This window comes from Ictalurus furcatus, chromosome 8, assembly GCF_023375685.1.
Source record: "Ictalurus furcatus strain D&B chromosome 8, Billie_1.0, whole genome shotgun sequence".
Taxonomy (NCBI): Eukaryota; Metazoa; Chordata; class Actinopteri; order Siluriformes; family Ictaluridae; genus Ictalurus; species Ictalurus furcatus.
The window spans coordinates 23115868-23187956 of NC_071262.1; the positions used below are offsets into that span (position 1 = coordinate 23115868).

The 72089-nt window shown below is 38.6% G+C and overlaps 3 protein-coding genes across 4 annotated transcripts in view; all 3 read left to right on the forward strand.

The window, feature by feature from the left end:
- Window positions 1-1689: 1689 nt before the first annotated feature.
- On the forward strand, window positions 1690-13685 carry uba2 (ubiquitin-like modifier activating enzyme 2). The gene is made up of 17 exons (XM_053631557.1): window positions 1690-2018; window positions 3462-3545; window positions 3664-3734; window positions 4432-4496; window positions 4586-4686; window positions 4778-4899; window positions 6020-6087; window positions 6297-6418; window positions 6729-6828; window positions 8581-8732; window positions 8908-9001; window positions 9214-9326; window positions 11058-11213; window positions 11704-11800; window positions 12525-12630; window positions 12714-12853; window positions 12985-13685. Exons 1-17 carry the CDS (start codon window positions 1875-1877, stop codon window positions 13182-13184), a joined length of 1935 nt encoding a protein of 644 aa, XP_053487532.1. The 5' UTR covers window positions 1690-1874; the 3' UTR covers window positions 13185-13685.
- A 1669-nt stretch (window positions 13686-15354) lies between these two features.
- Window positions 15355-31107, forward strand: ca5a (carbonic anhydrase Va). Of its 2 annotated transcripts, none has more exons than XM_053631558.1 (7): window positions 15355-15679; window positions 20189-20386; window positions 20867-20985; window positions 25847-25942; window positions 26734-26796; window positions 27337-27495; window positions 29256-31107. In XM_053631558.1, exons 1-7 carry the CDS (start codon window positions 15547-15549, stop codon window positions 29409-29411), a joined length of 924 nt encoding a protein of 307 aa, XP_053487533.1. In that variant the 5' UTR covers window positions 15355-15546; the 3' UTR covers window positions 29412-31107. The 2 variants fall into 2 exon arrangements, with proteins under 2 accessions (XP_053487533.1, XP_053487534.1); XM_053631559.1 differs by lacking the exon at window positions 15355-15679 and adding an exon at window positions 17316-20056 and having other exon boundaries at window positions 29256-31106.
- A 20961-nt stretch (window positions 31108-52068) lies between these two features.
- slc7a5 (solute carrier family 7 member 5) overlaps window positions 52069-72089 on the forward strand; it is a 27039-nt gene continuing 7018 nt past the window's right edge. Inside the window, exons 1-9 of the mRNA XM_053631560.1 lie at window positions 52069-52736; window positions 56182-56307; window positions 67648-67753; window positions 68537-68581; window positions 68676-68799; window positions 69281-69384; window positions 70060-70156; window positions 70462-70611; window positions 71718-71895. Of these exons, the coding sequence (XP_053487535.1) occupies window positions 52199-52736; window positions 56182-56307; window positions 67648-67753; window positions 68537-68581; window positions 68676-68799; window positions 69281-69384; window positions 70060-70156; window positions 70462-70611; window positions 71718-71895 (1468 nt within the window). The 5' untranslated portion in view covers window positions 52069-52198. The remainder of the gene's footprint in view (window positions 52737-56181; window positions 56308-67647; window positions 67754-68536; window positions 68582-68675; window positions 68800-69280; window positions 69385-70059; window positions 70157-70461; window positions 70612-71717; window positions 71896-72089) is intronic.

Consider the following 72089-nt stretch of genomic DNA (forward strand, 5'->3'; position numbering starts at 1 on the left):
AGATTAAAAACACAACCTCATCAAAACCTCATGTGTGTGTACTACTGTCAGAAATAAAGTTACAAAACTACACTTTTCCTTTGTTCATCTTTTACCTGAAAACATAAATATGGTTTCAATATAGTGTATCTTAAGGACCACAGCACATATACCTTCTTGAGTAAAAGATACACAATAAGGCCGAAACGAGATCTCCGTGATGGTATCACATCATAAACCAGAAAGAGTACAGTTTGGTACTTTATTTCTGTGAGTTTAGTCATATTAATCTTAGAAAACCTTTACTCCTACTGTCATCTGCCTCTGTGGTATTTTTTCATCATCTAATCACATTTCATCTGCTTTAATGTATTTTTTTAAAAATCACACAAATTAAATGCATGAATATGCATGCATACGTGAGTTGCATATTTTGTCAAATGTTTTAATCCCCCTGTACAGTATTTTAAAGCTCAACATCAAAACCATTATTGCAAAATGTGTTGAAATAATTAAGCAATTCATTGATGGTTCCTTTTTTATTAGTATCATTTATTTTTTTGCAGTGATGTCACTGTTATATATTATGTTCTGTGCTGCCTTCTGCATCAGCGCTTGCTTGTAGAAGAGATTTTATCTCAGTGCGACTCTAGCCTAGTTACAGTAAATAAACTTTTAATTTTTTTTTTTTTTTTACAAAATTATGAAGATAAATTAAATAAATTTGGTTAATTATAATGATTTAAAATAAATACATTATTTGAATAAATTGACTTTTACAGAATTTGGAAGATGGATTTATCCAGTGACTTACAGAAGTGCTTTGAAGTCACAATACACAATATTAATATAATGTTAGTACATATAAAGGAATTGATAATGAAATATCTGATTGAGAAATTAAATAACATTAATTACATTATTTAATTTTTACTTAAACGAATTAATTAATTTAACACTTCATTGTTACCAGCAGATGGCGATAGAGAAAGCATTTAGTTAAAACTATATGTAGTTTTTGGTTTATATGTTTGTTTGTTTGTTTGTTTGTTTGAGCGCCCTCTGGTGGTAAGCAGAGGCAGCAGCAACCGTCTGTCTAGGTTGTCAGGGTGTATCCGATATCACAGCAAATTTACTACATAGTGCACGATTTCAGGGGTCCCCCGATTTGTAATCTCGCCCAAAATGTTAGTGTGGAATGTCTATTTTACTCAATAAATCACACGTCGTTATAATGTACTTTAGGGAGTACATTCTACAGCTAAGTGCACTTGAAGAAGACATGCGACCTTTATAGTGAATAGGGCGTGTTTCTGGTTCGGGATATAGCCATAGTAGACTGGTAATGGTGAGACATGAAACGTGATGGACTTTATATAAGGGAATTTTAGTGTAGCTAACTAAAAGTCACTCGGTCAATGAGTGATTAAAAAATAAAACAAAACCGACATTGAACAAAAGCGATTATTTGTGTTTACAACGAATTAATGTTCTGTATTAGTGTGCTACATACACGGTATAGCTAGTTCGCTAATCTAGTGACTGGCAAGTGTGGCGCCATTTTGAAACACGAATTGTAGCTAGGATACAGGAGAGAGACCTGGGGGGGGGGGTAAACACTGCAATTTGATTGGCTTATGCAAATGAAATATTTTTACGCATATAGAGATAGCGAGTAGTCGAATTTTCAAGCATGAGATCTTAATATATATAAAAAAACAAAAAAACAGTCCAATTAGAGGTATACTCGTCACTGTGACCTACAAGCCAATCATCACATAAGGGGCGGGATTAACGGAATACGGGTAGGACATAGCAGTTCCGTCGACTTCTAACCGGCCGCCGAATCAGAACGCCTGAGTTCACGCGCCAAAACTAAGTAAGCTAAATAAACCATGGAGGTAAAACTAGATGGACCGCTCCGTAAAGAGCTCGCCGACTCGGTCTCCTCCTGCCGGTTGCTGGTTGTTGGAGCGGGCGGCATCGGCTGCGAGCTGCTGAAAAACCTCGTCCTCACCGGCTTTAAAAATATCGAAGTGGTAAGGAAGGAAAAGCGCGTCGGCGGCTTTCTTTGTGAGGCCTAAAACGTGGGCGGGATCTCAAATCACCCCGTAGTCAATAATGTAGGGCACTACGTCACTCGCATGAGCTGTTCTTTCCGTGCCCTAGATAGTGTACATAAGTAGGAAGGGAGGAGTTCATTTGGGATTCAACCTAACTTAGTTCGAGTTAGCTTCAATTTTTTTCCTCCTAGCATCACCAAGGAGCTCAATATTAACATAAGTCATAGTTATTTTCAATTAGCTTTTTATTAACTATTGGGTTTACATTAAATCCTAATCATTCTAAAAATATATACATATTCATGTTCAGTAAATTGAATGGGCTTCACTAACGTTAAGCTAGCAAGCTAGCACCTCTAGTTAAACTCTTAGATCTAATTGCATCCAGTTATTATAAACTATTTTTAACAATAAAAGTATAATTACCTTATTTTTTACACTGAGCAGTAACCTAATTTACTCCTGAAGCTAAATGTGGGACGTGTGTGTGCTGGTCATACGGAGCAGCTAAGCTAAAACTCAATAAGCTAAGGTTAACCGGCTAGTTGCATTATGTTGAATATAATATATAAAGAAGTGCTGTTTTATTTTAATTAGCATATTTCAATAAATTCAACCTCTAATAGTAAAAAGCTTTAAAAATACAGTAGGTACTCTGCAAAAGAGTATAATGGTATTTCTGTTTATCTATCTATATAGAGCTACATTTATATTACACAAAATTAATCAACACTGTTGATTGTGAATGCTAACTCTTACTGTCTGCACTTGTCCAATTGGACAGATAGAATTTTACAAAATTGTAAAGCCATGAAAGTTAAGTCACAAATAAGACTTCAAACTTCAGGATTCTGAAGCTTGTAACCAGAAAAGTGCACAAAACATATCAGATGTCAACCTCAGATGCTCTTCTCACGTTATGTAAGGGATAATACATAACAGACTGAGCGTTATGTTGGCAACGATTACACAGTTAAATTTATAAATGAACCAAAAGTCTTATGGTTTATAATTAGAGTTAATGCCGTGGAATGTCCGAGAGACTTGTTAGATCCTTTGCTTTGTTAGAAGGACACTGGAGACTATTTCCATGAATGTTAAATAATAAGCATCACCATATCAACAATTATGTTTTTCTTTGTTAAACAACGTGATTTTTTTTTTTTTTAAAAAGTGTCTATTAGTCTTTGTTAATGTGGAGTGTTCACTGTACCAGTCCCTCTATGTGAGCTGTTAATATAGAAACGATATCGTATTCGAATGAATGCTTTAATATAAACCCGTTATTCGTGTTACAGCCAGAACTGCTGTCCGAGCCGTAAACAAAAATAACGCATGGATTCTGACCAATCAGATGCCAGAACTGTTGAAATGATCTTAAAGTCAGATTAAAGTGTTTAATCTGTTGTTTCGATGCAGATCGACCTGGACACGATTGACGTGAGCAATCTGAACAGACAGTTCCTCTTCCAGAAGAAGCATGTCGGGAAGTCCAAAGCACAGGTATCTCTCTCTCTCTCTCTCTCTCTCTCTCTCTCTTTCTCTGTGTTTGTTTGTCTGTCTGTTTTTATCTCCACCTTTGTTTCATGTGCGCTTATGCTTTTATTAATTTCTCTTCCAGGTTGCTAAAGAAAGTGTGCTGCGCTTCTGTCCTTCCGCTAACATCACGGCGTATCACGACAGCATTATGAAGTGAGTCGGTGAAGTGATTGCAGCTTCTCGTTCAATCTCTCCTGCATCGTCAGTGTCGATCGTTAAGTTTTGCAGTTTACATTATCAGGTCACGTTGTTTTTTTTGTTGTTGTTGTTTTTTTCGCTCCATGAAAGGTCATGAGCATGAAATGAATGATCAAGGTGGATAACATAAGAGTGAAAGTCATTTTGATTCACTTCTATGCCACAGTAAAAATATTTAATAACACACAATATTAATAATGATTAGCAAGAGCTAAATCAAAATACTTGTTGTAAATGTAAACGCTCTTGCAAATGATTTACAAATAAACCAGCTTGATAAATGAGGCTGAATGTTTGTTCAAAACTTGAGTGCACAGCATTTCTGCAGCTCTACATAGTCAACCAAAAAACAAAACCCGGCATGTTTGATTCACTTCCTACAGTAGAGTCTAAAACAAAATTTTTTTTTTGGAAAAAATACGGTTTAATCAAAACATGGATTAAATGTGCGTCCATCTGTTGAAGCATTGTTTACGAAATCTGCTGAAGTCGTGTTCGGGATGCACAGAAATATCAAGTGTGAAAATTGTCAATAACCGGTGCGAACAAAAAAAGTTAAGGTGTTTTATAAAGGTTTTGTAAATTTTTATAAAGGTTGTTTTGAGAGACATGAGAGTCTTGTGTGTGACATGAGTTTCTCTGTTCATCCTAGTCCAGACTACAACGCCGAATTCTTCAGGAAGTTTCAGCTGGTCATGAACGCTCTGGATAACCGAGGTATGCAAATTTTCTCGTTTTCAACGCGGTGTGTGTGAATGCTTCTTGTTTTGTCGTTAGCCAAAACTCGATTTGTTTGTCTTCTCCAGCGGCCCGGAATCACGTGAACAGGATGTGTCTGGCAGCGGATATTCCCTTGATCGAAAGTGGGACGGCGGGATATCTCGGTCAGGTCACCGTCATCAAGAAGGTGAGATGATGGTTGGACAAGGTTTTCACATCTGCATGAACAGCTAGGCATGGTATATTTTTCACTCTGCTTTCTTTTTTCTCGCCTGCAGGGGGTGACAGAGTGCTACGAGTGTCAGCCCAAACCCACGCAGAAGACTTTCCCTGGCTGCACCATCCGTAACACTCCCTCCGAACCCATCCACTGCATCGTTTGGGCCAAGTACCTCTTCAAGTATGCCTTCTGCTCACAACACTTCATATAGATTGTTTCAGCATTGCAGCATAGTATGTCTTCAGTTTAGAGAAATAATGCTCAAACCTTTTATTGGCAGGGACGCCTTGTGTTTATTTGTGAACATATTAGGCCTGAGTTGACTTTGGTGCCTGGACCCCTAAGTATAATAACTTGGTCACTCTGGGTATCAAAATAATAACAAAATAAAAGAAAATCATGGAATAAGTATGACTAGTGCTAGGCAAAACAACTATAAATGATGTCACATTACAGTTCTGAATATCATGGGTGTCACAATAGCTTTTACATATCTTTACATATTTTTTAAAGCTAATCCGATTTTATGGCCGCTATAAACAGCTGATTTGTTAGTTTTGAGTCTTTAGAATTGTAAACATCTTTGCACTCGCTTTTTTTTTAAACGCCTCAGTTTTGCTGGCAGTTTATTAGCAAACCAAAAAATCACGACGTGTATTGCAGAAACACCATCAGATACTGTAATGTGATTTATTTTATTATTTTTTTTATATTGGCCCCCGTAGGAAGTATCTCATTCACCCAACATGTCAATAGAAGCAGGTTTGTAATACAGATGGATATTTCTGTGATGCATGATATGGATAGAAATGTTAGGTGTAGCATCACACGTATAAAATAGACATTGTTTTTTATTTTACATGTCCAGTAATAAACAATAAACTAAAGACGCCTCCTTTTTTACCGTACGGCTCTCGTATTCAGACCTTACAGGATTTCGCAGCGTTTTTTTGTGATTGTTGCGGCCAGAAATGCTTGAATTTGCTGCAGCTTTTAAAAAAGTTGCGGTGTACCTTGCAGAGTATTTAAAATTTTTTTTTTTTTTTTTTTTTTTGTGCGCCGATTGTTTTGCACGGTCTTTGGCAGTGTTTTTAATTATTTTTGGTAAATGAGACCTTTTAGCTGTACTCATGTTTGAAGTTCGTGAATTGAAGAGGGCTTTGGCTGAATGGACGTTGTGATGACATCACATGACGCGTCTCGGCCCAAATCCTGGAGGGACTGCATATTGTGATGTCGTGCAGCTCTAGTTTGATTGTAGTTATGGCAAGAGTGATGAGTTGTGCTGATGTTTTATCAGTCAGCTGTTCGGGGAGGAGGACGCGGATCAGGAAGTGTCCCCCGACACGGCCGACCCCGAGGCTGCATGTAAGTGACTCCTCCATGTCTTTCTCGATTACAAACCATCTGCTTATTTTTCTTTTCTCTTTAACGTAAACACACGCTCTGCTTTATTCGCTTTCATTGTTTATACGATATAGAAATAGAAGATTTAGTAACCCTAGCAAAATAACGTTTCATATTAAACGGTGGCCAGATTAACTTATTTTGTCTGAGGTGTGTGTGTTGTGCATTAGGGAATCCTGAAGAAACGGCAGCACGAGCCCAAGCTTCAGATCAGGACGGAGATATCAAACGCGTTTCTACTAAAGACTGGGCTCGCTCTACAGGCTACGACCCCGTCAAGCTCTTCAACAAGGTCCGAAGAACTGTAGAAAGTGCTGGAAAAGGGGTTGAATCAGAGTCATTTATTTTTAAAGGGAAGCTGTACAAATCCTGAGCATTAACATTTTCACCAGGACTAATTCCTTAAGTGGGTGTGACTTTGAATTGCATGCTAGAAATGTTTCCTGTTTCATTATTTTCACATACTTTGTCAACAAGTATTTATTCACATCGCCCAGTTTAAATGGTTTTGTTTGTATCGGAATTGCATATCTCTGACAGCTGTTCGGAGAGTAGGATTTGATTCACAACAGGTCAGCTGACTCTTTTGGACTTTTCCTCAGCTCTTCAAAGATGATATCATGTACCTGCTGACCATGGATAAGCTGTGGAAGAAGAGGAAAGCGCCCGTGCCGCTGGATTGGTCCGAAGTGCAGCAGCTAGGTGAGGAGTCTTGTATTAGACAATTACACTATATAATTAAAGCCCTGTATGATTGAATTAATCTTCCCTAGTCCACTAATCATAGTTGTAGTTAAAATTCACTTATGAAGCTCCACTCTTCTGGGAAGGCTTTCCAATAGATTTTGGAGTGCGAGTGAGGATTTGTGTTCATTCACACATTCTACAAGAGCATTAGTGAGGTTGAGGTCAGGTGCTGGTGTTGTGTGAGGAGGCTCCAATTCATCCTGATGGTGTTCAGTGGGGTTGAGGTCAGGGCTCTGTGCAGGACACTCGAGTTCTTCCACCTTCTTCCAACCTTAACGCACCATGTCTTAATGAAGATCGCTTTGTGCACAGGGGCATCGTCATGCTGAAACAGGTTTGATATCCAGTGAAGAGAAATTATAATGCTACAGCAAACAAAGATATTCTGTACAATTGTGTGCTTCCAACTTTTGTGGAACTTTTTTTTTTTGTTTATTTGTTTTTTTTTGTGGAAGAGCCACATATGGGTGTGATGTGCCGCTTTTTACCCGCAGGAACTTTCCCCAGGAACTAGGGACATTTGGAGGTACTCTGTGTGTTTCCACCATAGGAACCAGGGTCTACATTAACTTCCGCGTAAAATATTTATCCCTCGCAAAGTCCCTTCTCGTGAGGTGGTACTTTTTCAAAAGCCAGGAACTTTGGGGGTGGGACTTGGGCGTTGAACATGCTGATTGGTTGAGTGCACACAGCCTTTTATTTTCACCCACCATTTTTAAAAGTCTGTTGCGGTGCGTACAGTAACAGTTGTTTATTGCGATTCGAATCAACACAATGGAGTTTCTTAAAAAATATGACCTATGGACCGACAACAAGGTTCGGGCTTTATTAAGTATTTATGCCGAGGACGAAATACGAAAAAAACGGCGACCCGCAATGAAAAAGTATACTTAAAAATATCAAGTGGGTTAAATGAGCTGGGCGTTGTTCACGCAGGAGAACAGTACAGAGAGAAGCTCGTGCGTGCGTGCGTTCGTCTCCGTCATCTCAACAATAGTTGATAAAATCCATTTGCTTACTTTACGTCTAGCATTACGAGCATTCTGAATTCGCTTTACTACCACTGCTAGTGTCTTCCGGTGTTTTCTCAATTACCTCTTTAGCAAAGCAATACATCACAATCAACAGCACAGCTTGAATCTCCTCCATGTTGTTGCAGTGTCGTTAACAGATTTCAGAAAATAGACTGTCTGTTTTTAAAACACGAACCTTTATCCAAAGATTTTTGGATTACTGACCAGTAAACGAACTTGGACTGCAGCATTGAGAGCGCTGAATCCTAACCACTAGACCACCAGTTTAGTTGCAGCAAACACTCTTGTTACTGTTTAAATGTTTGTGTTCCAATCAGAGCCTGCTACCTGTTTTTATGAGCCAAACAACATTTTACATTAACATATTATATCATTAAAATCAGCTGGCTTTGTGTCAATAATCAGTTTGATTGTAGCATACTTTAAGGCGTCATGTCCTCGCCATGGGCTTCTTGTGCGCAGTCATATGTCACCGGTCTAAATGCAGACAACAAAGGTCTGGAGGGATCAAATGGTCCCATGAAAAAAGTTCCTGGGATTAATTGTTCCGGGTAATTTCGGTGGGAAAGTGGCTATGGTCAGATGTCCACATACTTCTTGTCATATAGTATATTTTAGACTCCTATAGACTTTGACTGCCTGTTTAGTGTGAGTAATGTGTGTGTGTGAGCAGTGAACAGTCAGGACGAGGTGTGTGGCACGGGGCTGAAGGATCAGCAGGTGCTGAATGTGTCCGGTTACTCTCAGCTCTTCCAGCACAGCGTCGACACACTCCGCTCACAGCTGGCCGAGAAAGGGGAAGGAGCCGAGCTGGTTTGGGACAAGGTCAGTGCACTGATGGAACATTTATGTTCACTCAGTCTCTTTTTCTCAACCACACACTAACTCTGACTGGACAGGTTGAGCAAACACACACAAACACACACACTGTTATTTTGATTTAATACTGTTTCACATTGGGAACGCTGATCACGTTAAAAACAACACTCTCGGTTGCCAGGATGATCCTCCAGCCATGGACTTTGTGACGGCGGCCGCTAACCTGCGCATGCACATCTTCAGCATGAACATGAAGAGTCGCTTTGACGTCAAATGTGAGTGTGTGCGTGCGCGCGCACGTGTGCCGGAGCGTGTGCTTTCTTTCCCTCTTATCATATTTGTTTACGGTGAATCAATATTTGCTTTTGATGGTTCAGATTTCACAATAGCAGCATTTTTCAGGTGGCTTCAGTGTTGTGTCCTACATGATGTAGCTGACCGTTATGTGTTTGTGTATTTGGGGGGGGGGTGTTGCTTCCTCCTCTAGCTATGGCCGGGAACATCATCCCAGCCATCGCCACCACTAACGCGGTCATCGCGGGCCTCATCGTGCTGGAGGCCCTCAAGATTCTTAACACAGACTTCCAACAGTGTCGCACGGTGAGAAACGTGATTTCTTTTTTGTTTGTTTGTTTGTTTATTTTCAGGCCTTGTTTTTTTTCTCTCTCTCTCCCCCACTCTTAGGAGTGCCTTTAACACTTTCCCGCAGTACGTTGTCATTCCATTCCAATCAACTTATCAGACTTTTTCAATCAGTTTAAACAATTGAATTATTTTGGCACCACAAGTACATTTATAAGATTAGTCAGGACACTGTTGGGTTTCTGTGTGTAGAGTATCGTGCCTCTGTATTTAGCTGCTGGTGAGAAGGGCAGTGGGGAAAGGGGAGGGGTGTGAGCTCCCTGCTAGGTAAACAATTCCCACCCCTTCACTACAATCTTGGTACAGAGATAAAATGGACAGCACAACTAAAGCTATTTTGATGGTAATGCTGTTGGACAATACGATATAATATGGATGATGTTATAAATTGGTGCGGTACTTTTTTTTTTTTTTTTTTTTTTTTTCCTCCTCCCTGAAATAGTTGTTATTTTTACAAATTACAAAGCAGCTATTAATGGTTAGAAGTTACAATTTTATGCAGAATTAGTTTCTTTTTCTGTGTTGAATAAGTTTTATTTACCATCTAAAAAAAAATTGTTGTTAATAATGGTCTCATTTTTTCAATTAAAAAAAATATTTTTATGCAACTGATCTGTTTTTTTGTTGTTGTTGTTGTTGTTTGTTTTGTCTTTTTGGGGTTTTTTTTCTGGTAGCTTATTAGAAAATCTGAATCACCCATCATGATTAAAACTGAAACCATCCATCAGTTGCACCAGTTCAGACCTAATCAATGAAGCAACCACAACAATGTTTTTCTTTAGATTGAACAATGAAAGAATTAATGATGCCCAGAAAGTAAAAATCTACTCCAGTCTGGAGTATGAAGTAGTGTTGTGCCGATAGACAATGATATCAGGGATCGGTGATAGTCAGAGATATCACCAACAGCTGAAGCCTTTGACGATGTGTCAACGTGATACTTGGCTCATTTTCCCATTAATGTATTTGTGGCAGCGGGGGCGTGGTGAAGCGTCAGCTGTGAACGGAGGCGGGTGGAACTGACTGGAAACACTTGACTATTCTCACCTGTGTGGTGTAATTACTGGAAGTGATTTGTTTGTGTCTCACTGTGCGTTCAAGGGAGAGACAGCTGACCAGCACTGAGCCGTGTGTGTACGTTCAGTCGAACCGCTGAAAAGTGATGGTAAAAGAATAAAGCTCCTTTTGAGTTTAAAACCTGCCTCCAGCTTCCTCATTCCCTCCCGAACTTGGGAAATATTACTTGGGAACTTATGACGCCTTTGGCTTCTGGGTTAAAACCAAAATATTACCAAATAGGCGATGTGACATTTTTCTTTACCACAAACTCCAAAAACTTTGCTTGCAAAATGACACACGACGTGTCATTTCTGGTGATAATATAAATAAGTAAATAATTACATGATTACTACTTTTATTTAAATATATAATTCAATAAATGAGTAGATAATTCAGCAAATACGTTTTCAAATAATAACTATTGCCCTGCCCTCGCGCGCGGTATTATCGTGTATCGGCTGATGGTTGGACGATCTGACTACGGAGAAGATCGCCCAACACAACGGAATATTGGCACTTGAGTACCAAGTACTTAATTTTTTGGATTTTGTTTTTATGCCTGATAACATCTCTGGGAACCTAATTGTTAGTAATGTGTTCTCTCTCGCGCTCTCTCTCTCTCTCTCTCAGATCTTCCTGAACAAGCAGCCGAACCCCAGGAAAAAGCTGTTGGTACCGTGTGCGCTGGATCGTCCTAATCCAAATTGTTACGTGTGTGCCAGCAAACCTGAAGCTACGGTTAAACTAAACGTGCACAAAGTCATTGTGCAGACCCTACAGGATAAGGTGAGGCATCAGGGGAAACTGCAGTCTGTTTGAAATTGATAAAGTATCAACATCATTAAAGGTGCAATAGCCGATTTTCTTGTACAAATAACCTGCAAAATAGGCAAACATGGATTTACAAAATGGTTTAAGCCTTGACGTCAGGACGAAAGTACTGTGTGGCTGAGAAAACTCATGTGTTCCAGTCTTACCTAATGCACCTTAAAAGGACTTTTTTTTTTTTTTTCTCCTCACATTAGCAGCATTTTTTTTTCACTGATTGATATGCTTTACATTTTACACTCTGTTTTTGATGATATCATTTATCCTGAGCAGGTTTGCAATCAAGAACAGCTATTGTTTACCCAGGAAACATATAAATTAAACTATTGTAACATGGCTAAACTTGGGGTTACAGGTCTTTCAAATAAAGCCATTATATTTCAATTAATGTCTTATTACCTTTAAGCTACTGATAGATGAAAAACGTTTGTTTGTGTTTATTGGTCAGATCCTGAAGGAGAAGTTCGGCATGGTGGCGCCGGACGTGCAGATAGAGGACGGCAAGGGGACTATCCTCATTTCCTCAGAGGAAGGAGAGACTGAAGGTGAGCCTGCAGTTCATGAGCAAACCTGAATCTCTGATTCTAGTGTTTTATTATTTTTTTGTTCTAATGTTATCGTTTCTGTAGTAACCGCTCATTCAGAGGGAATTATATAACAAGCACTGGACAAATAACGCTTTAAAAAGTGTGTAATCATTGATATGGTGATGTTTTCTGTATAGAGACATTTAATTTTTAACATTTCTGGAAGGAGTCTCCAGTGTTGGCGCTTTGTAACTGTCAGAGGTAAAGCTGTAGCTTTTCTGACATTTCAGGACAGAGGAGTTTACACTTTGCTGTTTCTCAGTAACATGACAAACTGCATGTTTTGTTTGTTTGTTTTTGCTATTGATTTATTGACTTTGAGAGAAAAAGGCTGTGTTTTTTTGTTGTTTTTTTTTTTTTTTTTTAAACAGAAGGGGGGAAAAAGAAGGCTGAGAAGAACAGCTGTTTATAGTTGCTATAAAAAGTGATAACAGGAACTAAGTTCAACATTATATTACAACATTAAATGTAACTATAAATAGATAAGTACTATGATCTGTTCTTCTTTAATGAAGAAAGCACTGTATTCAATGGGAAATTGCTGCGGTATGAAAGGAATAAAGCGGTTCAGGACGTGATGTTATCGAAACGTTGGGGTGGTAACAGTAACTGCAATTCATTACACCACCCTGTTGCATGAAACCATTCTTATCAACTTTTTTTTTTCCTCCTCTGTTTGTAGCAAACAATGGCAAGCTTTTATCCGACTTCGGGATTCGGAACGGCAGCCGTCTTCAAGCTGACGATTTCCTCCAGGATTACACACTTCTGGTCAATGTTGTGCACTGGTAAGAGTGTGTGTGCAAGAGATTATGTCGAACCTGAGACATACAGTACTAATTATCTCTGTGTGTGTGTGTGTGTGTGTTAGCGAGGAAATGCCGAAGGATGTTGAATTTGAGGTTGTGGGTGATGCCCCTGAGAAAGCTCCAGCCACAAGTGCTCCAGAGCAAGAGAAGAGCATCACCAATGGCAACAAAGACTCCGCCCAGCCCTCTACCTCAACAAAAGGTAAAGTTACAGCTTTAAACCCCATGTGGTAACATGGCAAAAGAAGTGACTATGTGAGTTAGCCGTTCTGTGCATTTTTAAAATGAACCCGTTGTTTTCAATAACACATTTCTTTTTTCTCTTGTACTCAGCTGTGGCTGAAGAGGATGACGTTCTCATCGTAGACTCTGATGAAGAACCTTCCTCCAGCACCATGGACGTTTCCACGGAGACCAGCACCCTGAAGCGGAAGCTCCAGGATGCCGATACGAGCGAAGCAGCACCCAAACGCAAACGCCTCGACCAGCAGCCAGCCGAAAACGACGACGATGACATCATCGCTCTAGACTAGCGTGTCCTCTCGTCTTCCCTCCATACAGAGGGACTTCTTCTATTTGTATTTTTCATACTGTTTCCATTAACGACCTTGTGTAAATATACGTGTACAAAAACCCGCTGAGCGCTTCATCAGTGTCTCTTTCTTCTATTTCTTTATATTTTTCCAAACAGAACAAACAGACTCTCTGTGTTTTGTTTAATGAGGACTATTCTCAGATTGCTGAAATGCTTGCTGAAATTGTCTTTCAGAGTAAGCGTTATGGTTATTAATAGGGTTGTGTTTCCTGTTTGGAGGAGTAGAAGGCTGAAGGAAACGCGTAATGTATTTTGGTGTGTTTTATCATCAATGTTGAAGACGTTCCATATTTATTATTTTGTATGAACTTGCATAAACCAACAAAGGCAGGTGCTCATTTCACAGTATTTTCTTTGTTCAGTAAGCTTCTTTCTCCAATATAAAATGTTGTATCCATGTTTTTTAATGAAATTTGATGGCAGTTATTTATTCTCCCTACGAGTTGTCTTGTGTTTTGTTCCACTCAAACAAGATTCTCACGCTCCGGTATTAAAGACTTTATTTTACTCTGATTTAATCAGATTTATGGCAGTCTAATCAGTTCCAGTTTATGCACCAGGCCCAGTATCCAGCTTTTATGGAAGGAGTAAAACACTGGGATGTGCTGTTACAAGAAAATAATCAACAGTGGGGTGGTGTGATGAGGCGGAGTCACTGTCGGCATCCCTTAATTGATTATTTTTGCTATAACGTCCCCAAGAGGGAAAAAACACATTTGCCTCCAATTACACTTTTTAAAGATGTTATATCCATTTTATAGCTACGTTCAATGTTGTGGGTTTTATAGTTACATTTCCATGTCTATGAAACAAGTTAGTTCCTGTTCTCACTTGCGTAATTCGAGCTATAAACATTATTTCCTTGCCAGAATTTCTTTTTTATTCTGTCTTCAAATTAATAAGAAACAGTTTTTTATTTTACGGAGAAACCGGGATGCATAAAATCCTCTGTCCTGAAGACTTTACTGTGTTGAAAAACATGCTGACTTAAAACGCTGACATTGGACACTCCTTAGGGTGTTTTTTTAATATGAAGATGGATCAGTAGATCCTTGGAGTCTAAGCACTTTAAATCAAATTATTTTGTCAATACTTAATTTTTGCACGTTATATCAATAGTTTTAAAACATATCCTTTACATCTGTATTTCATACATCAGGGAGTTCGTCATGTATTGTTCATTATTTTAATCTCTGGAGAAGACCTACCTGGTTCAGTTTTAATCAGAGAGCTGTTGAAGAAAAACAATTTTGTGCACCCGAATGAATTTTCTCCACTCTTCAAACTGAAAAAGTATGAATGGTACATTCTGTCCTTGAGACTTGAACCTTGGCCTGTTTGATAATCAACCTCATTGTGTATTATGATTGTGATCACATGAGATGTCTCAGTGCTCTATGAACACAAGGTTTCTCTGTACATGTGCATAATGTTTACATCAGAGGTAAAAGGCCAGTCAGTGTGTTAGTACTGCAACGAGTTCATCCAAGTGCCTGGTGAGATGATGCCTATGACCTAGTCGGCATGTAGCCACACTATGATGAGAGATATGAGGTTTGTTGTCATTTCTTTCAGTCCACAGTTTACAGGAATCATAGTTGACCTTGTCTAAGTCCTATGCTTTTGTACAGCATGTATTACATACTAAAAAATGAAGAGATGTATGGCATATAAAATTATTGTATCCAACTATATTACTTTGCCATTCTGTGTTAATAATACATATTTTAAATTATGATAGTTATTCTAAATACAAAAATGTATTTATTATAAAATGTATTTATTAAACACTAATGCATACAAATTCTAACGTTTGATAAGCTCGCCATGGAAACGCCCCTCAGAGGTGAAAGCTGATTGGACGACTGCGCTCCACTTGCCAAAAAAAATAATAAAATAAAATAAAATAAATAATTAACTAAATTTAATTTTTTTTAAGTGGATGAATTGTACAAGTTCCGTGTTTATATCTAAACATTTATAAACGGATTGATCTTATAAAATTATTACATTTAATCTTCGGGTCGTAATGCTAGTCAGTTGCAACCACGCCCTTTTCAACATCCACCAATCGGTGGTCAAAACGCCCCCTCGCGTCTGACGTTAGCCTCGCGAGCTATTCTGTTAGCATAACAACAGTACCCACAGGGAAAGGTGTTGTTTTAGTATCCGGTCTTAAATGAAAGAAATTTAAGTTATTAGTTAAATAATTTAGAAAAAAACGGTCTACTGTTGTTTTAGTTAAGTTTTTAAGCGTTATTCCGAACCGTGTAGGTGAACAGTAAGCTGTGTTTTTAGTCATGGTGGCCCTAACTGTGCTTGCTCGGCACCTCCAGAGGAACCTGGTGCGGCAGCTCCGAATTCCGCGGCTCTCGGTTCCGGTCCGCAGGTGCAACCTGTCCGCCTGCTCCAGCAGATACGTCCGGTCCCAGCGTAATTAACATCCTTACTTCTTGCAATAACGTGCACATATTATTACATGGAGATGATTTTGGGGGAAAATATGTGTACAAAATGTCTGTTTTGGTTCTAAGCGTCTAACTCCACTTTAGTGGACAGATCTATTTCCAGAATGTTCTCATCTTTCGTTACAAATATAAAGTCATGCAGTAAAACCTTTTTACACACATTTATTTTTCTTTCCTGATCAAATGTACACTGCCTTGCATAAGTATTCAACCCCCTAAGAACCTTTCCAAATTTTGTTGTGTTACAGCCTGGAACTGAAATTGACTTAATTTCCATTTTATGTCTTGAATCTGCATAAAATAGCCCATAATACTAAAATGCGGATTAGGTTTGTATAGTTTTCAAAATTATTAAAAAATTAAAAAGTTAAAAGTGTTGGGGGGGCATAACACTGCTCATCACCTGGAGAAGATGGTGATGCACGGTGGTGGCAGCATCTTGTTAAAAGGGAGTGTACGTTGCTAAACGAACAATGTTTACAAAATACTATTTCAAAATTGTACTCTGATTACTGCATATAAAAATTAATCAGATTACTAATTATTTTACTTTCATATTACTTTCAAAACCTATCAAACCTACAAAAATACACTACAAAGTGAAACTTCTAGTTCTTTCAGTAATTTTAGCACGTGTCAATGTATGGCATGATCAGACGTTGGAATTATCATAAAACGCTGAAGTTGGATTTATCATAAAACTTGCCTCGGGTGTTGACATTGTCTTTATAGGACTACCAGACTGATAAAATATAAAACTTTTCTAACTAGGCTAGTTTGATGTCACTAGACAAGGGAAGGCACAGCTAAGGATTTATCTGCTACAGTGCCATACAAAGTACATTGTATTTCCTTATGCTCTGCTCATATCATGTTGACGTAAACTGGAACTCATATAGACATTTACACGCCTTGTTTTCCTGCTCAGCATTAGATGATGTTACTGTTTCAGTTTCAACTCCTTTACTGGTTTTAAAAAAATTCATTTTCCCTCACACTAACTGTGTGAGCTAGCGTTTGGCAGAATTGAAAGATTGTCAGCCAATAAGACACGAGTATTTCCACGTTTTTCCTGTAAACCCTGTCTGATTGGTCTCACCTCTGTTCACTGACGATATAAAATTACAGACGGTCTTCTTTTACTGACGTTCAGTTACGCAGTGACAAACTGCTCCAAGTTTAAAGGATAAATCTTCGGGGCAAAACGTGATTTTATTTAAAAAAATAATTTTACTTAATATCGTTTCCTTAACAATAAATTTGTAAAATTTGTAATGCAAGTAACGTAATGTTATTGACAACAGTAACTGTAATCAAATTACATAAATTTAAAATGTAATGTGTTATGTTACTGCGTTATCAGAAAAAGTCTTTAGATTACAGTTACAATGTAACGAGTTACACCCAACTCAAAGTTGTGATTGCATAACTTTCCCCGTTTCTTTGAATACCATGAAATTAGTTCTGCTGCACCCAGTTTCCATCAGAAGTGAAATTATTTGTTGAATGGTTTTGACCTGCATGTGCAATTAAAGTGTCATGTGATCTCAATATAAATAAAATCTGTTGGGGGGGGGTATTCTTAGAGAACTGAGTGTCTCAGATTTGTTGGGGGGGGGGTTCTTAGAGAACTGAGTGTCTCAGATTTGTTGTTGGGTCAGCATTAGAGACATAGATTAGCACTGAACACTGCGTAACGGTGCACTTTAAAGATCAAAGCAAATTTCTGTGAGCTTATCTAAGAACAAACACAGATACTGACTGAAACTTATCAGCGTCCATCTGGCATGTCGTGTCCTAATGAGCTCTGAACTGATACCGTGTGCTCTAATAGTCGCCTACTGTACAGAAAGTGTGTGAGACAAGGGGAAATGACACACATTATATATCACACTGCAAAAACGTTTATATGTATGCACTGTTTTACTTTCCAAAACCTCATATTATAAAACATCTTGCTAAAAAATCAAATAGAAAGATGTCATTTCATGTCCTCTCATACCAGGATTTTAGTAGGTGAAAGTTGATAAACAATTTTCTGTTTAATTTAGATTTGACATTTTATTTCATTTATATGGACAGGGACTTTATATAAAGAGACTCAGAAGTGAGGAGGAAGAGCTGTGTAGTTAAGAGTCAAAGGAGGACTTTTGTTTGTCCGTACGTCTTCAATTAGCACAAACACATGTTTGGTATCCAATGCAGCTAAGAAGTATTATAAGTCTATCTCACTTCAGATCTTCTATGTAAAGAGATACATGCCTGAATATTTATATATTTGATTTAAATGACATCATCAACCTGTGTAATCTAAAGTTTTGTAAAAAATGCAGAGGTAAGCCCTAGTCAGATTGGATTAGTTTATCAGGAGGATGGCTGTAAATAGGGCTATAATCAATACTTTAAAGTTAAAGGGGCTGTTTGTAATTATTGGAGCCCTCTTCTGGTTGTGGGGTGAGGTGCCTTTACAGTGAAAACATGGATGAGTTCCTCGTATTCTTCACGGGGCTTTATTTAACCTGATGGTATCAACGGACGTGTCCCTGCCTCCAAATCATGTCATGTCATATGCTCAAGTTCAACTTCAAGATGGGGGTCGGAAACGAAAAGAAAGAGTGGTAGTTCAGCTCTCATAAGATGTCGAGTTTATGTCTGTATACCAAGCGTAAGCAGAGATATCCAGTGGTGCTTGAAAGTTTGTAGAATTTTCTATAGATCTGCATAAATATGACCTAAAACATCATCAGATTTTCACACAAGGCCAAAAAGTAGATAAAGAGAACCCAATTAAACAAATGAGACAAACATATTATACTTGGTCATTTATTTGTTCAGGAAAATTATCCAATATTACATATCTGTGAGTGGCAAAAGTATGTGAACCTTTGCTTTCAGTATCTTGTGCAGCAGTAACTGCAACTAAACGTTTCCGGTAACCGTTGATCAGTCCTGCACATCGGCTTGGAGGAATTTTAGCCCGTTCCTCAGTACAGAACAGCTTCAACTCTGAGATGTTAGTGAGTTTCCTCACATGAACTGCTTGCTTCAGGTTCTTCCACAACATTTGCTACCATTGGGGTGGGTGGGTGAATGAGAAACAGTGTAAAGTGCTTTGGGACCACTCAGGTTAAAGCGCTATATAAGAAAGAACATTTCTAATGGATTGAGGACAGGACTTTAATTTCCTGTAACAGTAGTGTGCGATTATCGATGCACTCATTCTAATACGTTATTGTTTCCATACTAACGGCTCAGTCATAGGGACTTGCACTATTAATAAACGGATTTACAAGCTGTTTATATGAGGATTTTTTCTGTAATGAGATGTTTATTTGGCATTTATGGAAGGAGTCTTCAGTGTCAGAGGTAAAACTAAGATTTCATGACATGTCTTATTAACTTTAAAAAAAAAATTATTTTTTTTTTTAAAAGAGAGAGAGAGGCTGGTGAGAGCTATCTACTATAACTTGAAAACCATGACCTCTTCAATAAAATATTCATAGTAATAGTTGGCAAATTACTGTTGAGTAAGAGGAATAAGACACTTGTAACAGTAACAGCATGACTTTGGGTGTTTTATTCTTTAGATAGCTGCAGTGCAAAGCGCAGCACCGCATTTATGTCTTGGCTGATGGATTAGGTTTTGTGGAAGTGGACCAATCCCAGTAATTTGTGTGCTGTTTGTAAAGCAGGCTATATTTGTATTGAAGGCCGTGGCTGACTGTAAAGCATGCTGTATTTTGTAAAGTTAGTAATTTTTCTCCCGCTGGCTCTTGAAGCAGCTTGGAGGAATTACAGCGTCAACTGCTTGGCCAGTAACCTCGTTTACAAAAAAATAAAAAACCCTTCCTACTCACATTCCTGTGGCTTACGTTTAATTCAGTGAAATGCCTTTTGAATACTCCGGTCGCATGTGACCATATGAGCACAACGCCGATAGTCACATACGATAGTACAGTCTCTGTGGAGAGGATATGTTCTAGCTTATGCTCTTTTCTTAAACTTGTAGGCTTTTCATCTCAAGTGAACATTGCTGCCAAGAAAAGTTCTTTCACTGGAAATTTATATTGCGTCGAATCCAGTTCCTGCTGCAAAGCCAGTTTTTTTTTTTTTCTTTTTCCCTCTCACCACATTCAGATGACGTGTCTCTTCCTTCAGCTTTACTTCAAGGATCTTTTATGAGTCACATCCTCAAAAGAGAAGTTTCTTTCTTTTCTTATTTCACTCGTGGCACGTTTAAGAAAAAGACGTCATTCCTGTTTGCTTTGTCTTGTCCGGTGAAGTTTTCTTTGCAAAATGTTGTGTCATAAAGCATGCGAGGCAGCGGAATACATTAAAAAAAGTAGGTGGTTGTTTTATACCTTTTTTTTTTTTTTCTTTTCCCAGCAAATATGGTTAGGTTTTGGGTTTTTTTGCTTGTTTGTTTTACCGGTAAGTGAATGTCTTGTATGTTCTTTTGTTTTTTGTATTTCAGTGCACCCGATGTGGCAGGAGCCTCTGGAAATGCCTGGAGGAGAGCGCCAGTCTCCCATCGACATCAACCTGCGTAAAAGCGTCTTCGACCCAAACCTGAAGCCATTGGTTACACAGTACGACCCCAGAACCTGCCAGCAGATCTGGAACAACGGATACTCCTTCCTCGTCGAATACGACGACACGACAGACAAGTCCAGTAAGAGTGCATGGATTACTCTGATAAAAATACAGTCAAATTAAAAATCTAGCACAAACTGAACATGTTAATGGCACTAATGACATCAGTAACTGAAAAATTAGTAAAACAAATACACCAGGAACTAATATAGTAATAAATATTAATACAATAATAGCTAGATGTTAAATAAATTGCATCCTATAAGAAATTATAATTTTTTTAAAATAATATTTCCTATAAGATCTGATTGTTTATATAATGTTTCCTATAAGAACTGATTGTTTTGATGTTACCATGAACTTTTAAAACTGATGATGCTAGTTAATATTAATAAATAATAAATACTCATTTCACAGTTAGTGTTAAGATTAAAGTGTGGGCATGGCGTTAATTAGCTAAAGTAATCATTATGTCAATGGAAGGGCTTCACAAGGTGTGTGTGTGTGTGTGTGTGTGTGTGTGTGTGTGTGTGTGTGCGTGTGCGTGCTTGTGATGCAGCACTGCGTGGTGGTCCCCTGGAGGATCAGTTCAGGTTGTGTCAGTTTCATTTCCACTGGGGAGAGAATAACACCTGGGGCTCTGAACACACTGTGGACCGCCACCTCTACCCCGCTGAGGTAATGGTTGTTGAATCCTGGACTGTGATTGGTCAGAAGGTGTTGATTAATGTTCTATAACAATTATGTTCAGCTCGTTCACAGGGACTTGTACGGCGAACACGCCACGTAAACGGATTAAAACCGTGTAATTGTTGGTACGGTGAAGTTTTCCATAAGGAGATGTTTGTGACATTCATGGAAGGTGTCTCCAGTGTCAGGGCTTTGTAACGATCAGAGGTAAAGCTGTAACGTGCAAGTTTTCCAACGTGTTCAGGACGCTTTTTGACATGCTGCGTTTATTTATTGTTCAAGACAGAGATATAAGAGATGTTGGTGAGGGAACATTGTTTCTAGCTACTCTAACATAAGTTTCGTGGACGTTCGAGAACACGACATGTTCTTTAAGAAATAAAAAAGCAGAATAGTTTGAAGATTGCTGTGGTGTAAGAGGAATGAAACACTTTAATAAGGAAAATAATCAACTTCAGCGAGGTAGCAGTATCGCCGCTTCAAGACAGGGAAAAAAACAGCAGTTATTTTACAGACGATTAGTGGCGTTCGCGTAGTAAAGCATCACTATTGTTATCTCACACGGACTCAAGCGGAAAAAAAATTGCACGTTTTTGGCTCATATAGAATGAATGGGGAATAAGACACAGGTGTCACAGCTCGGACGTCAGTCGGCTGACACGCTCGTATCACATGTTCTCTCATACGTCTTAAGCGGCAGTCACACTAGACTTTCAGAATGCGAAATTTTTATGTTGATTGCTACGAATATGAACGGCAACCGAATATGGGCGGTGACATCACTCGCCAATGTTAAAATATACCATCTGTTCCTGTATGCAGCGACACCGCAATAAAGGCAACTCCTCTTTTTATGTTGGTTTTATATTCTTTTAAAGCTGTGTCGTATAAAGGTGTGACACCGGTACAATCGGTGCTTCCTTAAACTTGGATTTTCTGAAGAGGTCAAGCTGTGACATGTCGATCTTCTATTGGCCACACGTATTCACGTGATTCGAATTCGCTGGTCAGAGTTCGCCAAACTTGAACTTTGGAACGCGGTGAAACGCGAAACATTTCCAGCATTTGCATGCGTATGAATGGAAGTCACTGGAAATTTCGCATGCCGAAAGTCTAATGTGACCGCCCCTTTAGGGAGTAAGCCCAGCATATGCACAACACGTTTCCAAATTTTCGCCAGAAAAGGGTATTATTACGCCTGCATTATTCTGTCCACATAGACTCCCCTAACTCCCACGTCGTCAGTGACACAGACATGAATGACGTGTCCAAGTGTTCAGTTTGGTCCATGGAGTCAGGAATTCCAATTTGGGAATGGATCCAACATGCATGTCGTGCGGAATTTGCCGTCGGGATTTGGAATCGACACTAAATTGAAATGAGTCTAGAGGAACAAACGGGCAAACAGAGACACTGTTTCAGATTTACTCTCTCCATAGGAAATATTCAGCACCTAACTAGTCAGCAAATTATAATAAACAAATTATTTATGCTTCAACAAAGGCGTATACACATGCAGCTCCCCTACTGACCGGCATGTGCAGCTGCATGCCGGTGTTGAATTTTGCACTCGTATTATCTTCAGAAAATGTCAATTCTAGTGTGTGTGTGTATGTTTGACAGTCCTGATACACACTGCAGTGATGAGAGTTCTCCATCTGAACATAGTCATAGTTAAACAATAAAACTGAGTTTAATGCACACAAAGACAATGTGGCAAAAAGACCAATGTTTTATCCTTAAACAGTGTGTGTGTGTGTGAGAGAGAGAGAGACGGCCATGTGAGTGTAGGACAGAAAGCAGGGGCGCTTACAGGAAAGTCCTCTATTTATGTGGAACGTACTTAGTAAAATGCTTTCACCTCCAACAAGGGCAACACACATGAGTTCAACACACACACTACAGCTTTCAACAGTCCCTCTGTGTGTTTTAGTTAGTTAAAAAATTAACAATTTACAGATTCTGCAAGATGTATGTAAACTTGATCTCATGACCTCAACTATATGTGTACATATAAACAAGAAGGAGAGGAGTGTGTGTGTGTGTGTGTGTGTGTGTGTGTGTGTGTGTGTGTGTGTTTTAGTTAGATCTAGAAAGTCACATTTGTTTTGTTTTTTTTATTCTGGAAAATATGTTAATACAGGTGGTTTAAAAACAGTGTGTATGTGGTTTCTCCTAAGCCTATACCACATGGCATGCTGTTAAAGGAAAATAATCAGGGTGTCAGTGTGGTGTGATGAAGTAGAGTTACTGTTATCACCCTGAAGTTGATTATTTTTCTATAACGGCATGTCGGCATCAGCATGTTTATTCCACTTACACCACAGCAATTTTCCAGTGATTAGAGTTTTTTTTTACCATGTCCTGCTTTTTATCGGTTTATAATTACATTTAATATCGTGGAATGTCCACAAAATATTATCACTTATCTTATAGCAGCTATAAACTGTTCCCTCATTAACCTCTCTTTTTTCTTTTTCCTTGAAGCTAATATGACGATACAAAAACGCAACTTATGTTGCTGAGAAAACGCAAAGCATAAACTCCTCTGTCCTGAAAACATCGGAAAACATCAAGTTAGCGCTTTATAGAATAGAACTTTAAACATTGTGTGTGTGCTCCAAACCGCTATAAGCTGACAGTGAGTGTTTCCAGTGTGTCCCGTTTTGCCCTGATTCTCTCCGGTGTCCTCTTTCACTCCGCTCTCAGTCTTTTATTTCCCTGGATGAATAGAGTTCAGTGCGGTTGAATGGCTTCTGCGTTCAGGTATTGTGTTAAGCCTGAGGAGTGGTGTTACAGGAACAGTTTGGACAGCCAAAAAAAAAAAGTACACAATCTTCCCCCTTAAACCAGATGTAGTGCGTCAATCAAGACATGTTTTATGCCCTTAGTTTGCTTTACGTTTTATGGCATTTGGCAAACGCTCTTATCCAGAGCGACTTACATTTATTTCATTTATACATCTGAGCAGTTGAGGGTTAAGGGCCTTGCTCAAGGGCCCAACAGTGGTAGTTTGGCGGTTCTGAGGTTTGAACTCACAATTTTCTGAGCAGTAGTCGAACATCTTAACCACTGAGCTACCACTGATCCAGCGCTTGTTTTTAGTTAAGAGAAAATTTATAGCTGCCAGTTTATAGTGAGGCGACCTGCATGTCAATTGAAAGCTGAAGTGTGTGTGTGTGTGTGTGTGTGTGTGTGTGTGAGAGAGAGAGAGAGAGAGAGAGAGAGAGAGGGGTATGTCTTTATTAGCGATGTAACCGAATACAAAGTGTTTTTTGTTATAGAAAGCATGCCACAAAGTTTTGGGCTAGCTGTGTGCTTTGGGACTGGGATCCTGCAGGACAAAAAGATAATAAGTTGTGTGAGGTTTTTTTACTCTCATGTGGAATGTGTTAGGACAGATCATGGGCAGGGCTGCCAGACTTGCAGAAAAAGACTTGAAACTAGCCCTAGGCATTGGAAAAGCTAGACTGCTTTTCTCAGTTTTTGCCTGGGAATCAAGTTACCAGTAGTGTGCATGCATTTGTAGTATCTGCAATACGTAGACAGGGAAACTGTCACCCTGTTCACTAGACAAAGACGAAGTTTATTAACGCGATACATTCTTAAATGACCGTCTCCATCATCGTGAAAAAAAAAAAAAATCCTCTCGGGCAATCATTGAGGAATTATAATGGGAAAGGACGGACCCCAGTTTGACTTGCAGCAACAATGCAAGTTAATCTGGTAAGATGCCATTAGATGGATATTGTTGTCCGCTATAAATGACCAGTTTCTTGACGATCATTGTTTTAAAACATACAAGGGTAAGTCAAATTGTATAATTTTTCTACATAAACTCCATATTGTTCAATGCAAGTGTTCCATTGCTTAACGAGAGTCTAGGTTGCTCTGGGGGGGGGGGGGGGGGGGGGGGTAAATCAGTTACTTTCTAATTTATGTTTCATTTTCATTTGACTCAACCTCACAGATGGCTTGCTTACTCAGTCACATTAGATAGGAGATGGAAAGCTTGCTAGAAAGTTCCACAGGACATCTGGCTCAGGAGATGAATAGTTCTTTTTTTCCTTTTTTTTTTTTTGGCCCATTTCCAACTAAATGTGAAACATACACAAATGTTTTGAACGCTAAACAAATACAGGTACAAATAATGCCATTGCATTACACTCCTAGTCTCTGTATGTACATACAGCTGAGGTCACACAGGCCTTGCAGAATCTGCAAAATGTTAATAATGCAAAGTAAATGAGAGGGATCAAAAAAAAAAAAATCATTTTGTTTTTTATTTAGTATTGCCATGAATAAGCTATTTCATATAACAGCTGTTTACATATAGTCCACAAGACACAATAATAACTGAATACACAAATTGAACCAGTTCAAAAGTTTACACACACACTCTTTCCAGCAGTGACTGTATGATGTTGAGATCCATCTTTTCACACTGAGGACAACTGAGGGACTCGTACACAACTATTACATAAGGTGCATAACATTCACTGATGCTCAAGAAGGCAACATGATACATTAAGAAACAGGGGGGTGTAAACTTTTGAAAAGGACAAACGGTGTAAATTGTTATTTCGTTTAAAGATCTTATTTTTTTCATTTAGTACTGCCCATCAGATGCTATATATGATATTTACGTTTCCCAGAAGACAAAATAAGTTTCTCGATCAATTTTTATGATCCATTTTATTTATTTTTAAAAAATTAACATTTTGCAGATTCTGCAAGGCGTATGTAAACTTGACCTCATGACCTCAACTGTATGTGTACATATAAACAAGAAGGAGAGAGGTGTGTGTGTGTGTGTGTAAAAAAAACTTGTCCTGCTCTTCTCCTGCAGCTCCACTTGGTCCACTGGAATGCAGATAAATACGCTTTGTTTGAGGAGGCCATCATGGAGGAGAATGGACTGGCTGTTATCGGGGTCTTCCTGAAGGTATTGCATCTGATATTTTAACACAGCACCTATTTCTCTTATTTTAGAAATGTTTATTTGAAGCCAACAACATACTTTTGTCTTAAACATGATGAGTCAGAATGCAGGAGCAGAAACTGACCTCATGTCTGTCTGTAGATCTGCATCATGATTTTAACCCAGTTATGGCTACTAAAGCTAGTTAAATTCCTCATGAAATCAGAATGGAAATTCTGTGGCTTTTTAGTATGAATATGTCAGACTTAAGGTTATCTATAAGCTAGTGCACTCCAAAACAATGACAAAATTCACGTTTAGAAGATATATGCATTCAAAATGTACAGTCTCTCTCTACAACCAATACGGATCTGCAATTCTGAAGACATCATTATGCCCTTCAGCTTCTCATCAGAAATTCTGTCCAATCAAATGCTTTCTAGAATCTGAAGGGTTCCACATACAACAGTTGTAAGTTTCCTGACTGTGAGGTACGTTAAATGCCATTGGCTATTTAAAAGGGGGGAGGGGCCACTTGATATGTCCCACCCTGCCTTCCTGTTTCAGTGGAAAGTATGTCAACACGTCGAATAACCCTACATGTTTCAAGGAACTTCACTGTGACTTTAACATGAAATATATACCGTATATATTGCTTTACACCAGTGAATTCTCAGATCTCAAGTTATATGACCTATCAGGGTCATATAGACAAATGTCATAATAAGTAAAATATTAGTTTACAACTTTATTCACCATGGTATGGTTCTCCTTTATGTTTAAATAATAATGGCTGATTTTTGTCCCTTGTTTAGGTTGGGAAGAGACACGAGGGTCTGCAGAAGCTGGTGGACGCTCTACCTGCCGTCAGACACAAGGTGTGTACTGCCATTTTAAAACCTGCTGTACAGAGGTGAAGGATCATGGAAACAGCACATGCAGACTTAACAAGATCATCATGAAGGCGGGCTCAGTCCTGCGGCTCAGTCTGGAGTTGGTGGAGTTGGTGGTGGAGAAGAGAATGCTTACCAACTCTCAGCCCTCAGGACTGAACCCGCCCACACTGTCCATGCTGAAATACTTTCTCTGCAGAGTCTAATTAAGTCTAATTATCAGCATGTCTTGGTGTAGAAGGGTGAGTGTTCTCAGATCATTCCTCCTGGCAACTATCAGACTGTATAACCTGTTTGTCCTTGGCACACCTGTGCAGCTCTCCTGTTCTTATGTGCACAGATTACACAATGCAAGATGACATGTTTGCATATATATATATATAAATATTTTAGTCTGTTGTCTTATTCCTTCTTGCCTTTCTTCCGCTGTCCCTCTCTCTGTTGTTTGTCTTTCTATCTGTGTCTCTTTCTATCTCTGTTACTCTCTTTCTTTCTGACTCTCTCTCTCTCTCTCAAACTACACAGGATAGTGTAGTGGAGTTCACTAAATTTGACCCATCCTGCCTCCTGCCTGAGAGCATGAACGAATATTGGACGTACGCCGGATCTCTAACCACGCCCCCTCTGACCGAGGCCGTCACCTGGATCATCATGAAGCAGGCCATTGAAGTGAGCCACGAACAGGTAGGACCAGAGACGGGAACAAACATTCAGAGCTTGCATTCTCTACAGGAAGTGAGCTTTTTTTTTTTTTTTTTTTTTGTTTTTTAGTGTAGGCTGAGTCCAGTCTGAGCTCTAAATATCAGTAATATATCATTAAAATGCTTCATTTATGTTCAGAAATGACAGGGTTCAGTTTAATTGCAGGTTTTGTGTAATGACCGGTAATTAATTTGCTGGTTCTTTAATTGTCCTGCGTGTGTAAATCGTTTCTTGAATTCTAAGGTCCGGTTTTATTTTAATAGAGGTTTTCATGTGGTTTTTTGTTGTTGTTTTTTTTCCCACTGGTCAGAAACCTGATCATGTATTTAGTTTTTGTTTGTTTCTGGGGGTTTTATTCCATGCAGTACATTTCTATTTAACCTATCCAAATTTTCCTTTTAATCAATGACACACACACACACTCCTTTTCTGTCTTTCTCTCTTTTTCCAATAAAACCATAATGGATTAAAATATTGCCAAGACATTTAAATATATAGTTCATAAGTCACTTTTTTAATGAACTGCCCAATCCTAATGCCAAGTTAATGTGGGACACCTTGCTTTCTTCCAATAAAGCTCAACAGCTTTTTTTCAGCAGTTTTGGTTCCAGAAGGAAATTTACCATTAAGTTTCTTCCCCACAGATATTTCAGAATTTTTTTCAATAACTAGTTTAAAGTGCTGAACCAAACAGCTACAAGATGAATCATGACCTCATTCAAATTATCCAACTGTTTTTTTTATTATTTTTTATTTATTTATTTATTTATTTATTATTTTTTTTAAACAGAAATAAATGCATGGGAACAGCACAGTAGTTCCCACAATGCATTGCAAATTATATAAGTGAATCCTTAATTATTAGTATCTGAGTGAGTATTCCATGTTAACAGAGTGACCTTTTCAAAACAACAGAACAAGTGAACAATGCAAAAAAAAGCTTGTCAGTAGCTCTTCTTCATCATCACACCGTTAATTATTTTTACTATGACCGCATGACATGGAGTGATTTAGAGGTTGACCGATTTTACCGATAACCAAGTCGGGCAGTACCTGCTGATAACCCGATTAATCAACCCATAGTTTTAAAAATTTATACTGAATGAAAACGTAACACACAAAGTAAAATATTGCTGAGCTTTATAACAAAAATAAACAGTACTGACTGAACCATAAAAATGTACTGTACTTTATTAATTGAAATAAATATTAATTTATATTAACTATTAATAAATATTAAAGTAAGTAAGATATACATCTAAAAAGTAACACTCCAACTAACATGCACAAATGAAGTAAATTGATTTTAAAAAATCACATCAAATAACACAATAAAATTTGTCAGTGATAGTTTTATTTGTCCTCTAGTGGCCGCTCTCGTACTGTATAATGACAGCGGACCCTTCTCAGTTGCTACTCCCACAACGGACGCAACCAGGAAAAACTGTCTGTGTGGATTTTTGGCGAAGTTCCAGCAATTGGTTATCAGTGCAGATTAATCGGCAAAACCGATCAATCCATCGACCTCTGGAGTGTTTTATTCCTTATATAAAACTAGGCAAACTTTAAGCATTTGTCTGTTTCTTTCACCTGGAGTGGGTTTTGTTTGTTTTTTGTTTTTTAAAACTTTCTTCTAACAGTTTTCTAATTACTAGGCTGTAAGCATTCTGCAACTGTGTATCTTTTTTTTAAACAAATATGTCACATATGAAGCGCTCTCTCTCTCTCATTCTCTCACTCAGTTGGCCGTGTTCAGGAGTCTGCTGTTCACCTCGGCGGAGGAAGAGGTCCAGAAGAGCATGGTGAACAACTTCCGGGTCCAGCAGCCTCTAAAGGGACGGACAGTTCGCTCGTCCTTCACCCCGTTCCTCCAGGACGTTCCTTCCACTGACCCTTAAACCCTCACCCTGACCCTGTGAAGTACTGATGGTGTCATCTCAGTCTTATACCCGGTGATGCTCGTCACAACATCCCAAATTTTCAGCCCAATTTATGACCAGGAACTCGAGTCAGGTCCAAAAGTCTGAGACCACTAACAAGCATTTCATCATAGAGAAATAGAGGTTTATTGAATAATTGAACTTCACTAATCAAAATTGGAATACAGGATGTTCAGATGCCTTTACTTTAATTTAAAATGTTAGTAAAGGACAGGACTTTTGTACCCGACTCTCCTCAGACACTTTGTGCCACTTTATACAGTTCCTGAAGCTTCTGTTCAAAAATGTTTTAACTTTTAATAACGTTCTTTACTTGTATTTTTTTTTTTTTCTGGAGACGAAATTACTTTCCTGAACGCATATGCATGTTGCAGGTGATGTTTGATTGTGACCTAGGAAATGTACAACTTGGCTATACACTGACCGTTTTAAACCCTGACATTTCAAATATTTTACTAATCACCATTACATTATACAGAGCAGTAGTTAATTAAGTAAAGGTAAAGCACTTCTTACACACTCGTTCCTAGATCCTATTTCAGCTATAAATGAGGATTTTATTTTAACGGCAGACGTACTTGGCGGATAAAGCTGTTAAGCCTGTAGAAAATTACTTGTATACGGTACAGTGCACTACAGAGGTGCCATCATTTACATCACTTACAGTTGCAGGTTTTATTTCAGAAGGCATGCCTTATTGTAGCTCTACAGAAATATGACAGATTTTCAGGTGGGACACTTATAGATACTGGAAAAATATGTTGTGCATGTAGGAATTTAACTTCCTGCCCTGTTGCATCAAAATTAAATAAAAACAAAAAACAAAGAAACATTAGGTATAATTGGCACAATGTAAGCATTAGCTTTGATGGGATTTGAGAATATTTTACTTCAACTAAATAATGACTCCATAATCCTATCAATTAATTCAGAACATTTCATAAGACAGCATCTAATTTCATTGATTTTTCTCCATTCTTCTGCAGTGGCATGGCACTCCTGATGTTCCTGCCAACATTGCTAGAGTAAAAACTATCTTGTCTGAGATCAGTATATCTCCTAACGCTGCTTCAGTGTCCGTGCAGATTTATTTCCAGTCTCTGTAGCCGTCCCCACTTAAAGTTCCTCTTCATACAGAAAAGAAATGATACAGTGACCTTCTCATGTGGTCTTCATTTCTCATACAGTTTTAATAACTGACCGTGCAGTTGATTTTTACTGCCCGAGAAAACTCAATTTAAACGTTAAACTGCTGCACACTTCCTTTACTGGTTTACTGTTAACAAGTGAGATTATTTAAGATTATATTTCTGACCAATTAGCTCATTTAGATGATATCTGTTATAAAGATTATCACTTTATACAGGCTATATTTAAATAGCCGAGTTTATGATCTAGTGGATTCACATGCGGGATGTAACACAAATTACCGGAAATGCTAAAATACCATATACAAGACATTTTTGTATTTGGTACTGTGACTTGTTGCCTGACTTTTTTTTTAAATGATTTATAACTACTTAACTCTTTTACAAAACTGCACTCTAGCTCTCTTTAAATATTGGGACATTGCTTTTTTCCAAAAGGTAGAATTTAGATGGTGCATCTTATACTTCATATATATATATATATATATATATATATATATATATATATATATATATATATATATATATATATAGTCCAGAAAATGTAAATATATATAAAATAACTAGTTTAGATTTGATCTGATCTGGTATTCGTTAATTTTCCGATGCTAATAATAAATGCTAGTTAAAAGGAGACCAGCCTTCATAAATCTGAAATCGGTATAAAGCGAATTAGCGATTATTTATGTTCATTTATTATTAGAATACTTAATTTTGGTTCTATTATTATTAGTTTTGCCATATATTAAAATTTCTAAGTAGCTGAGTTTAGTTGAAATCCTAACTGTTATTTTTTAAACATATAACATGACAGAAAAACATGGAGAAAATTAATTCTTGAGGTAGTTGATAACATTCCTCCTGCAAATGTAGTAAGAGAATACATAATAAAATACAAATACATATACTTGCATTTTAGAGTATTTATAACAGTAGTTTGTTGTCACACGTGGTAAAGTTAAAATGACACTGCTTGTCCCATAGCCATGTCAATTTCTCTAGACAGATCGAATTTATAATCTAGAGCGAATTATTATCCAGAAAATACGGTAACGGCATACAAGCCCGTCTCTTTTATTACAGATTTACTCATATTTTATGGTGTTTTCTGTACTTTTTCTGCTCCCTGCATGTGTTATACAAATAATATATGGTGTGTGTGTGTGTGTGTGTGTGTGTGTATGTATATATATATATATATATATATATATATATATATATATATATATATATATATATATATATATATATATATATATATATATATAAATATATATAAATAAATTATATAATTATACAGTTAGGAGCTTTATCTGTACATTATGGCTACATGATGTAGTTTTGACGTTTATGCACATGGAAGCGATACACATAGTTACTGGTTCAGATTTTTATTCCGTATGAAACAAAGTTTGGAAAACGACAGTGCCTTTAGCATTACGCTCCCACGCTGTTTCATTGTCCCACTGCCAAAAATCTGTCCTTGATTCCAGATGAGTGAAGGACAGATCAGTGAGTGGTGCTTTTGTGAGAGTTTTTATTAATATTATTATTATTATTATTATTATTATTAATAATAATAATAATATCATTGTTATTATAACGGTCCACTAGAGGGTGCCGGAGCTCCAGGAGAGCGATGCAGGTCCTGTATATTCAGATTCCAGCAGTGATCTTCTGCTTTTACAAACCGATGTGAGCATGAACCTTAAATCAGAGCAGGAAAATCAGCAAAATGTGCCAGATGTAGGCACCCCGCCCTCTCCACCTCCTTACGTGCAGACACGTACACTGAAGTTTAGTGATCAGAAGAGATTTGACGTTTATTACTATTTTAATGTGATTTCAGTCTGTAGGTTTACCGTGCATTTGATATATAAACAGTGGTGGGGTTTTTTTTTTGTTTTTTTTTAAAGTCTTGTATATTTTAAAGTTAATGAGCAGGTTTGGCAAGAAAATCACCAAACAGTGCTAAAATCTTTCAACTGACAGTATGTAGGTTCTAAGGACTTCAAGTTACTGTTTTATTACTGTTTAACACTATTAGCGCCACAGAGATGACATAAACCCTAACTGTATGTAAATTAAATTACGTTAAATATGAATTATTCTGTATGAAGACCTAAACGTGTGTGTTTAAGACTTAATACAGTAACTTGCTGCTCTAAATCAAGGTTTATTACCGAGCTTGGAGGAGAAACCTGTTAAACCTATAGACAGAACTAGAGTCTGGTTTTTCCAATTCGATCTGGATTGTTTCAAGTATTAATCCCTACAGAGGGTTCAATATGAGCTCATTGCCTGTTTTAACTAAAATGTTAACATAGCCATTAGCTACTGTCACACTAGTCCTTTTACTTTTACAGAAAGACTGTTGTCAGGGTGTTTGTTTTTGTTTTAATAACAGTATTAGCTAACTAGTCTAGCTTGTACTCTTGATTATATTTATTATTCTCTGTAAGGCAGATTGGTGTAACTTTGGTGAGGAGGTTGTTTGCCTTCACTGTAACTTTGGAGGCAGAAAATCAAGAGAATTTAAGCTGCTTGTGTGACTTGACTATCATGTTCTGATGAACATCCCAAACGTACACATGTTGTATTTTTAATATTCAACTTTGTAAATGTCCTCATATTCGCTCACTTTTTTCCACCTTTTGGAAGATCCAGTGTAGGAAGCTTCTCTTAAGATTACAGCAAGTGTAAATGCAGGATTACAGCAAGTGTAAACGTTTCATGAAAAACGTTTTTTTTGTTGTTGTTGTTTTAATTAACTTATGAACTAATATATCGTTTTTTGTAAGATTACATAAAATTTAAATGAGGTTTTCCTCTAGTGTAAACTCATTGACAAGATTCACCTCTTCAGCCAAACCCTGTCAAAATATTTTCTAAACTGAGCTGGAATCTGGATCTTCAGGACCAGTGGAAGACCAGAAGAGCAGGTTAGAGACTGAAATGCCGTAAATGTGATGCACCACGGCTATGGTTTATTTATGGGAGGAAATTAGTGTGAGAATTGTGGGAACTGTGCTGTGTCGTGAGGGAAGTGAGCTACTCCACAGTGACAAAGAAGTCCATGCTCAGAGTAAAACTTTGATCTCTGACCAGTTCTTTTTTTTGTGACCAGTCTCACTCTAATCAAAGATGAAGGCTCTGATGCTGTGTCAGCTCTCCCGATCCGAGTCATCTTTGTTTGGGTCTGGATGCCATCCTGATTTGTGGCTGAATAACCGCGTTTCTGTACAAGCCCTTCCTCTGTGGTGGCCTCCAGCCTGAAAAGGCCAGCTGGCCGTGTGTGTGTGTGTGTGTGTGTGTGTGTGTGTGTGTGTGTGTGTGTGTGTGTGTGTGTGTGTGTTTTGGGGTCCAAACAATAAGTTTCAGCCTCACTAAGCAGATTAGAAAGCTGGGACGACTGAGTAACACACCACCTGTCCTGTAGCAACAGACAGTGTGTTTCCTGCCTTCACATGATTGTTGTTTTATTTTTATTCAAGATTAACCTGATATTGTTTTTGAAGTTTGAGCAGTTGCCAGGGTGAAACAATCTGTGCTTTTATTTGTGACTGGCTAACACGAGTTTGTTTGGTTTATAATTGCAAGTAATCTGTGCATAAAAAGTCAGTACAATCTGGCAACCCTACGTAGGTTTCCTCCTCTTTGTGTGCTTTGTTCAGTGTAGAACCAACCGAAGTGTTTCAAATTCTTTTGTGAACTTCTGGGTTCGGTATTTTTTTCTTTATATCACGAGTCATTACAGTTTGCAATGAACTGCTGTTTGTTTTATTCGCCAATAGGGATGCACTGCTCACATACGGTCATGTGAAAAAATAAGTGCACCCCATGAAAATTGTTGGCTTTTTTTGACACATTTGGGCAAGCAAACATTTGATCATCTTTGAAACAGTGACTATTAATAAAGTTGATATATATATATATATATATATACTTGAACAAACCCACAAGGAAAAGAGGTACACGCTTGGCTTCAGAATTTAGTATTTCCCCCTTTAGCAGAAATAACTTCTTGAAGGCGTTTTGCATAATTGTCAAAAGGCTTGCTGAAATTTGTGACCACTCCCCTATGCAAAATTCTTTCAGTTGCAAGATACTTGATGGTTTTCTTGCGTGTACTGCCCATTTCACCCCCCCCCCCCCCCCAACACACACACACACACCCACACACACCACATTTCAATGGGATTCAGTTCTGGGCTTTGACTAGGCCATTCCATAACCCTCCATTTCCTCTTTCTGAGCCGTTCCTAGGTGCATTTGCTAGTGTGTTAGGATCATTATCCTGTTGAAAAGTCCACTTTCAGTTCAACTTCAACTTTCAGATTGATGGCCTCGCATTATCCTCAATCACTCTTTGATATGATGCAGAATTCATAGTTGAATCAATGAATGCAAGCTGTTCAGTCCCTGGGGCAGAAAGCAACCCCAAATTATAACATTTCCACCACCGTGCTTCATAGTTTTGATATGAGGTGTTTCTCCTGAAAAGCTGTCATTGGACTGCACCAAACATGTCTGCTGTTACTGTGGCCAAACAACTCTGTCTTTGATTTGAGTCTTTGATTTGAGTCTTTCCAGAGCACATTATTCCAAAAGGCATGGTCTTTGCCTGTGTGCTCATACTTTGCAACTGTAGTCTTGCAACGGATTTTATGCAATTTCTTTCTGATTGTAGAAGCATGCACTTTGACACCAACAGTTACAAGACCTACTAGCAGATCCTGTGATAGAATTTTGGGGTTCTTGGAGACTTCTTTTTGCATCAGGCTGACTTTGTTGGGACGGCCACTCCTGGACAAATTGGCAGTCATTTGAAATCTGCGCCAGTTGTAGATGATTTTCCTTACAGTGGAATGATGTATTTCAAATAATTTGGAGATCTTTTTAAATCCATTGCCAGACTCATAGGCATTCACAACTTTTTTTCTGAAGGCCTTAAAGAACTCTTTATATCTTTTCATGATAACACCACACACCTCAATAACAAAGGGAACACCAGACACTAGATAAATAAGACAGGTTCCACCTGCACTTCCTAATCTTGAACACCTGATGCTAATGATATGGATTTGAAGGTGTGATAAATGTAGGTATACTTACTTTTTCCATGACACAGATCTGTTTTTTGTTCGTTTAAATTGTGAAAATTACTACAAAATCTCAATTTCAGTGTCATTTGATAGTGTATCACCTTTATTAATAGGCACTGTTTCAAAGAGGATCCAATGTTTGCTTGACCAAATATGTCAAAAAACAACAGTTTCCATGGGTGTACTTATTTTATTCACATGACTGTACATGCCTAAATCTCTGAATTGTTTTTCAATCAATTCCAACTCCAACACATTACAGAATTACAGTTCATAATTTCCAGGAAACAGTGAGAAATCTTTCATTTTTTTTATTCATCCTGTAATCATCCAATTTGATCTTGCCTCAAAAACGTTTCATGTTTGTGTGTATAATCCTCTTGGCCTGGTTCTGATAATTATTATATAACAAATTGTCAAGACTGTTTTTTTTCCTCATATTTCTTCATGCTTTCTCAATGGCTGTTGCCTCTTTTGGCTGTCCAATTATGTTACATTTTTGAACATTTTTGGTAGTAACCATTGAACATGTTAATCTGTAAAAACGTTACTCCAAAGAATTTGACTTGAGCACAAGTAACATGGATCCCAATTTCATCTGAGCTGACATTGTTGTAATCATTTCAGAAAGAAGAAAAGGTCTCTCATGGACATCAGCGTGATATCAAAGATGAATCTGTGCATCCCTATTTAATTTTCAAATGTCATTTTCCATTTTTTCCTGTCAGTTCTGCCTGTTTGAAAATAATCACGCACATTGTTTGTCATTTTTATCCTTATGTAACCTAGTGTATAAAGTTTCATAGTGTTTAACAGGACTGTAAATGTAAAAAAGTTGTGTGTTGTGTTTTTGCTGTTGGTTGTCCTCTCTGCTCTCTCGTTCCACGGGAATCTAAAGTGGGAGTTTTTCCGGAGGTTTCCCGGGGCATTCGAAGGACCTTTTCCCCAGCATGCTGTGTTGTACCAGGTGCTGACTGGGTGCGCTCCAGCTGCACTGGGTCTCTCTGTGAGAGTTTTCTATACAGATATAAACACACCAGACGTCTACACTACAAACACTCATTCATGCAGTCCAAAATAACGCAGTGTAGTAAAGATTCTTTGATGTAAAGGATGAAATAAAATGTAAACAACTCAAGCCTTGTTTCCTGGTGTGTTTCCAGCCGAGTCCAGGCTGCTGTGAATTCAATAGCATTAAATAACAGGTTGATTTTATTAACTGCCTGTGTGGAAAATACTGGTCCTGCCAGAATGATACACCTTCACCTCGGTCATTAAACCTGTCCAAGAGCAGAACTGGGTTTTTTTTTCTTTTGTTGGTTAAAATAAAGCCAGCTTTGGGAACTTTTGTATACCAGCAAAATTTTGATAACCCAGACATATTGTTGTCACAAGAGAGAATGGGAGAATATGAGAGATTGTTGTCGCATGCAGAAAGTAATCAGTAATTGTCAGATATCCCTTCAGCTCTTTTAATGATGATGTTGATCTCTTGGCAGCATCGCTGGTATGTACTTGTCTGGTCCTTTTGGAGGGACGTCCTGTTCTTGGTCATGTCACTTTGGTGCTCTTATTTTCTCTATTTGTTGTTGGTGACCTTCATGGTATTCCGTGGTACATCAAATGTTTTGGAACACCTAATGTTTTGGTACATCTAATGTTATCCATTGCACATTTAACTGGTCAGTGTATAGGGTCAGCGGGACATTCGCTCATAACTGTGATCTGCCCTTTTCACATTCAGCAGGTCAGTGGTTGGTCGGTAAGTCATTCAGTCATGAAAGAGATTCTCACCTCTGTTATTTAGTAATTCAGTCTTGAGTCGGTATGTTTCTTACTGTCACAGACAAAAATCACGTTGTGCAGTTATTTGGTTGCAAGTTAGTGGTCTTGGAACACATAATGTGACTAAATGTCACTGTCATTTGATTTAATGCCACTGCAACCAAAGATGGTCAACAACGAAGTTCTGGCAGTGTGAGTAATTTTTTATTAAAATCTAATAGAATATGAGGCTGCTATGAAGCTCGACTGAAATCCACCAATAGGAGTTCCTATGGGTGCCAAACTCGAGGAACAGTTACAAGTATGGTACGGGCAATGGAGATACTTAAATAAAACGCTAATGGACAGAAAAAAATCTCCTTATTAATGTCACTTGTATTATTCTTTAAATATATTATTTTAATCATTAAAAAAAAAAAATGTAAACCTTCCAATGTCCAAAAACATACAGTTATAAAATATTTATCAAAACAAAAAATTTTAAATACTACATTTAAAAGCAGTTTAGGACTGTTGCATAATGCAACGAGAAAACAAAAACTGACTTTTTAAAAATCCAAGGTACTTAGTGGAGTCTGGCAATCAATAAAAAAATATATATTTTTAGTTTAATGTAGAAGTTTCGACAAACAACAAGTCGTCTTGAGAGCTAAAGAAGTTTATGTTAAATTACAGCTATGCTCTCAAGTGATCTGGAAGTGATGTTTTATTTTCCTAAAATATATATTTTAAAAGAGCTTTAATTAGACTGTCCATAAGCATGGACAGTGTGCATGAAAGGATTAAAATGAGCAAACACACCAATTATTTTTGCAAAGAACTGAAAGTGTGTTCATGTCAGCCCTTCTCCTCACAATAGTCCCCTTCCTGCGAGCTGGCTTATAAAAGGTGTGCTTGGAGTATTTAAAAAGGAAATTCCACAATGGTACTTGTGCTACATTGTTCTTCCATGATGGAACGATGAAAGTAACTCGTACCCAGACGGTACTCCAGAGGATGAAAAAGAAGCTTGCAGGGTTGTGGGTGTGGAGGGTTTGGAACTTTATCTCAACCTGCTTCACAAAAGCTCCAGTTGCATGTTTGTTGTCTTTGGTTGAGGGGGGTTACAATCACATGGGTTTCCCATCATTGTGTGCTAGAACACCTTCTTTGAAGCCTAGAGGAAAAAAAAGCAAATGAAAGACTTGTGTTGATTCCAAACTTCATTCTGAAGACTAAATATGGTTTTTTGGACTATGTAAAAATGGACACGGAATAAACTCATGAAGACGAGTTGTATCTCAGGATTGTGTTTGGATGACCAGGAAACAGGAAGATTGGTGGACAAAGTCAAATTTATTTATTATAGGCTTATTTTAATTCCTGAACAATGAAAAAAAAAAAAACAGCTACTTTTGCTTCATGCTCTGTTCTAGATGAACTTTTACCCTGACAACCACGGAAGTGGAAGCCAAACAAAGGTTAAAGCTTAGTTGGTAGTTCCTCCATTTTATTTTTCCAAAGAAACCACAACTCTGCTTGGAGGAACTGCTAACTAAGCTTTATCTGCCAGGTCACTTGTTGCTCACAGTGTGGAGACAAAAATACAATGTCCAAATGATGGAAAACGCCCTCCAAAAAAAGGTCACTACAAGTAGTAACAGTTGATTAGGTTAGCGTGCAGTGGGGATGAAAGCTCAACAGGTCAACAGGTTCATGACCAATTCATGACCATGAATAAAGTAGTTCACTAAAGCAGTTCTTCAGGGTCAAAACACTTAGCACTCTTAGAAAATGCACAACCCTTGAGGTTTCTTCATTGTCCGTCTGGAGGAACCAGAGTGTTTCCCTTCCAGGAGGGTGTCCAAGCAGGACCCATTTAGGAGGCTAAGATTGCTCTAAGATGCCCAGAACTGCAGTTTAAAAACAGCTTAATATCACCGCCACCTGATTGCTTCGCTATCTGTAACATTTTTATGCTGATCCTAGGTTTCTTGCCTGCACATATAAAGTGAGAAATTGGATAGTGTGATCTATCAAAATGATCAGGTGAGATAGGGGGAATAGGGAGCATAAAAAAATGTAAATACATAATCGTAACAGTAGATATTATTTCATGCTATAAATATTCTTTTAAAGCTCCAATATACTGAATTTAATTTTAGTGAAGTAACTGTAGCAGGGTATCACCTGAAAGCTGTAGGGGATGATATTCATAAATCTGTGCGATTTGGATTCATTATGTTTCAGTCTGAGGGCCAAAAATCTGCTTGTTAATTAGGTTTGCAAATTAGACATTTGTCTACGTTCTTTTTCCAATTCAAAATAATCTCTTACCGCAGACGGAATTGAGATGTGATGAATAGATAACACATCTGCTCCTGCTAAAATACTTCTCATATTGTTTAAGGATTTTGACCACTATCCACATTCTGCCCTAGAAACTCTTCTAGCTTAGTATTCAATTGACAAATAAATTCATGGTTTCTTTAAGGGTTCATTGGATAACTGAAGATTCTTCTATAAAATGGTTCTCACTTAATAGATACACTTTTAGAAATATGAGTGCGCCATGGTTTCTTTAAGAGTTTGTTGGATAATTAAGAATTCTTAGGTTTTAAAAATGGTTTCCAGATTTTTTTTTTTAACAACGGTACTTCATGGCTTCGTTAAGGGTTCGCTGGATAATTAAGGGTTCTCAACTTCCATAAAAAAGGCCCTCACTTAATACATACACTCAGAAATAAGGGCTCTTCAAGGGTTCTTTAAGGGTTCATTGCATAATTAAGTGTTATTAGCTCTTCAAAAAAAAAAAAAAAAAGTTTTTAGTTATTGTAAACAAACTCTTAGAAGAAATCCTACTTCAATGGTTCATAGTATAAATAAGGATTCTCATTTAATGTATTTAAAAAAAAAGTAGGTTCTTAAAGGTTCTTCTTTAAATGGTTCTTTAAGGGTTCACTGGATAATTAAGAGTATTTAGGTGTTCTACTTAGAACCCTTTCTGAAAGGAAAAAAAAACATCTTGTTTTAGGGTTCTACACAGAACCTTTATGGTTTCCCCCAGAGGGACAAACGAATAACATCCTTGTAGAACTGGTCCACGTGGAGTTTGGTCCTGGATGATATCACTGTATTTGTGGGTGAAAGCTCAGATCCTCTGCTTTGTGGTCAGTGAGCAACAGAAAAATGCTTAATATGCAACACATGGAGTTATGAAATATGTTTGAGAGACCATTCCTGAAACTTAACATCCATGCCAGCTCATTTCCAGCTCATTTCCTCATTTTGATAATTAAAGTGGGGATGGTATTAATAACTTTAAAAAAAAAAATTAAAAAAAAGGGAATAGAAACCAAAAACAAATCAAATGATAGTTCTTTATGACAGAGAATAATTTTCAACTAATACAGTTTTTTCAAGGGTGAATATTGTTGGTATTTCTTTAAAATATTCCTAGGGGTGTCAAAAAAGCTTGACAAACCTGGAGAACAAAAAAGTAGTAAATAGTTTCTCCAATTGCTTTAGTTAATGCTTAATTATTGTATTTAATGTTTATTTTATACAAGCATTAGCATGTTTAGAGATCAGGGTTTACTTGTGTATTAGTTTCTCCATGAGAAGGCCAGTTACAAGCCCAGACGTTGTGCAGCAGAGGACTGTCTCAAAGGAAGGAAGGTCAGGAGATAGACTTTTTTGTCTAGCAAACATTGCCATGTGTCTGCAGAGTCCTGTCCTCTCAGACTAGTGCACATAGCATGTGTCTAATCCAAAAATCTTTTCCCTTTTTTCATTTGTGTTCCTCTATGGACTTCCTTTTTTGCTGCTTTTTTGAAGAAAAGCCACATCAGCTCCTATAAACAGGAAGCCAAGACTTCTCAGAACTTCCATCCAGATATTCATTCTCTGTTTGCTTGCAAGTGGAAGTTTTTTTTAGTTTTCCTGATTGTGCTCCATGAAGACCCCTGCAGTGTGGATCAGTCTGGATCCGAAAAAGCATCTAAGAGTTAGGTGTAAATGCTGCTGACACTCGAGAGTAAAATGTCTCACACCAAATTTCAATACACCAGAAAAAACAAGGCCAACCATTATGAACAAAATATATGTCCAATTTTGGTCATCAATAGCAATTTTCAGAAGCTAAAAATTCCCAGAACTGAAAATATCAGCTGACTTAATTTATAAAAAATCAGAAATTACCAATAGACCTAATTACATTGGAGGGCTTTAATGGAATGATTATTGAAACTCAGAATGAAATTAGTAACTTAAGATAATAATTCAAATAAAGCTAAATACAACACCAACCCTAAAAAAACAAAGAAAAAGAGTCATTTGAAAATTCAGTTCACCCTGTACTATATTGAAAACACATTATTAACACATTATTTGATGTTTTACTTTGTGAATTTAATTTATTTTTTAAAATATACACTTGTTTCAAGTCTGATGACTGCAGCTCACTCCAAAAGTTGGGACAGTCATCTGTTTACCACTGTGTAACATCAAGTTTTCTTTTAATAACACTTATTAAGTGTTTGGACACAAGCGTTTGGGGGAATTTTGCCCCATTCATCCGTTATGCACTTCTTCAGCTGCGCAACTGTATGGGGCCTTCGTTGCCTTATTTTGTGTTTCTTAATGCACCACTCATTCTCAATCAGAGACAGGTCAGGGCTGTAGGCAGGCCATGCTAGCACCCGCACTCTGTGCATACATAGCCATGCGCTTGTAATCCGGGCAGAAAGTGGTTTGGCATTGTTCTGCTCTGGATGGCAGCATATGTTGCTCCAAAATGTGTACATATCTTTCTGCATTAATGCTGCCCTCACAGATGAACAAGTTATCCAAGACATGGGCACTGACACACCCACATACCATGACAGGCGCTAGCTTTTAGACCTGATGCTGATAACAGCTTGGATGGTCCTTTTTCTCTTTGGCCCAGAGAACACGCCGGCTGATTTGTCCACAAACTATTTGAAATGTTAGCTCGTTGGACCACAAAACATGATTCTACTGTGCTTCTGTCCATCTGAGATGAGACTGAGCCCAGAGAAGTCGGCAGCACTTCAGGACAGTGTTGATTTATGGCTTCTGCTTTGCATAGTAAAGCCTTAACTTGCATCTGTGGATGCACCAGCAAATGGTGTTGACTGACAAAGGTTTACCAAAGTATTCCCAAGCCGTTGTCTTTATTTGTTTTTTGTTTAAATAAGTCAAAGTACAGGGTGCACGTAGTGTATGAATGGGTGTGTGAATGTGTATGTGAGTGTGCCCTACGATGGATTGGCACCCTGTCCAGGGTGTACCCCGCCTTTTGCCCTATGCTCCCTGTGATAGGCTGCAGGTTTCCCCATGACCCTGAAAAGGATTAAGCGGTATAGAAGATATATGGATGGATGGAAGTCAAAGTACATTTACAAATCACTTCTCTTTGTTTTTATTAGCATTTTCCATACTGTCCCAACTTTTTCGGATTTGGAGTTGTAAATAGACCAAATACATTTCCATCCCACAATGAGATGTGTTTCTTATAAGCATTACCTGCTTCAATTGCAGGTCTGCAGGTCAATTTCCAGATCCAAAATGGGGGAAAATATCAAAACTGAAAAGCTCCTGTGGAAAAGAAAAAAAGTCTTTGTAATGTTTGCAGTTGGTATAAAGGTAAAGGAGTGTCTTCACACAGTCTTGAGATTCCATGCTCACTACATTGTGAGATGCTGGGATTTCCACTACAACATACCCTGTACGGCCAGACGTTTGTGGACAGTTGGCCGTCACACCCATATGTGCCTCTTGAACATCGTATTCGAGATTTAGTCCTCCTTAGTTGTCCTTCTTATTATCGAATACTAACCTGTTTCCATATTACAGTTAGTGTTTGAATCTCATAAAGCCTTCAAAGCTTTTCAGTTTTGCATACCCGTTTTCTGGATTTACTAGATTAGTAAATTCTTTTGAATGTAAGTTCAGAGTTTTAGATTTGAGACTCAGTTTATGACAACAGTCAAGAAGATGGTGGACAGTTTTAAAGAGATACAGAGCTCAACAGTGTTTTTAATGTCGCTGTGCATGAAATCGTTGACCATTTTAAAGTCAAAACCTGAAAGGAATGTTTTGGCTCTGCCATGCCATCCAGAGAGGGTCGTATTTAATCCGCAATATGTACATAAGATACAAAACGAGTGTGTGAGCAATACCGTTCACGTTGCCGCTGCTTCTGCATGTGCACGCAAAATCATGCATCAAGTATAAACAAGATCCCTCTGCATCATATCGGACCATATTATTTTCCTGTATCAACATGCCCTATTTTGTTTTATTCCTTTAATATCGTTCAAAGCTGGATGTGACAGCAGAGAGAGACAGACCCTTTTAAACATGCCTCCTGACCTTTTGAAACAGTATGTCAGTGCAAGCAATATTCCTCTGCTTTTTAATTATTTATTTTAAACATATGCCACCAGCATAAATCAGGAATTTAAAAAAATGTAGTGTGGTCAAGGCTTGGAGTTTGGCACATATGGTGAAAGGAGTTATTCTGTATAAGCTGTGTGTGTGTGTCTCTGTGTGTATGTGTGTGTGTGTATATATATATATATATATATATATATATATATATATATATATATATATATATATATATATGTTTAATTTTGGTAGACTGATGCTGATGAAGAAGGCTTTGATATCTTCTGGGTCTGAGTCCTCATGTGATGAGTGCAGGTTTTTGAAAGAAACCTATGTAGCTGTATTATTAATCTCCTCAGAGTTTTATATGCTCTGAGGTCTTGATGACAGGGATGGTTGATTTTTCTTTATTACTGATTTTACTAGAAAATTGCAGCAAACGTATAAGTTAGAATTTAATGGTTTATGTATGTATCCCAGTATGTATGAAATCTCAAGCTAGAAAAATCTGAACAATCCCGTTCACTTCTGCATTTATTTATTTATTGATTTATTTATGTAGTTAAATATAATGTTTAGCTTGTACCACCTGCAATACTTTCTAATGAACTTGGTTACTTCTGTTTCCAAAGATGCATATACAGTAAATAAATCAGTCATTTAAACCGCATTGACCCAGTGACCAGAATAAATAAAACATTTACTGAAAGTAGTGCACTCTGGATTCCTTGGAATCATATAAATAAAATGTATTGCATTACACAATCAGTGTAATGTTCACAAGAGACGTGTGTGAAACAGGACCGTGGGAAGCTACCAATGATTAAAAAGTGAAAATACTCACGTGATTAACAGAATAAAACTAAGATGTTAACTTTAGCCTGTTTTTTTTTCTCTATTTATTTTTTATGTGTCAGTAAAAAGAAAGCATAACAGAACAGTTCATAAGCAGACATACTTTTTCCACACGTACAAATAGAGGTATTCCCTCCTGCAGTGTGGTGAGAGTGGATGCTGAAATACACTCCATGTGAGTGTGTGAGTGCAGCAACACAGCAGGTGGATCCAAAGTGTTTGCTTTTTGTTTCAATCCAATATCTCAAAGACCTTTAGGTCTGAACTCAGGAAATGGTGGGGGGGATGAAGATGTTCCCAGACAGGATGAAATATTCAGAAAAACCTAAACCTGGAGATTTGACAGTGCAGCATATTAGAATTGAAATGAAACAAAAGCATTCCCTTAGGGTCATTGGATTAAGAGGGGGGGGGGGGGTGTCAATCGGATGACAATCAGGTTTTCTTTAAAGAACAGGGATATACCTGATCTTCACAACACATGTTTGTGGAAGTGTATCATGGCGTGTACAAAGGAGATTTCTGAGGATCTCAGAAAAAGAGTTGCTGATGCTCATCAGGCTGGAAAAGGTTACAAAATCATCTCTAAAGAGTTTGAACTCCACCAATCCACAGTCAGACAGACTGTATACAAATGGAGGAAATTCAAGACCATTGTTACCTTGTCGACCAACAAAGATCACTCCAAAAGCAAGACGTGTAATAGTCCAGGAGGTCACAAAGGAAACCAGAGTAACGTCTAAGCAAATAAACGCCTCTCTCACATTGTAAGTAAGTAAATTTTATTTATATAGCACATTTCACACAGCAAAGCTGACCAAAGTGCTGAACAGAGTAAGGAAAGTAAAAATAGAAAACAGAATAAAACCAAATAAAAACAGACAATAGACAATAATTAGATTAAAACCCCTGGGAGAAGAGATATGTTTTAAGCCTCTTTTTAAAAGTGGTAATAGAATGTGCAAGGCGGATGTCCAGTGGCAATTGATTCCATAGACGAGGGGCAGCAACTGAAAAAGCTCCATCCCCCTTTGCTTTTAACCGGGAACGAGGGACATGCAAAAGAAACCTATCAGAAGATCTTAGAAGTCTCTTCAATGAATGTGGTGTAAGAAGATCTTTGAGATAGGAAGGAGCTTGATCAATAAGAGTTTTAAAAACAAACATCAGAATCTTAAACTGAATCCTAAAATGGACTGGGAGCCAATGGAGTGATGCTAAAATTGGGGTGACACGATCAAATTTCTTTGCCCTTGTCAACAGCCTTGCAGCTGCATTCTGAACCATCTGGAGACGAGCCAGAGATGACTGAGGAAGACCCAAGTATAATGAATTATAATAATCTAAGTGCGAAGTGATAAAAGCATGAATAACCTTCTCCAAATCTTGGAAAGACAAAAATGTTTTAAGTTCAGAAATAATCCGTGGTTGATAAAAACTATTCTTAATGACCGAATTTATTTGCTTGGTTACGCATAATTCTGAATCCAGAATGATGCCAAGGTTCCTAACCTGGGAAGTAATTGAGGGGAAATGGTAATGAAGCTCATTAATGAGACCATCTCTCCATCTCAGGGGGCCAAAAACAATTATTTCGATTTGGCTAATGTTAATGTTCATGAGTCCACCATCAGGAGAACACTGAACAACAATTGTTTGCATGGCAAGGTTGCAAGGAGAAAGCCACTGCTCTCCAAAAAGAACATTGCTGCCCTTCTGCAGTTTACTAAAGATCACATGGACAAGCCAGAAGGCTATTGGAAAAATATTCTGTGAATGGATGAGATCAAAATAGAACTTTTTGGTTTAAATGGGAAGTGTTATGTTTGGAGAAAGGAAAACACTGCATTCCAGCACAAGAAAATCATTCCATCTGTGAAATATGGTGGTGGTAGTATCATGGTTTGGGCCTGTTTTGCTGCATCTGGTCCAGGACGACTTGCCATCATTGATGGAACAATGAATTCTGAATTATACCAGCAAACTCTAAAGGAAAATGTCAGGACATCTGTCTGTGAACTGAATCTCGAGAGAAAGTAGGTCATGCAGCAAGACAATGACCCTAAGCACCCAAATCATTCTACCAAATAATGGTTAATGAAATGGCCAAGTCAAAGTCCTGTCCAACAGAAATGTTGTGGAAAGACCTGAAGCAAGCAGTTCATGTGAGGAATGACCTAAAATTCCTCCAGTCTAATGTGCAGGACTAATCAACAGTTACTGCAAACCTTTAGTTGCAGTTATTGCTGCACAAGGTGGTCATAGGCAAAGGTTCACCTACTTTTGCCACTCACCAATATGTAAAGTGAGTATTAAACTCATTTGTTTAATTGGGTTCTCTTTATCTACTTTTAGGACTTGTGTGAAAATCTGATGACGTTTTAGGTCATATTTATGCAGATATATAGAAAATTCAGGCTAATTCTGTAGAAAATTCACAAACTTTCAAGCACCTCTGTAGACTAGTTGATTGATTAGATTAATGCATTTACTAGTTGCTGCTGTGAGGATGTTGATGAGTTGGAGTGGTGGAAAAAACAATGAGTCAAATGGTAAAGAAAAAGCTGTCTGTGTCTATTTAAATGAAACAAATTTTTTATTATTTTCTTTTGCTTTAATGTAACATGATTCACTTTCTGTGAAGCACAAGGCGCTAATCAATTTTTGTTTTATCTATGGAAAAGTAGATGACTAGTCCACAACTTTTTTTGAGTTAATGCTTGAATCTGTTTTCTAAATATTAAAAATATATAACAGAGAGGATTAAATTTAAGAAGAATTCACACAGGATTGTCTCTCCTAAAGACATGTCCTTGGTCTCCATTCTCTCTTGTCTTTTCCCTCCACCATTTTATTTTTTTTTTTTAGCATATTTGTAAGTTTGTACAGTGTGATACAATCAAGGTTTGGAGTCGATCAATTTGAATGTTCATATGGACAGAATGAAATGACTCAGCTGGCCAGGTTTGTCCTGTAGACCTTGAGTTTGAAGTGTGTCTTACTGGATCCATGAGCAGCTAAGGAACTGTCCGTCATTGTCAATATTTATTTGACAGAAATAAAAAGCAGAACAAAATGTAATAGATCTACAAAAACATTTATGCAAGTTCCCTTTTACATCAAATGTTGATTAGCCAAGACTGGCAGATGTTTACTTCTTTCATTAAGCACTGTAGGTCCAAGGCTAACATTGCTAACTAGTAATGGACATTTATGACCTCCAGTTTAGCATGGTGCACTAACCATCACAGAGTTTCCATTCCTCAGTTATTGTTCAGTTGTTCAGTGAGTCCTACAGACTTGCTGATGTGATTTATGACTCTATATGACATACTCCTATGTAGGATAAAAGAACATTTTGGCACAATGCTAAACTGGTGGCCATAAGACGTTCTAAATTAGCCTTGTACTGTATCTCCAGTGCTAAACTAAAGAAGCAAAAGTGTCATAACTGATCAACTAAACTTGATCAACTAAAATTGTCTTACTTTTTGCTCTCTTCAGTAAGACAAATTCCTATATTCATAATTGGACTTTATGTAAAAAATAACTGAATGTAAAAATTACTTGTTTAGGTTGCTTATGGTCTGAACATGGGGCCTCATTTGTCAATTATTTAGTAAGTTTGTGTGTAAAACTTTTTGTAGTTCAAAGTAACCTGACCAAGGAACATATCAATAAATCAGGGATAAATTACCAAGCAGCACAGCATGTTCACGGAACAGCACGTTCCTAGCACGAACTAACCGCTACGGCTCTTGCCACGAGCATTAAGTTTAACACATGACTTAACACATCCATAAGGAGCTAAGTAACTGACTGCCATCCTCTATTTTTATTTGGTTAAAAAAAAAAGGAGAACACAAAGCAATAGATCAGCAAAACATGACTTTTATACCAAATGTTGCCAAGCTGAGAAATAACAGACATAGAATCAGTTGCAGCACAAAATGAAACCAAATAGCTTTTTTCAGTAGTGCAAACAATTATGTAGTTTGCATGATGCTAAACTAGTGGTTACAAGCTTTTCTTTACATTAGCTGCATTAGCCTCATAGTGCAAATGTAAAGACGCAAACATGTCTTATCTGATCAACTCCATTTGGTGTAAAAGGGAATATTGTGCACAGTTCACATTTTATGTAAAAATAAAAATAAAATAAATAAATAAACTGAATATAAAAATTACTTGCTTATGTTGCTATCGGAACAACAAAATTCCTGCCAGATTTGCAAAAGTTTTGGTAACGCTGATTTTCTTCGGATTCATTTGTCTGCTGACAAGCACCAGTCAAATGTACAGTGCCCTCCACTAATATTGGCACCTTGGTAAATATGAGCAAAGAAGCCTGTGAAAGATTGTCTTTATTGTTGAACCCTTTGATCTTTTGTTAAAATACTGTGCTCACATGGATATCAAACAATTTCAAACACAACACATGTTTATAAACAAAAAAACATAGGTGTGCAACAATTATTGGTACCCCTATGAATTCAAATATATTTGAAGTGTATTCCCATTGATATTTTACATTTTTTTAAGTATACCTGGGTGACTAGGAACAGGAAATTGTTAAACCATGACTTCCTGTTTCACAGGGGTATAAATATGAGGTAACAATTTCCCTTAGTCACTCATAACAATGGGAATATAGACCAAGGAATATAGCCGTGATGTGTGGCAAAAGGTTGTTGAGCTTCACACAAAGGGAAGTGGCTACAAGAAACTAGCAAAAGCTTTGGAAATGCTCATTTCCACCATCAGGGCAATAATTAAGAAGTTCCAGTCAACTGGAAATGTTATGAATCAACATGGAATTGGACGTGTGTCTATATTGTCTCAACACACTGTGAAGAGGATTGTTTGAGTGGCTAAAAAATCTCCACAGATCACAGCTGGAGAATTGCAGAAGTTAGTTGGGTCTTGGGGTTAGAAAGTCTCCAAAACTACAATCTGAAGTCACCTACATCACCACAAGTTATTTGAGAGGGTTTCAAGAAAAAAGCCTCTACTCTCATCCAAAAACAAACTCAAGCATCTTAAATTGATTATAAAATACTACTACTGACCTATAAAGCACTGAATGGTCTTTTGCTACAGTACCTGAGCGAACTTTTGGTCTTTTATGATCCGCCATGCCTACTTAGATCAAAAGGTGCAGGCTATTTGTTGGTACCTCGAATAGTGAAGGTTACAGCAGGGGGAGAGCTTTCTCTTACAAAGCCCCACAGTTATGGAACAGCCTTCCAATTAGTGTTCGGGACTCAGACACAGTCTCAGTGTTTAAGTCCAGGTTGAAAACATATTTGTTTACTCAAGCTTACCATGATCAGACTTTTTTTTTTTTAACACAAAGTACACAGTCTTATCCATTACAGGATAGTAAGCAAACCTAATAATCTCTCCCTCTCTTTACCTCCCTCTCCCGCTCTCCTTCTGTCTAGCCACACATGATTTTATGGAGATGCCAGTGATCCTGACCTTTTCTGCTCTCCGGACCTGCCTGATCCATCCTGATGCCCTACCTCTGGATGGAGCTCTCATCAACTGGAGGCTACATTCTGCCACTGAGGATGATCCCAAGCAGTGCAGCCTGGAGATTGCTGAGGATGGTGCCACTTAAAGTACCATGGAAATGGTTTTGGACCTCAATTTCACATGGACATTCTTGCTGTGGTTGCTGGGACTACGGCTGCTGCTATGGCCTTAGGACTGCAATTACCACACACAATTTTGCACTCAAGTCTCCTTTAGTGAACAGTGGATTAGTTCAACAAAACGGACTTCATATAAAAACCATATTGAACTTTCCTTTACTTTCACACTATCCGTTGTTACCCAGATAAGCCTGGTTCCTCTCAAGGTTTCTCCATCATATCATCTTAGAGAGTTTTTCCTTGCCACCATCGCCACCGGATTGCTCAATAGGAAATTCACACACCTAAAATCTGTATCCTGTGATTATATGTTTCTGTAAAGCTGCTTTGAGACAATGTCCACTGTTGAAAGTGCTATAAAAATAAAATTTAATTGAATAAGTATTTTATTTTTCTTATTTTTCCCTAAAATGTTTCTGATGTTTCTGTCTTCATTTTTATACGTTGTGATTTCACAGACTTTTATATCCATTGTAAGTGATTTAAACTCTACAGCATAATCCGTATATAAAATCACACGAACTCATCAACTATTTTATGATTTGAAGCCAATCAGTCGAGGTTCACATTGGTGAGTTTCCTCGTGCGAGACATAGGACATGAAAATTTCTCCAGTTAACCGGATTTTCATGTTTCATGTTTTCATGTGTAACATTTGGTGTGTAAATGTTCCTTATGAATAAACTTGTCCGTAACTTCATTCATATCCAACTTGCTAATCATGTCCCAATGTCTGTATGCAGTGTAAAAGAGAAAATGAGAGGAAAGATGCCAGCTTGTGCAATTGCCCTGTTCCCTTTTCAGCTTTCTCTTGTGTAATGTTAACAGTAAAATAACACCCCGTTTTTCCATGAAAAAGCACTTGATGTTTCTGAGATTTATTTTTAACCTCGACCCATAATCCACCTCCCTATGAACTGTGTACTTCTGTATAACTGCACACTGATTTACCATGGGTGTTCTCCATTCAGAGGTTATTAACATGTTAATGCCCAACTCTCTACAAAAAGTGGTTGCACTCCATCCACAAGCTGAGATACACTGTGCACCACCATCATTTTAAAAGCGAACAGTGTTCCAAAATGACTAATATATATGTATCATGATAGAAATGAAAGGTTTTTGGGAACTGTGCTTGTAAAACATCACTCTGAACTTTTGAGCTTCAACATAATATTTATCCTTTAAGGGAAATGGATATGGCCAACATTGGGTAATGGAAGTGTACAGTAAGTATAATGCTAGAGGAACAGTCTGTGGGTTTGTAAACTAAGCAAAGTTTACAGTAACTAAGCAAAGTTAACTAGTGAGCCAAAACTAAACTAGATATTGAAAACTAACTAATGAGGCGAAGCTAAGGTACTGCGTGAAAGTTAATATAGCAAGCAAAATCTAACCTAGCAAACTAACCTACTGAGAGTAAACTAACTAATGAGTAAAAGCTAACCTAAAGCAAATTTCCAGTAAGTTAATGTTTCCTGTTTTTCTACACACGCCTGTTCATCTTGTTTTTTTAATTCTTGATTTCACCATACTACTGAATAAACGCAATACCCGGTATTGCCGCTAGAGGGATACAGAGGGAGAATTGCAATACCAGGTATTGACGCTAGAGGGAAACGAGGAGAATTGCGGTACTCTCCACTTGCAGCCTTGCTGCTGTGTAAGGGGGCGGGAGGAATATGACGCGCGAGGAAGCGATGCTCTACTTTAAGGGCTTTTCCTCGTGGAAGCGCACCTTTACATCGCCACGCTTCTGTGAGTCACTCACTTAATGTAACTCAAACTCGAAAGGACAGAAAATGTCGAGTGTGAAGAAGAGAAATTCGGGGCTCCGCGACGAAGACGAGAACCAGCAGGCGGCGGAGAAGATGCTCGGGGACGCGTCAGGCTCCGGTGGTCCCGCGGCGGCAGCGGACGGAGAGGAGACGGTGGTGCTGCAGCGCACCATCACGCTGGTGAACGGTGTGGCCATCATCGTGGGCACCATCATCGGCTCGGGGATCTTCGTGACGCCGACCGGCGTGGTGAAGGAGGCGGGCTCGGTGGGTCTGTCGCTGGTGGTGTGGGCGGTGTGCGGCGTGTTCTCCACGGTGGGCGCGCTGTGCTACGCCGAGCTCGGGACCACCATCACCAAGTCCGGCGGCGACTACGCCTACATCCTGGAGGTGTACGGCTCGCTGCTCGCTTTCCTCAAGCTCTGGATCGAACTGCTCATCATCAGGCCGTCGTCTCAGTACATTGTAGCCTACGTCTTCGCCACATACCTGCTCAAGCCTTTGTTCCCGGTGTGTCCGGTTCCTGAGACCGGCGCCAAGCTAGTCGCATGCCTGTGCATCCGTGAGTACACTGACCTGACACATCTTAGACAGAGTTTCAGGAGCACACCATTTATTTATTTATTTATTTATTTATTCATTCATTAATTAATTCCCCATGTGTTCACTTTACACACACACGCATACGTGTAAAACTTGTGTGCACGAGCATCCACATCGCGCGCGCTTGTTCCATTTTCAAACGCGTGTATACAGTGTAAATGACGCAATAACGCGTTAAAGTGTCTCACGTGCGTTATGACTGCGTGGATGGGGGGGGGGCGTTACGGCGTTGTGTTGAAAACTCCTTGTGTTGTTTCATCATCCTATCCACGCGTGGAAGGGGGGGGGATTCAAACCCCATACATTTGTATATATATACATACACACGCGCGCGCACACACACACACACACAGTCAAATCTTTTTCTATGTAAACATTTACAGTTTCTAAATCCACTTCCAGTCTTTTCCATTTGTTACAGGATCCGATCCAATTTCTTTTTTTCACTCCGATATCCAATCCACATTTTTGTTGTTGCTGCTGTTGCTATTTCAGACCAGTAAATGTCCTGAGTATCGGATCAGTGCCATCTCTAATATATAATATACACATATCTAAATTTCACATAATCTATTGTAGTTATTTACATATTCAAAATGTTCATTTATATCTATACAGTAATGATGATTAGGATCGCAGTTATTTAGCTAATTGTAAGAGAAAGTAGTGATTGCAGATCTTCAGTTTAAACGAACAGGAAACAAACTGATATTCCTTTGTGTGTAAATCTCCGAATCACAATTAGACCTCTGGTGAAGTTAAATGAATTAAACGTATATTTTAATGCTAATTATACATGCGGTTACGGTGACAGATGAATGGGGAACTTTACGAAAATTACGATTACTGCAATCTTTATTTAATGAGTCATTAACCACGATAAATTGTCTACTGAATTACAAGAACAACCATTAACACGTCACGAGCATTCTGTGTTCAAGTAATTATTCATTATAGATTAACATAAATAAATTAAGGTGTATGTGTGTGTATGTGTGTGTGTGTGTGTGTGTGTGTGTGTGTGTGTGTGTGAGTGAGGGAACCATTTACTTCAGACCTGTGAATTGGTTTAGCCGGTACGGATTAGACGAAGATTAAACATACACACACACACACACACACACACACTGCCACTTCATTGTTCTCTTCCAGTCTCTGAGTGTGTTAGCTGTGGTACTAATCCTCCCAAAAAGAAATCATGTGATAAAGATAGTGAGATGAAGAAATAAAAATAAATAAATATGGAGAGAGAGAGAGAGAGAGTGATGCTGGGTGGAATAGATGGATAAGGGGATGGATGGATGAATAGACGGAGGGATGGATGGATAGACAGATGGACGGAAGGATAGACGGAGGGATGGATGGATACTTTGGTTGCTGCCACCGTTTTTGCCTTCAGAATAAAAAAAGCAAAACGAATGGATTGGTAGATTGAGAGAGAAACGGATAGCATGGTCGGGGGACCTGCAGATGGACAGAGACAGATGGAGAAGTGGCTGGATGAGCAGGTAGAGATGTGGATGGATAGATAGACAGATAGATGAGTGGATGAATGATTAGACAGGTCGTCCTGCTGTTTTCTGATTCAAAGTAAAGAAACGTTATTAGTTTTTAACTCTACAGAATATACGGGTCCCTTAACCTCCGTTACCCACAATTCTCTGATGCATGTGGGTGTAGCTGCATTATTCCACTGACCTGTTTTACACAACGAAGCGCTGAGAGCCTGAGCGTGAGGAAGCACAGTGTATTGTGGGTCGGCTCGTCAGTGAGGGGCCACTCGCTCATTAGTGCATTCAGTGTAGGGTGATGCCAGGCAGAGAGAAACCACAGTGTGTGTGTGTGTGTGTGTGTGTGCGTGCGTGGGGAGCGGGATGGCATTGGGGTGGTTGGGGGCGGGGGGGCATGTGATGCGTGTGTGAGGGAGGGGCATCTGTTTTTGGGGTATGAGTAGGTGGAGAGTGTGTGTGCGTGTGTATTTGGTGTGTGGGTGTGAGTCTGTGTGTGGTAGTTGGAAGATTTCCAGCTAATGTTCTTTGAAGTGTCAGTGTCTTTCAGTTAAGAGCTTATTAGATCACTTGATCTCTTATAATGCTCAACACATGACACCTCACAGAAAACACACACTCACTCTCTCCCTCTCTCATACACACACACTCCTTCCCAGACACATTCTCTCTCTCTCTCTCTCACACACACACACTCACACACACACTCTATGTCTCCCTCTCTCTCTCACTCACATGCACACACACACACTCTGTCTCCCTCTCTCTCTCACTCACATGCGCACACACACACACAAAGCAGGTTAGTTTTACACTGACACTAAATAGATAGTTATTGGTCTTCCCTGTGGTTGGATTGATGGATGAATGGATGGATGGATGAATAGAGATGTAGATAGATGGATAGATGAACTGGTAGGTGAATGGGCAAAGAGATGGAGTTCTTGTGAACTGAATGGACAATTAAGTGTATGGTGGATAGTAGGGATCAATCAAAGGATGGGTGATGGATGCTTACATGGAAAGGAAGAAAAAGCTGGATGGATGGATGTATTAAGGAATGTATTAAATGGATGTATAAAAGGATAGGTAGATGAAAGGAGAGAAAAGTAGATAAATTGAAAAGTAAATAAGTGAATAAATTAATTAGTATGATGGATGGATGGCTAAATGGATGCTTGGCTGGATGAAGGGATAAATTATTTAGATAATGGAAAGAAAATGATGGGTGGATAGATGAATTGAAAAGAAAAAAGTGGGTGGGATGGCTGGCTGAATGGATAGCGGACTAGGTGGATGAAGGGATGGTTAAATAGATGTGCAAATGAAATGATCGAAAAATAAATGGATAAATAGATTAAGTGAAAAATAAATTAGTGGGTGGATGGATGGATGGATGACTGAATGGTTTGATGGATGGATGACTGAATGGTTTGATGGATGGATGGATGGATGGATATTTATCTCCTGTAATTACATGATGATGTTTTAGTTTCTTACTCATGTTTAAACAATAACACGTCTCCATGGAAACCCTGCAGTCGCATAAAGTTTCTTAGGTGTGGTGAGATGATGCAACAACCATTGTGGTTTTTGCTGGCATCTCCATGGAAACGGGTTGCATCATCTGCGGTGTGATGCATTGGTGCTCAGTGGGCCGAGTTTTGACTTCATTCTGCTTTGTTATCAGGTCACATGTTCGCATGATATCAGATATCATGGACATCGGACACCTCACAGCTTGTTTTGCTTCACTGAGATGCTAAAACGTGCATGCGTGTGTGCAGGTGTGAGTGTGTGTTGTGGAATTTTTTTTGTATTCAATACAAATATTTGTCATGTTCAGGGGCAAATCCATAATCTCTCTCTCTCTCTCTCTCTCTCTCTCTCTGTCAGTGTTGTTGACGGCGGTGAATTGCTACAGTGTTCGCGCCGCCACCCGAGTCCAGGACGCCTTCGCTGCTGCTAAGCTTCTTGCTCTGGGAATCATCATCATTATCGGCTTTGTGCAGATTGGCATAGGTTAGACACACACACACACACACACACACAACCACACCCAATCCTCTCCATTTCATCATTCAGGATGTCCTTTAAGGTCATTATTTACCACCCTAACAGCCTAGGGTTAGGATTAGCTCAGTTAGCACATTTCGTACTCCCGGTAAATAAATACTGATATTTAAAATGTCCCAGAGGTAAAAGAACAGTTATTCAGACTATCTGCACTCTGGAATAAAAGATGGAAATTCAGAAAAGGTTTTAAAAGTAATCGAACATAATAACCCAAGATGAAAGTCTGTAAATTTTGACAATAAACCTGATTTGCAATGGGGGTTGAATAATTTTGATTTGCAACTGTATAGCATAATGCAATATAACATATTACGTATTATAATATAATACAAGTCACTACTGTGCTGTTTAGACCTTCCCTTATTTTGTGCATGCATGCAGCCTCCCTGAAAAACATTGCATTTATTTTTTTTACCCATTGTTTCCAAAAACAGTTGAATATTAGGAATACTACTATTTATTTACTATGATTAATTTTCATGGGTTTATAGTGATTTCATCAATAACTATATTTTTTATTAAAATAAATAATTAAAACTATATGAGGAACCAGACAAGAAGCTTGTGCTCTCCCTCACTGACCCACACAGACATTGGGAGAACAGATGAGGATCGAACCGGGAACCGTTGAGCTGTGAGGTGGCATTGCTGTTACTTTTGTAAGAGTATAAAATGCACTATGTTAAAAACAGTCACATGATCTTTTCAGTTCTGTCAATGCAATGTGCAGGAATTATGCGAAATAGAGCTTACTGAATATTCCTGCAGTAAGTATAACGCACAGCTCTTCCCAAATTTAGTTTAAACATCTTCAAACCTAAATTAGCTGAACGTGAGACTGGAGAATATCTGACTCTCAGTGCGCTGCCCCTGACCACACCCCTAAAACCTACAGGGTTCCTAAAGTGATGTGCATGGGTTATAGGGGTGAATTATTTTGTCTGTAATTTATATTTATTGCAAATACAGTGGTTTTATCCATCCTAGAACAGCAGAACCTCAAGCATCGATTCATGCAAACCTAAGTTGGTGTAGTTTGTACAGTCATAACCAGTGTTTCCCACAGGCTGAGAATTTACTTGTGGTGGTTGTTGGCGCAGCGTGTCACGGTGCGGGCTCAGAAATAACCAATCAAACAAATGTTTATGAATAAACTGTTTGTTGCAAACGAATAACTACTCAAAATAAATAACTATCTATATGTCAACATAAATAACTATTAATAAATAAATAACTACATATTAAAATATATTTTCCATTATTTGCACAGTTTGCAATGCATTTTATTTTCCTTGGCTTGGAAAAAAAACTTGTCCAATGCCTGTCTGTAGGGGTATTCTTCAGGGCCAGGTCCATTAATGGAGATTCTGAGGCATGCAGCTAGGTGTTCGGGCATAAACCGATTACATTACTTGCCCACCATTGTTTTGCTTATTTTCTAAAAATAGAAATGAAACCAATTTAGTTCATTTTTGCCTGTCTATGCCCACATTTATCAAATAGAAACAGCTAATTTGTAAAACACTATGCGTGTTATCAATACTTAGTTGGATGATGGATGCTACAGTTATAAACAAAGTGTCTACTCCATGATTGAGGGAGGACATCTCTCTTCGTTTGATAAAGTTAAAAGTAAAGTCAGGCTTGTTGTCGGATTCCCGACTCATTTAAAAAATTTTTTAAAAAGATGAGAGAGTGAGCTGACAGCACGGAGCGAGAGAGAGAGCAGTGGTGGTCAAGTGAGCTAGACAGCGAATGAAGAGAGCGAGCGGTGGTAGTGAGAAAGCCGGTGAATGGGAGAAATAAAACGTTACTTTCTGATTGTTAACCCTGCGGGACAGGTGCCACAAGGTCCTTAAAGGTCTTGATTTACATGGACGGGCCGCGCAAGTAGAGCCTACACTGCATAATGGAAAATTAGGTTGCAAATACTTTTCTTTTGATAAATGCCCATGGAGCAGTTTTATGTCTCATCTCCTGCTCATTTTATTGAAATTATTTTCCCTTATAGCCAGAAGATAAAAGAAAGTACAAGTATCTGAGAGGCAGGTCATAAATGTAATCAGGAATGGAGGTTTTGCTGCGAACAGAGTACCAGCTGGCAGTCATCACACTTCATGCCATTCAGAGCAGCAGCTCGGGTGTCCTGCCAGGACGCAGAGGGGTTTATCTCTGCTCATCTCCTAAACGAAAAAAAGAGACAGAGTGATTCTTCACGTTAGAACTTAATGTATGCATCATAACTTTTGCATTTACATTCTGATTTAGGAAAATTGACCTGCTGACAGATTTCACTGTGTATCGATCACCTGTAGATATACAGTACACACACACACACACACACACACACACACACACTAGTTTCACTATATTCGTCTGGAGGGTTACAGTTGATCCCAATTACCAGTTAGGTGAAGAAATAATAATTGTGACAGCCCTGCTGGTGATCTGCACAACATCATTATGGTTAAACCAATAACACTGTCTCATTGTTTTCTATATACAATAATCAGCCATAACATTAAGACCACTGACGGGTGAAGTGAATAACTTGATTGATTATTTCGTTACAGTGGCACCTGTCTAGGGGTGAGATATATTAGGCAGCAAGTGAACAGTCAGTTCTCGAAGGTGATGTGTTGGAAGCAGAAAAAATGGGCAAGTGTAAGTATCTGAGCGACTTTGTCAAGGGTCAAATTGAGCTGACTAGACAACTGGGTCAGAGCAACTCCAAAATAGCAGGTCATGTGGGGTGTTCCCGGTGTGCAGTGGTTAGTACCTATCAAAAGTGGTCCAAAGAAGGACAACAGTGAACCGGCTACAGGCTCATGGGCACCTAAGGTCATTGATGCTCGTGGGGAGTGAAGGCTAGCCCACCTCGTCCGATCCCACAGAAGAGCTACCAGCAACTGCTGGTTATGATAGAAAGGTGTCAGAACACATAGTGCATCACAGCTTGCTGTGTATGGGGCTGCGTAGCTGCAGACCGGTCAGAGCACCCATGTTGACCCCTGTCCACCACTGAAAGTGCATACAATGAGGACCTGATCATCAGAACTGGACCATGGAGCAATGGAAGAAAGGGGCCTGGTCGGATGAATCACATTTTCTTTTAAATCATGTGGACGGCTGTGTGTATGTGAGTTGCTTACCTGGGGAAGAGATATCACCAGGATGCACTATGGGAAGAAGGCAAGCAGAGTGGTTGCGGCAGTGTGATTCTCTGGTCGATGTTCTGCTGGGAAACTTAGGGTCCTGGCAGTCATGTGGATGTTACTCTGATACGTACCACCTACCTAAACATTGTCTAGGTAGACCAAATACACCCCTTCATGGCAACGGTGTTCTGTCATGGCAATGACCTCTTTCAGCAGGATAATACTCCCTGCCACACTGCAAAAAATTGTTCAGGAACGGTTCAAGGAACATGACAGAGTTCAAGATGTTGACTTGGCCTCCAAATTCCACAGATCCCAATCCGATCGAGCATCTGTGGGATGTGCTGAACGAACAAGTCACAAGTAACAAACAAGTAAAATAAAAGTATGAGTCCTCATATTTGGTTTTTTTTTTTTTGTTTGTTTTTTTAAAAATCTTAGAACTTTCGACCATGTTGGTGTGTTTTTATCATTTCATCTTCTCTACTGCTCAATACACTGCTCTTGATGTTGTTCTTGAGGCGTTTGATTTTACATTTTATGATGTATTATCACTGGGCTTATGTGCTGAGGTGAGCATTTTCTAATCGTTTTTGCATTTTCATGTAGAAAAACTGAGAGGTACATTGAACTTTTTATTCTTTTGAACCAGCTGTGTGTAAAAAAAAACAAACAAACAAACAAAAAAAAAACTCAGGCATCAAACAAAATTCCTTACAAGATTGAAACGGACGTGTTCCTGTCATTACACTGACATTATGGCTCTCTCAGAGGGCTGAAAATAAATATACATGCGTGCACACACAGAGAAAGCCCTATTTGGTGTGTATGAGTATGAGCTGGCAGCCCTGTTGCAGAAGTGAAGGCAGTAAGTAGCGGCTCAATTTTCAAACACACCGTACATACTCTCTCACACACTCTATCTCTCTCTCTCATATGGTCTCCCATTGACACGCACATAAATACCAAGCTGCAGTTTTCCACACAGCCTGCAGTCAGATGGAGAAAAAAAAAATCAATAAAAAACAAGACATGCCTTCACCTGATTTCCTGCGGGGAATCCTCCTACACACACTTGTTGACTTTTATCACGTTAACGCTGACGATTAGGTTAAAAGCAGACAGTGTATGTAATCTGGGTTTTTTTGCCGGTTTGTTTTTGTTTTTTGCTTGTTTATATTCATACGACGTGACCCAGTAGAGATAAGTGAAGGGTGGGTCTGTCTTAGACTACGTAATATAAATTTACTGAGAAATTGCTTTGTGTGTGTGTGTGTGAGAGAGAGAGAGATAACACTTGGGCAGCACCGTATTTGACCACTTCCTAAATAAGCTTGTTTACAAACACAAATTCTTCAGTGAGTGGTGTTTAACAGGCCTTGTTTCCCAGTGAAGGAGGTGTGGCTTCCATGTCTCATTCTAAATGAAGGAGATGTGGCCTATGTGCCTTGTTCCAAATGAAGGAGGTGTGGCCTGAGCCTCAGTCCTAGTGAAGGAAGTGTGGCCTATGTGTCTCATTCCAAATAACGGTGTAGCTTCTGTGTCTCATTCCAGATAAAGGAGGTGTAGCTTCTGTGTCTCATTCCAAATGATGGAGGTGTGGCCTGAGTGTCTCATTCCCAGCGCTGTTGAAAAAGAGAGTTGCAACACGCTTTGATCTCGCTGCAGTGCAGTTATGTGGTTCATGTAGCTCTCAATAGTTCCAAATAAATCCGCGCTGTCAACCTGTTTGAATGTGTTTAAGCGGGACACGCAGCAGCAGGGACTATATTTGCAGCAATTTCCGGTAAATATTAACAAGGGCTGCACAATTAATTGAATATTGATCTCGATTATGATTTTAACTGCCCACGATTACATGAACATGATCGACTGCGACGTTGACGTTTAAAGTTCGTCCTCCACTCATAGAAAACTCTGCTGCATATCAAATCAAGCGCTTCCTAAACCTAAAGCCAGTCACCATAGAGCGGCGCGGGGATGACGTCATTTTGTACGCCAAAACCCGGAAACGAGTTAGCATTTTAGCCCTTCCGGTTCCATCGTCCCGAAGTCAGTGGGTTTTTTTTTTTTTTTTGGTTAAAACCCTGAAATAAGGTCTGTGGTGAACACAAGCTCAAAATATTTTCATGTTTTATTCTATGACATAAAATACACCAGTAATACCCCACTCATGATTTTTTTTCACAAAGCTTTTACGTGTATTGAAAAAGGCAGTTACTAACATGTTGCTAAATGGCACTTCAGATGTTGTCGGGGGCATTAAACATCATGCCGAACAGGAAAAAAAATTTGCAGATAAACTGATAAACGCTTCAGGTGTGCTGTACACGATTCTCCAAAAAATGTGGATGAAGATTCATCCAGAGAGTAAATCTGTATTATGGAAAATGTTTTTGAATCAAGTTTGGAGCAAGTCGAGCAACCGTTGTGTAGTTTGTTTATAGCGTACGGTTAGCTTTTTATTTCTGGCGATTGTATTTAGGCTTCAAACTTCATAAAAGTTGTGTTTATTTGTGAAAATTATCTTGATGGACAAAAAGTGCTAGTATTGTAAACTTTTGTTGATCACAGAGCTTATTTTTTGCGAAAATCCAAAAGCCTATGGGAAAATCCTATTGGGTATTTGTCGAGGGAACCAGTGTGATGCTAACTTCCAGGTTTCGGTACAAAATAGCATCATCCCTGGACCTCTCTATTGGGTGACTTGGCTGCGTCTCCTCCTGTATACTGTTATTGCCTTTTCTGCATAGGCCTGAATTGTTTTCATTTGGTTGCATATTGTTATATTGGATTGCATGTTTTCATTTGGTTGGTGGTGTATTTATTTTTACTTATTCTATATTTTGGGTACAATTTTATTTATATTTTGCTTCTACGAGATGATGCACTTTGAAGACCAGTCTAATCTGATGCAAAGATTTGTACATTAGCAGGAATGTAGCACAACATGGATTTGAAAGCAACGGTCTGTTTATTTAAATGTGAAAGTGCAATAAAAATATGTTGTTCCTAAAATCAATGATTAATCATGATAAATAATCGTGATCTCAATGTCGATCAAAATAATCGTGATAATCATTTTGGCCATAAACGTGCCGTCACAATATTAACACATAATGTTCTTTGATTACTATGTTGACTACATTAACAGTAGCATTTTTTCTGGGGAGTGATGGAGAAACAGCATTATTCACTTTTGGAGGAAAAGGGGATTGCTCCCGTAACATAGAATACATTTTCAGTATGTATGCATTAATATTTTTCTCTTGCTTCTGTGGTTATAATTACTCACATCCTAATGTTCGCTTATGTTAAGACATTCACAAAAGCATGCACAACAAGTGATATCAATGAATGAAAGCAACTGCTCAGTTTAACCCAAGAAAGAAGTTTGGTCAATAGTGCATAATAAACAAGGCAAACAAATGCATTCAGCAAAGCATTTTATTATATAATATATCCAGGGAGAGGGTAGATAAGTGTTCATAGAAACTCATTCCACATCCTAGATGGAGAGAAATATGGCAGAAAGCAGGCCACTTTTATGCAATTCTTGGAAAGTGATGAGGCTGAAATTAATGAGTGAAATTTATAAAAGAAAACGACAGCAGCTACTAAAAAATACACTACCTCTTATTTTATATATATATATATATATATATATATATATATATATAATATAATTTTTTTTTTTTCCCCTGAATGTTCAATGTTGAGGGTGGGGTGGGGTAGGGGAGTGTTTATATAATGGGAGTGTAACAATAAATATAAAGTTTTTAAAATATAAATAAATAAACTTTTATAGATCATGGTCTTACCATGGTTGGCTGTGCAGCATTTGGATAAAATAAATAAATAAGAAAAATAGGAAAGTATTAATGAGCCCCAGTAATTTTAATATCCTTCATAAACACCAGAATGCCAGCGTATAATAACGGACAGTCGGATGTGTGTAAAGGTGCATGCGGTTATGTTGTATTATTTGCCTGTATTAAATATATAAAAGAAAGAAATAATAATATCCCATCTTTTCAGCAGCTTGAGATTTACTGCATCAATGACTATAGGGAAATCTCTTGCTTTAGACTTCTCCATCACCTCCTAAAAGAGAGAGAAAAAGGTGCATATATCTTAAGATAATATAAAATTAAATGTCATCCAAATACTTAAGCGATGTTGGTCCAAAAAGCACACTGTAGTGTTCTCTTGAGGCTGCACTCAACCAAATCTTTATGTACACACAAATGTTTCATCAGTTTAATCAAAGTTGAGCTGCAATTCCAACTGCCAGTTTATTATTTACACTGAGCTAAAACTAATACAGTCTAACTTTAACAACAAATCTAATCACAGAATATATATTTTTGTATGTTAACAAACGTCAATAACTGTAGTTAATTTGAGGTAAATGTAGGCCAACTCACATCTGGTTACGGTAGCTAGTGAAGTGTTGCTCAGGCTTGCTAGCTGCAATTAGAATCTAACTAGCTATTATCTAACGATAAACATTAACTAAAGCTGGCTACATAAAATGCCACTACTGACTAGATTCACAAGAGGTCAGCTAATGTGTGAAAATGTCAGAAAATGCAATAATTTCATCATCTTATCAGCCATTGTGTTTATGAATCTTTGAAATGAATGGATTTCTGTGCTTGAATTACTCAGTGTATGAAACTAACGGTTGCCCTATGACACACGTCACTTCCGCATCCTCCGATTCCTACAGAAGTCTATGGGAGTTTCGCACCTCTCTTTTTCAATGGCGCTGCTCATTCCAAATGAAAGAGGTGTAGCCTGAGTGTCTCTGTCCAAATGAAGGAGGTGTGGCCTGAGTATCTCTGTCCAAATGAAGGAGGTTTGGCCTGAGAGTCTCTGTCCAAATGAAGGCGGTGTGGCCTGAGTGTCTCTGTCCAAATGAAGGAGGTGTGGCCTGAGTGTCTCTGTCCAAATGAAGGAGGTGTGGCCTGAGAGTCTCTGTCCAAACGAAGGCGGTGTGGCCTGAGAGTCTCTGTCCAAACGAAGGCGGTGTGGCCTGAGTATCTCTGTCCAAAGGAATGAGGTGTCCTCTCTGGCTTATTCCTAATAAAGTAGGTGTGGCCTATGTATCTATTTGTTTCAGTGAAGAAGGCGTGGCCTGTGTGCCTGTCAATTCTGATGAAGGCGTGGCCATTGTCTCTGTCAGTCCCAGAGAGGCTTTCATTACTTGTTAGCCTCGCAGCTAAAGTACTAAGTAAGGAACAAACCTTTTTCACATATATTAACTTGACATGCCTTGCTCGATTGAACTGTTCTTTTAAAATACACTATTAGGATTTAAAACCTGTGTGTGTGTGTGTGTGCGCATGTGTGTGCACATGTTCTCTCTAGGACGCTGATCGTTTACTGAAGCACAGTGTACCTGAAACATGACACCGCATTGTTTTATTTACCACAGAACTATGTCAACCTGTAGCAACCTTTAAACCGTTCACCTACGGGTGTGTGTGTGTGTTTAGCTATAGCTACAGCTATGTGTATGGCTACAGTTAGGGATGTGTTCAGCTACAGGTGTGTGTGTGCTCTCTCCTACACAGCTCTGTGCTTACTTTGGGCCATGTTTTTTAAAACCCAGGGCTCTTGAAGATAAATTTGGAGCGTTAATCCCATAATCAGGTTCTCCTGAAGCAGAATGAATTGAGGATCATGTAGAATTTACAACACTAAACAGGAATACTGTACGTTTTATTCAGCCTGTTATTACACCAAACCCCTTGTTGTTTCAGGACTAGCGCTGATCCTATGGAATTACAGAGATTCCTGTCTGTGACTTTAAAGCTTCTGAAACCATGCCGCATCAGAAAATCCCTAAAAAGTTGTCTTGCATGTATGTTGTCTTCAGTGCTGTTTGAATTTATGTGTTAAGCTGTATGTACTCGTGTTCTTTAGTGTGTGAGGCATGTTTGTACACAGTAGAAGTGCTGTGTAAGAGTGTGTGTGTGTGATGGAGATAAGGCTCCTCTCAGCACGGCTGCCCCCGCCTGACCCCCTAATACTGACTTTATCCTTCGGCTTTACACACAAGCACAGTGCTTTCTCTCAGGGCTAACCACACACACTCGTTCACACACCCCTCTCACATCATGTGCCCCGGTGGCCCCAGGGGCCCTGACGCTCACACTCGGGTGTCACATGAGTTCCTGGCAATCTCCAGCTCTCCTTTCTCTCTCTCTCACACACACACACACATACACACACACACTTTCTCTTCACCCACTCTCATTCTTCTATTCATTTCCCACTGTGATGGAGTGAGAGCTGACACTGATGTGGTGATGGATAATAAAATATGATCACAATAAATAATATCACAATACTTATTTATCTTAAAAAGATACGTAGAATGTTAGTTCTGGTAAACGTTTATGTACAAATGAGACAGAAGACATCATATGAGCCAAGTGTCGTGAATTAGCAAAGAAAATCGGCCATTTTGAAATAACGCTTGCATTTTGCTAGTGCTAATGTACTTTTGATGTTTCACATTTTGTGTGTCAACCATTTAAAAACAACTCTGACTCAAATCAGGGGTAGAAAATGTCCAGTTTTTGGCAGTTTTACGTCATCTGTGTATTAATAATGCCCTACATACAACTTCACACTCACAGTTACAATCATAATTTTGCTGCTTTTTAGGCGCTATCATCTCAGCAGGTACGTATTACATAAAGTTATGAATGAATCTTTCATATCGGCTGATTCTGTAGAGCTTAATATTCCCTTTCTGTTTCTGTATAAAATCAGAGTGAAACAGTCACTGACGCCTCACTGAGCTTTGCATCTTATCTACAATAAGAAAATCAATTCATCACCCTGTCTGAGCCGAACTTTTACCATCTCCACTGTTACACACGGGATTCCTCAATGCTCAGTAGTTGGTACAAAAGCCCTAAGAGGCCATGCGTTATTATTCTTTTCTTTCTTGTTTTCTCGTGATCTCCACATAACAAAAGTTGCTTTCTCACGATCTTGACATAACAAAAAGCTGTTTTCCCACGCCGTGATTTTATCATGAGAAAATCTCACTCCTTGTGAATGGGACTGGTGTCACATGCACGTCGGCGTCTTTTTCAGCTGTAAAAACGAATTTGTTAATTTATGATGCTGTGGGATTGCGCTAAGCTTTTGCTTCCTCCAGAACAATAAGAACATTTTATGTCGAGTACATGGAAAAATAAAGTTGTGTTCACGGGGGGAAAAAAGAAAGAAAAATAAAATCATAATAATGCATGGTCTCTTAAGGTTTCTGTAAGTAGGTCCACTTACTTTTTAGCATTTTATAGTTTGTTTTCTTGGATGTACCTTTTCATTTCACTGGTATGCTGATCACGTTCAAAATCCTCACATTGTGTGAGACACAAGCACTTCCTGGTTCACAGTATTTCCATGTCTTCTGCTGGTAATGAATGTTACACTGCAAGTGTAACACTAATAAAACCATGATCTTGCTTAGTGGCTCTGAAACTATTTGGGGTAGAGGCGTATACAAATAAATACACATGGTACGAATGTATAAAGATGTTTATGAATGAAAAATGGACAAAATAATAAATGCACGAAACACAGTAATCTGGTGGCGCAATTGTTATTGCCTTTGTATCAAATAAAGCTAATTGGGATTCCTAAATTCTTCATTCTCAAAAATTCAATCAATAATCTCGCTCTCGGATTTTATTTTTTTCACGGCAGACTGAAAAACAGATCAGACAGGGGACATGGGGTCATGTTGGAAACAGCACTGTCGATTCAGAGGGTTTGGTAACTCTCAGGATAAACAATGCAAATCTCTTTATTTTCTTTCTTGCGCTCACTTTTTTTTTTGTGTTATTTTCCCGTCTGTGCTTTATGCCCACCGTAATTCCCTAGTCACACGTCTGTTTAGCGTGATCTTGTGGATATCAGCAGTTTTCCGGGTCAACATTGAGATCTTTTGTCATGAAAATGTGGAATGAAGCCACGCTGTATTTCTGAACCCACGTGCTGTTCCCCCCCAGGAAATCACCGGTGATTATAAATCCCCTGACTATGTCATGGTGTGTGTGTGTGTGTGTGTGTGTGTGTGTGTGTGTGTGTGTGTGTGTTGTAGGTGATACAACGGAACTTGCCCCCGAGAATGCCTTCAAAGGAACCAACAGTGACTTCGGGAACATCGGCTTGGCTCTCTACAGCGGCCTTTTTGCATACGGAGGCTGGTTCGTTCACTGCTACTGCTAGAATTAGATAAATAAAAATAAATCAAATGTCGACAAGTTAAAGGAGAAGTTTGGATAAAATTAAATATCTTCCTGGATGCTTTGAAGTGTGAAGTGTGTATGGACACACTGCCTCAGGTAGGAGGCATGGCCTAATGTTTGCTGGTGGAATTTTGTTAGAATGATAATGTACTTCCAGTTTGATTTGTGCGGAGCACTTAAGGGGACATGGTGATGGAAAAAATACGAGATGGGAGGGAAAAAAATATTTCAGCGATTTTGCGTTCGCACGCAAAACTTTTGCGTTCCCCGGAGAAACGTTGCTTTCACTCACAATTTCTTTCGCGTTCTCTAACAAAGATGTTTGCGTTCTCTCACTTTTCTTTTGTGTTCTTTCGCGAAAAGATGTTTGCGGTGTCTGACATTTTAAAATGTTCTTATTAAAATAATTATTTAGGACGGAAATGGATACCAAGTTATTTTTCAGATTTTTGATCGGATTTGTTTCTCCAAATTAACCAATTTAAATCGTTTGGTGATAGTAAGACATATGTTTAGCAAAGTCGATCTGGATCTTAAGGAGATAGATGCTAAATATTTAATTGCTTTAATATAAACTGCTATTCTATAAAACAGTGTTATTTATGAACATGTGGTGTTTTCTGAGACACAGCGAGTGTGTGATGTTAAACTTAAGGTTACTGAACAGTTTTCACACATCTTTTTTTTCAAATGATGTATTATTACATTCATTAATTTATGCTCGTGGCTTCTCTTCTCCAGGAATTATTTGAATTTTGTCACTGAAGAAATGATCGAGCCGTACAAGTAAGTAAAGAGTCACTGAGAGAATGACTGTTTTGTTGTCTTTTTGACAAAACAGTAAAGAAAGTGTGTGTGTGTGTGTGTGTGTGTGTTTCAGAAATCTGCCACGTGCCATCATCATCTCGCTGCCCATCGTCACCATCGTCTACGTGCTGACCAACCTGGCCTACTTCACCACTCTCAGCCCTGAGCAGATGCTCAGTTCTGAGGCTGTAGCTGTGGTGGGTATACACACGCACACACGCGCACGCACATGCACGCACACACACGCACACATACGCACACATACGTACGCGCACACACACACGCACGCACACACGCACACATACGTAGGCACACACACGCACACATACGTAGGCACACACGCACACATACGTAGGCACACACGCACACATACGTAGGCACACACGCACACATACGTACGCACGCACACACACACATACGTAGGCACACATGCACACATACGTGCGCACACGCACAAATACGTGCACGCACACACATACATACGTGCGCACACATACATGTGCACACGTACACACACGCACTCGCGCGCGCAAAAACACGCACACATACGCGTACACACGCATAAATATGTGCACGCACACAGGCACACATATACATGCACACGTACGTGCACACATACACACACACACACACACACACACAGCCTTTAAGTGTCGTTCTGGTTACTGTGTCGTGTAGGATTTTGGGAACTTTCACTTGGGCCCCATGGCGTGGATCATCCCAGTATTTGTGGGACTTTCCTGCTTCGGCTCAGTCAACGGCTCGCTGTTCACCTCATCCAGGTCAGACACACATACACACCCACACACTCATATAGCACACTTATAACACTTTAATCACGTTAGCCCTGCTAGTTCAGTATTTAAATAGATGCAATTCATTTACTTTCTATAACACTAGCTTGTGCTTTAGTGTGTTTACTATAATGCTAAACTATCAAAACTACCAAAAGTAAATAATTAGCTAATATTACACAAAACATGCTAACACACAAACTAGCCTTAGAGTAAACAAACTAAAATAAAACTGTCATAATAATAAACAAGCTAGCGTTGTAGTAAACAAGCTAAAGCACAAGCTAGCATTATAGTAAACAAGCTGAAGCACAAGCTATCATTGTAGTAAACAAGCTAAAGCACAAGCTAGCAATATAGTAAACAAGCTGAAGCACAAGCTAGCATTATAGTAAACAAGCTGAAGCACAAGCTAGCATTATAGTCAACAAGCTGAAGCACAAGCTAGCATTATAGTAAACAAGCTGAAGCACAAGCTACAGTTTCTGTGTGTCTCCATTAACACTAATCCTGGTACTCTGTTCACTTCAGTCAGAAAAACAGTTAACGTGCCCTGAGGAAAGACTGAACTGTCTCTTTCTGTTTGAATGAAGTGTGTTGTCGCTCCTTTTCTGTTTCTTGTACCAGTTTTTGTTTTTTAGCTTTTTAAAAACTTTTTTTTAGGTTGTTCTTTGTGGGGTCACGTGAAGGTCATCTTCCCAGCTTGCTGTCCATGATTCACCCGAACCTGCTCACCCCACTGCCCTCACTCCTTTTCACCGTAAGCACTTGAGGAACACACACACACATACACATATACAGTATACACACACCATTAAGGTTACCATCACCTAAAGTAACATCATCTTGGAAGGCACAGAGTTGTGGAGGAGGCGTGGCCTCTGTGCCTTTTAGTCTCAGTGAAGGGGGCGTGGCTTCTGTGCCTGTCAGTAAAACTCATGGGAGCATGGTGAAACGTTTTTTCAAAAATGAACCCTTTTAACATTTAAGCACTTAAATAATTAGAAACTGTACTGTAATTTGAATTATTTGTGTGTGTGTGTGTGTGTGTTTGTTCTCCCGCAGTGCTTGATGACGCTCCTCTATGCCTTTTCCAATGACATCTTCTCAGTTATCAACTTCTTCAGCTTCTTCAACTGGCTCTGCATCGCCATGGCGATCGTCGGAATGATGTGGCTGCGCTACAAGAAACCTGAGCTTGAGCGGCCAATCAAGGTGAGTGGTGGGCGGAGCTTGCATAATAAACCGTTCTTAATAGCTGCATATCTTTTTAATATGAGGACGAAAAGTGGTCCTGGTTTCAAGTGGTTTGATGGGTGACTGTAGAGGGAATCTCTCTCTCTCTCTCTCTCTCTCTCTCTCTCTCTCTTTCTCATTTTCTCTCTCACGCTCTCTCTTTTTTTAAATGTCTCTCTCTGTCTCTCCATTGTGTTTATTAAGTCATATATAACTGAGGGGCCTCTGCCTGATTGTTCCCTGATTAAAAACGCAACAGAAAATTTATGACTGCTTTAATTAAATCTGTTGTGTGTTCAGAGAACATTTTTACACCTCACAGGCTCATAAAGCAGTGGTTTCAACATTAGATTAAAACCATAATGAGGTCATTTGTGTTCAGTTAAATGAATTGTTCTACACAGTTTATATGTGGAAAACAGGAGTTTTATTCTGGATATTCACACAAAATCTGTTTCTTTACACCATTAACACCATTTGATGTGGCCATTTTACAAAAAGTTATTATATAGTTGAACAGAGAAAAGTCATCAAGAAATCTAGATTATATGAATATGCAAATTTGAAACGCTCTGTTCCATACTCTACCCTTTTTCGGTGCTGCACGTGCATATTAATCCTGATAGACTGTTATATTTGTGCATTATAATGCAACAACACTTACTTTTAATACGCGCTCCATACCAGCTAAGATTTTCCAAAAATATTTTTACATTTCTTTAAAAATAAAAAAAAAAGCAGAAATAATGCTTAACCATTTGAATAAGTACATGCTGATCAGTCTGTTATTTCGTTTAACTAAACTAAATGTTAACAATGAATATTCGTTTTCTTAAAGAATAATAATAGCGAGTGGTCAGCTCCAATTTTTCAGTTACTTGAACAAAAAATAGTGATTTAAAGCTGAATTTAGTTCTTAAATTTTTTAAATAAAGTTGAGCCAAGCATGCACTCTTCCAAATCCAAAAAAACTAATCTAATCTCCAGACATATTCAAACTCACATATAGCCTAGCTTTTTAAAACAATGAAGAATGTTCTCAGTAAAAACCTAAACACCTATTAAACTTGTTTGCTTTCTCACAGGTGAACATCCTGTTGCCTGTGTCCTTTGTTTTGGCGTGTCTCTTCCTGATCGTGGTGTCCATCTGGAAAACTCCAGTCGAGTGCGGCATCGGATTCGGCATCATCGCCACCGGCGTTCCCGTCTACTTAATTGGCGTCTGGTGGCAGAACAAACCCAAGTGGCTCCAGCAGTTAATCTGTGAGTAAATTTGATGGACTTCTTATTCAAAATGTTCGACTTGTAGACAAAGTTGTATTAGGAAAAAATGAAATGAAATCAGGAATTGAGAATCAGCGATGGAGTTGCTCGCAAAACGTAAACTGTGGTCTCGGCATTCAAGTCTCCACCTCTCTTGTCAACACTTTAAAAAATAAATAAAAATAGCACGGCTT

Coding starts and splice junctions, on each gene's coding strand:
- uba2 (XM_053631557.1), top strand. CDS start 1,875: ATGGAGGTAAAACTAGATGGACCGCTCCGTAAAGAGCTCGCCGACTCG. Junction 6,419..6,728: donor CCGTCAAGCTCTTCAACAAG/GTCCGAAGAACT, acceptor ACTTTTCCTCAG/CTCTTCAAAGATGATATCAT. Junction 6,829..8,580: donor GTCCGAAGTGCAGCAGCTAG/GTGAGGAGTCTT, acceptor GTGTGTGAGCAG/TGAACAGTCAGGACGAGGTG.
- ca5a (XM_053631558.1), top strand. CDS start 15,547: ATGGTGGCCCTAACTGTGCTTGCTCGGCACCTCCAGAGGAACCTGGTG. Junction 20,387..20,866: donor CGACACGACAGACAAGTCCA/GTAAGAGTGCAT, acceptor CTTGTGATGCAG/CACTGCGTGGTGGTCCCCTG. Junction 27,496..29,255: donor TTGAAGTGAGCCACGAACAG/GTAGGACCAGAG, acceptor TCTCTCACTCAG/TTGGCCGTGTTCAGGAGTCT.